The 71,181-nt window shown below is 46.2% G+C and overlaps 4 protein-coding genes across 7 annotated transcripts; 3 read left to right on the forward strand and 1 right to left on the reverse strand.

Moving 5' to 3' along the window:
• The first annotated feature begins 12,263 nt into the window (after window positions 1–12,263).
• LOC133909818 (uncharacterized) lies at window positions 12,264–16,373 on the forward strand. Its single transcript, XM_062352366.1, has 2 exons — window positions 12,264–12,477; window positions 12,798–16,373. The coding sequence occupies exon 2, from the start codon at window positions 12,894–12,896 to the stop codon at window positions 16,158–16,160; it is 3,267 nt and encodes a 1,088-aa protein (XP_062208350.1). The 5' UTR covers window positions 12,264–12,477; window positions 12,798–12,893; the 3' UTR covers window positions 16,161–16,373.
• Window positions 16,374–16,512: 139 nt separating this feature from the next.
• Window positions 16,513–17,563, reverse strand: LOC133902255 (protein BZR1 homolog 3-like). The gene is made up of 2 exons (XM_062343872.1): window positions 17,258–17,563; window positions 16,513–16,677 (listed from the first exon to the last, which is right to left on the reverse strand). Exons 1-2 carry the CDS (start codon window positions 17,561–17,563, stop codon window positions 16,513–16,515), a joined length of 471 nt encoding a protein of 156 aa, XP_062199856.1.
• Window positions 17,564–46,047: 28,484 nt separating this feature from the next.
• LOC133897625 (transcriptional corepressor LEUNIG-like) lies at window positions 46,048–56,598 on the forward strand. 4 transcript variants are annotated; one of them, XM_062338429.1, is made up of 19 exons: window positions 46,048–46,314; window positions 46,404–46,465; window positions 47,156–47,253; window positions 48,085–48,194; window positions 49,344–49,697; window positions 49,797–49,885; window positions 49,997–50,084; window positions 50,150–50,225; window positions 50,520–50,569; window positions 50,687–50,983; window positions 52,498–52,677; window positions 52,797–53,042; window positions 53,189–53,306; window positions 53,631–53,740; window positions 53,866–54,015; window positions 54,789–54,944; window positions 55,138–55,254; window positions 55,600–55,806; window positions 56,175–56,598. In XM_062338429.1, the coding sequence occupies exons 2-19, from the start codon at window positions 46,434–46,436 to the stop codon at window positions 56,313–56,315; spliced, it is 2,619 nt and encodes an 872-aa protein (XP_062194413.1). In that variant the 5' UTR covers window positions 46,048–46,314; window positions 46,404–46,433; the 3' UTR covers window positions 56,316–56,598. The 4 variants fall into 4 exon arrangements, with proteins under 4 accessions (XP_062194413.1, XP_062194405.1, XP_062194417.1 ...); XM_062338421.1 differs by having other exon boundaries at window positions 46,048–46,305; XM_062338433.1 differs by having other exon boundaries at window positions 46,048–46,305; window positions 52,501–52,677.
• Window positions 56,599–57,928: 1,330 nt separating this feature from the next.
• On the forward strand, window positions 57,929–69,560 carry LOC133897653 (ubiquitin carboxyl-terminal hydrolase 14-like). Its single transcript, XM_062338452.1, has 19 exons — window positions 57,929–58,131; window positions 58,219–58,396; window positions 59,024–59,136; window positions 59,206–59,542; window positions 60,026–60,120; window positions 61,222–61,355; window positions 61,444–61,500; window positions 61,597–61,674; window positions 63,044–63,098; window positions 63,928–64,008; window positions 64,153–64,351; window positions 64,429–64,486; window positions 64,563–64,685; window positions 65,590–65,678; window positions 67,418–67,507; window positions 67,586–67,759; window positions 67,885–68,009; window positions 68,198–68,324; window positions 69,163–69,560. Exons 1-19 carry the CDS (start codon window positions 58,036–58,038, stop codon window positions 69,339–69,341), a joined length of 2,388 nt encoding a protein of 795 aa, XP_062194436.1. The 5' UTR covers window positions 57,929–58,035; the 3' UTR covers window positions 69,342–69,560.
• The last annotated feature ends 1,621 nt before the right edge of the window (window positions 69,561–71,181 follow it).

Below are 71,181 nucleotides of genomic sequence, written 5' to 3' on the forward strand. Positions count from 1 at the left end.
GTTATGCTTGTATCATCTTAAGATCGGCATCTTATGTTCGGCTTCAACCAAGTTTACATCATCGAGGTACACTTAATTTATTGATTAACCTCGGTTTTCTTGCCTGCTTAGTAGAAGTACTACTTCTCAGGTGATTTGCTACTACTCCGTGACGATTATTCTGAATGTAAATACCTTCACAAGAACTAACTTTGATTGTTTTTTTAAAAAAAATATATCTGGAAGGAGTTGTTTTCTATTGTACTGTTGCATTTGTACCGGCTAAGAAAAGACTCCGGTGTTTGCACCTTGCAAGGATGAGCATTCGATGTCAAGCCTGGGCCAACGAATCCACCGCGTTTTGATCTCCAGTAAATTTAGACCCATATGCAGATGCAGTTCATTCCTTTTTCTCATGGGCCAACAAACCCACCGCAACCCACGACTGGAAAATATGGGCCTCACAAGCTCACAGCACTGACTCTTCCCCCCTTCCTGCTACAGTATCACAGAGGCGAAACCAAGGTCGACTTCGATTTTTGCCAGCTTCCTCTCCCTCCAACGCCCTCACCGGCGTCAGGGGAGGGGTGCTGTCAGAGTATTAGATGAGGGGTGCATCCTGACTGACGAGATCAACGTGGTATATGGTAGCTGATAGGAGATATTTCGAGACTCATGACCTATTGTGTGACCAGGTGGAGACTCGTACAACCAGGATAAAGCTTGCACGACCAACCTTCTTGAGATACTATGTGATTTCATGACCAGTCTACTAATGATAGTGTGTGATCCCACGACCAGTCCTTGTTGGTCGCAGGGCCAGTCCTGATATAACCCGTCTAATCATATTTATTGTTGTCTAGCCAAGTGTTTTCCTTCCCCAATTACCCTATCCGGTGAACAAAGTCATGATTGGCGCAGTTAGGTATTACCCCATCCTGTAGCATTAAATGCTATAGGATAAGGCTTTGCGGGCCGACGTGGTGTCATACGACAAACAGGACAGGGTCTATAGGACGATCAGGCAAGTGAACGATTTTGCAGATAGACTTGTGAAGCGGAGGGACATGATGGTTTGACAGATGATTTTGCGGCACACAACGATGGGGCAGGCCAGGCATCTGGGGTCCACAAGCGGAGGCGTTCCATGGATAGAACGGGCATACGGAGCTCTCAAAGCAAGTTAGGATCACTCAATTCTCTATGATGATGATCCAGAAGTAGAATATCTAGCTAGGCATAGATCTGCTAAACGAAGCCCACTTGTAAGTTCTTTTTCTCTCTAGTATAAAGAGAGGGGGATCCGGTTTGTAGGGGGCGGAGAAGAAGGAGTCGTAAAAACTCATCAGTAATGAGTTCACAAACTCTGAAAAATAAAATACACATGACGTAGGACTGTTATATTTCGGGAGGTCTGAATTTGGATAACTCATGTATTCTCGAGTTCATCACACACGCAAACACGCATACACCGCAAGCCTTGTTCACACGCCCTTCGATCGGTATACCACAGAATCATTATCAGGGATTAACCCTCAACAGTTGGTGCGCCAGATAGGGGACGCGTTCCTGCATTTTAGTAGGTGTTGAATATTAGATTAGGCTACCCATGCCTAGATCCACGGTAGCCGTTGAGTCTCATTCCGAAGACCTTAGTCACCGCAAGGTATTCATCATGGGATACGACCCAGATGAGCCCGGTGTGCTCCAGGTATGAGACACCAAATTGGAGTTCGAAGGCTCCAAGACTCAACGTGAAGTTTGCATGATAGTTCATGCAACAGGGGGGGTAGCAAAGGCTCCCGTGTTTCGGGTGCCGTCAATGATCCCCAAGCCATGCGCCTGCGGGGAACTAGACTAACGCCGGATACAGGGACGCTCTGACATAGCCCCAACCACCATAGCGTCGCCTAGAGGAGCTGCCGCAGAAGACGCAGTCTTTGGAAGCGTCATCACCAAGGTCGTCCCACTGCACAAATGTCGAGGACTCCCCCTTGCGATGTGTCTCCACTACGCGCTCATCAACTCGACTATGAGTTAATGACACTTCCACAGAATCTGCAGACTGTATGAATGCTTCTTAGCCACCCAGCGGTCGTAGTACCGGAGGGTTCGCCAGTAGCGCGATGGTTGTGTGATCTCGCCCTCCTGTTTGAGATCGCCCTACGCCAAACTACAGCACAAACACCACGTCTGTCGCTAGGACTGGTGAGGGTTGCGATCGCCAAGACTCGTGGTAGGCCCACAACAGGAAAGATCCAGTTAGGATAGCCAACCATCTGACCTGCATGACTCTCTGTGCCAACGCGACCTTCGCGGCGTGATCTACAGCCAGGTAGCCACCCGAGAGCAGGAAGATCGCGCCCAACAAGAGCAAGAAAAGGGTAAGCAACCCTACCACTCATCGCGTCTGATTCCTCCATCTCATCCCCAAGACTAGTTGACCTTCGTCTCTCTCCCTGAGCATGTGCCATCGTCCATCAGTAGGTGAATCTCAATTACGAAACAGGGAGTAACACTCTGTCAGCTCGACTGCGAGAGGTCCCCTAGCCGGACAAGTTTCGACCGATTCTAGCAAAAATGCATGATAGCTCGACTAAACCTGAGGAGTTCCTGCAAATCTACACCACCATGGTGCAGGTCGTGGAAAGCCACGACAAAGTAATGGCCAACTATTTCCTGACCGCCTTGATAAGTTCAACCCGGTCATGGCTTATGAACCTCCCCCGTGAGTCGGTTCACTTCTGTGAGGATCTGTGCGACTAGTTTACCTTCAACTTTTAGGGGACATATGCCTGACCTAGGGTCAAGGATGACTTGTATCAGGTTAGACATTGACAAGGTGAGTCATTGTGAGACTTCATCTGGCGCTTCACCAAGCGTCGAAACATCATTCCAAAGATCGCAGGTGTATCTGTGGTCATAGCATTCAAGAGAGGGGTCAGAGACCAAAAGATGGTTGAGAGGCTGGCCACAAAGAAAATCCGAAGCACTACCGAGCTCGCAGACAAGTGTGCACACACTGCAAAGGCCCAAGAGCGTCAGATTGATGCCACGACATGGCCGACCTCCGACCAGCCCGCCTCCCCTAAAGGAGTCATCCCGGAAGAGAAAAAGAGGAACAAACACAAGGAATGACCGTACAACATCATGTCGGTCGAGCAGACCAGCCAACCACATCGGCGCTTTGAGAAAAAGGAGGGGAAGAAGGGTCGTGGCTACGTCGGCGGTCCAGGAAGTGTGCGTGACCACGCCGGACCCAAACCCGCGTCTGAAGTGGTCGGAGGTGTCCCTGAGCTTCAATTAGCCGACCATCCCACGAGTGTTAAGCGACCTGGCTGCTACCCTATTGTTGTCGAACCCATCATTCAGAACATCTGGCTGGGTTACGTGCTGATCAATGGAGGGAGCTCCATCAACCTCCTCTTCGTCGACACACTTGACGCCCTGCAAATCCCAAAGAGTGCGTTGAAACCGTTTTCCCCCTTCTTTAGGATTACCCTGGGCTCTTTGGCTAGGCCCTTAGAGCGGGTTGAACTGCTCGTCACTTTTGGCTCGTCGAGCAACTTTAGAACCAAAAAGGCTCTATTTGATGTGGCGTACTTCGATACCGCTTATAACGTGATCTAGGGGCGACCAGCGATGGCCCGGTTCATGGCCGTCGCCCACTATACGTATCAGACGATCACCATCTTTGGCAACGCAAAGACAACATTGCATTGTGACAAGAAGAGCCTCGACATGGTTGAGCTAACTCCCAGGTCATAGTCGGAGAATGTTACGCCTAGTAGTAACCCGGTGAAGGTCCACATCGCCGCTAGCCATGACAAGCGGCTCAAGGCAATATGCCTCGACGACTCTGACCCGTCCAGGATGGTCGAAATAGGGGCCATGCTGGACTCCAAATAGGAACTCACGCTCATCATTTTCCTCCGGACGAACGTGGACGTCTTTTCTTTGAGTCCGGCTGATATGCTCGAAGTCCCCAGGGACATGATCGAGCACAAGTTATCAATACGACCTGATGTGCGACCAATCAAACAAAATGCATGTTGTTTCGCACCCGATCAAAAGGAAGCACTTTGTGAGGAGATCGATAAGCTCCTACAAGAAATTTTCATCTGAGAAATACACTACCCAGAGTAGCTGTCTGATCCAGTCATGGTCCAAAAACACAACGGTGAGTGAAGGATGTGCATCGATTTCCCTGACCTAAACAAGGTGTGCCTGAAAGATCTCTTTTCTTTACCTCGGATCGACCAACTTATTGACTCAACCGCTAGCAAGGATCTCCTAAGCTTCTTAGATGCTCATTCGGGGTACCACCAGATTAGCATATATAGGAAAGATGAGGAGAAGATTGCTTTTGTAACACCCTTCGAGGTCTTTTTCTATGTAAAAATGTATTTTGGTTTAAAAAGCATCGGTGCCACTTACCAGTTTTGTATTCAGCTCATTCTTCGACCACAATTCGGTAGAAAAATCGAGGCATATGTGGATGATGTGGTCGTACAAAGTAGAATCAAGGACGACCTGGTCGCGGACCTCCATAACACGTTTGACAACCTTTGAAAGTACTGCATGAATCTGAATCCTGAGAAGTGCATATTTGGAGTCCCATCATGGCAGTTGTTTGGGTTCCTCATTTTCAGTCGAGGAATAGTGGCGAACCCTGACAAGATCAGAACCATCGACCAGATGAAATCCCCGACCAGGCTAAAAGAAGTCCAAAAACTAACAAGATATGTGGCAGCATTGAACAGGTTCATCTCAAGGCTGGGAGGGAGGGGGTTGCCGCTCTTCAAGCTCCTGAAGAGGAGCGACCACTTTTGGTAGACCCTAGAAGCAGAAACGATCCTCCAAGATCTAAAAAGGTATCTCTCCTCCCCACATGTACTGGTAGCACCTCGACCAGACGATGAACTCTGGCTCTATGTTGCAGCTACCCCACAGGTCACGAGTGCAATACTGGTTGTCGAGCAAGAAGGTCTTCAGCGACTAGAGTACTATATCAGTGAGGTCCTACACGATGCGAAGCCTCGGTACCCACAGGCTCAGAAGCTGCTATACGCCATTCTGATGGCCTCTCATAAGCTTATACACTACTTCTAGGCCCACAAACTCATGGTAATCTCCTCGATCTCGATTAGAGAAATTCTACACAATAGGGATACGTGGGAAGAACAACAAAGTGGGCAGTAGAGCTCGGGGAGTTTGATCTCTAATTCATCCCTCGAACGGATATCAAGTCCTAGGTGCTGGTTGATTTTTAAGCCTGAGCAGGTACAACGACCAGAGGCAGACGAGCATTAGACCATGCACTTTGATGGATCATTCACGCTAAAGAAAGCGGGTGCTAGAGTGCTCCTGACCTCACAAAATGGCAACATCCTTAGATACGTAGTTCAATTATATTTTCCAGCCACTAACAATATTCTGGAAAACGAGGGCCTCTTATCTGGAATGCAAGTAGCCTCCGTACTTAGGATTAAATGTCTGTTAGCAATAGGGGACTCGCTTGTGGTTGTTAACCAAGTGCATAAGGAGTTCCATTGCTTTGATCTGACAATGGTGACATACCTCGCCGAAGTGAGAAGACTGGAGCGATTTTTTTTTTGGCTTTGAAGTCAAACACGTCCCTCGCAAGGACAACTTCCTAGCTTATGAGCAGGCCTATCTAGCTTCTTCTCGCAAACCTATCCCATCAAAATCTTTGAAGTAAGACTCACATGACCGTCCACCACAGTCTCGAGCAAGAGAAGAGGATGCTCCGCTTGGAAGCGAAGCACCAGATGCAACACCTTTGGAGGTAATGCCTCCTTCGGTGTCGTCGACCTCGGGTGTCAATCATGTGGTCACCCTGCTCGATTCGAGTATGACCTGGATGGATCAGAGCTTGGACTATCTTCAAAATCGAGCAATCCTTGATGATAACGTGTCAGCAAAAAAGGTGTCACGACAAACCCGCAGATACTCCCTGGTAGAAGGATGCCTTTCCTGCTGGGGAGCAATGGCCTTTTACTGAAATACATCACTCATGAAGAGGGGAGTACAATGCTCTTCGATATCCATGGAGTTATATGTGGTAGCTACGCCTCGTACCTCATTCTGGTCAGAAAAGCATTCTGGCAAGGATTTTATTGGCTCACTGCCCTCCAGGATCCTTGCGAGTGGTGAAACAGTGCAAGTCATGTCAGTACCAAGGTCGACAAACCAGCCTACCAGTCCAAGCACTACAAACTATATCACTCTCTTAGTCTTTCGCTGTCCAGGAGCTCGATATCATGGGACCGTTCCCTAAAGCCTAGATAGTTTTGAATTCCTATTCGTGGCAATCGACAAATTCACCAAGTGAATAGAGGTCGAGCTTGTCAGGAAGGTCACCACCGCAACAGTGATTAAGTTCATACGGGGGCTGGTAGTACAGTTTGGCAATCCAAATCATATAATTATGGACAACAGGACTCAGTTCGCCAATAGTACTTTCCAAGACTACTACGAAGAGATCAGGACAAAGGTTTGATATATGTCGGTGGCACACCCACAGAACAACGGACATGTCAAAAGGGCAAATGGAGTGATACTGCAATGGATCAAAACCCGGGTCTTTGATCAGCTTAAAAGCTATTTGAGACGCTAAGTGGAAGAACTACCCATAGTACTCTGGTCACTGTGAACGACTCTCAGCAAGGCTACGGCCGAAACCCCTTTCTTCCTTATTTTTTAACGTAGGGGCAATGGCTTCCCTCTAAGATCATCCTTCAGTCGCCTTGAGTGGTCAACTACTCGAACGACGACCAGGTGGTGCAATGAGAGGATGATGTAAACTTGATCAAAGAGTTCTACGAGCGTGCTCTAATTTGAGTTGCCCGATATCAGCAAAGCCACACGACGCTATCACAACCGTAAGGAGCGAGAGCAGAGACTAGTCATTGGTGACCTCATCCTTAGTCAAATTCAGAATAAGACCAATCGGAATAAACTCTCCCCCTAAGTGGGAAGGGCCCTACAAAGTAGTCGATGTCGCCTGATCTGGTGCGATCAAGCTAGCCATAGAGGAATGTTGTGAATTGCATAACTCCTAGAACATTGCTCTGTTGCGCAAGTTCTATGTGTAGGGTTGCTCGGTGACGGGCATGTTTCTCTATTTTGCAGAACCTTCAGGGCAAGCGTGGAATATGACTTGTAAGTTTTTAAGTTCAAAAGACCAAGCTCTCTGTTTTGCAGGATTTCTTGACCAACGTCGAACCCCCTCCAGATTGGCTCTCCGACCACAGCATATGACAACACTCAACGGCAACTACAGGACCTGATGAACAGGAAGATAAACTATCAGATGGTCGAGAGCTCTAGAACAATGTGGGATCACTGCTCGCACAATGTCAAAGGTACGAACAACTCAGGATAATGACCACAAGGCCATAAGTCCCCGCTCGGGTCGGGCGCGGGTCACCGTCGAGGGACTTGTCGTGCTAAGGGCTATCCTGTGCTTCGAAAGCCTAACTAAGGAGCAGGGTGGCACAATTAGGGTCTACTCACCATGACAAAACAGGAAAACTCTCTGAACACTCTGAAAAGTGGTTCAGACTAGATGGTCCAAAAACTAAGGGACTCCTACGTGGCCTTCCGCCCATCAACGAGGCTTTCAGAAAGGACCAAAACAAGGGCGGACATCATAAGACACCAACATTTTCATTCAAAAACAAGATAAGTTACACGCGGGTCTATTACATGCGATCAGACTAACTATCATATTACATATTTTTCTTTCCCTCTTGATTCACATGGCTAGTGCAAGGTGGACAGAAAAGATCCGCCTAACTCTTACAAGTAGTGAAGATCCACCAACTTCAAGAGTTCAGAAGTATACGGACCCCTACTTGACTTTGAATGAGTCGAGGAACATCTTATACTCTTCCTTGGGATGGCAGTTGGTCGCCCCAGGAATCAGACAACGGCCTACGTAGGGGCCGCAGAGGGTAGCCAGCGCAAAGACCCTGCTGGAGTTGCTGACTGGTGTCGGTGAACCCGCTAACCCTCCTTCTTCTCCTCCTCCACCTTCTCTTCGTCAGTCTCCTTCTTCATAAGGTCCCAGTCAATCTCCTCATCATAAGAGATGTTGATAACCTTGACCGGAGCAACCGCTCATGCCAGAGATCGAGCAGGAGCGGCGGGGGAGACCCTCTCTATAGTGGGGGAAGCACGATGGCGACCGGCTCTAACTTTGCAAGCAGGACCTCGAGATTGTCTGCCCCTGAGGGCACCACAACAAGTGGAGCCAGCATCAGAGGTGACTCGGCCCTTGCCAAATCCTCCAAAATCACCGACCATTCTGACGAAGAATGAGAGGGGTATGCCATGATCCACAAGAAAAGTTGCCTTCTTGCCTTGCAAAAAGCCTCTATGGGTGGCTAGCTCGGTAAACTCCTGCTTTTTATAGTCTGTCCAGCCAATTATTGACGCCTGGTGTGAAACGCGAAATCACCACGGTAAATGTCCTTGATCCTTTCATTTATTACCCCAGGGGGCTCACGGCCACACCTCGGTCAAACCCGTGCATGCGTGACAGCGTCTAGGCACCAACACCTTAGTTTTTTATAAACATCCTATCATGACACCTCACTCTCGAAAGTACTGAGGAACCTCAATAGGTGCAACAACATAATCGCTTGGAATCCAAAGGGGTGCGCATAGGGAATCAAAAGTCCCTTAGGCTCGGCGACAATCAATGTCTCTCTCTCTCTCTCTCTCTCTCTCTCTCTCTCTTTCTTTCTCAAGACGCTTAACCTCCCTATGTGACGTGAAGTTCAGACTCAAACTCTGAAAGCTAATGGCGTCAATGACCACTCTCTGGGTGACTATGTCCCCTTGGGTCCTAAGTGGTACGACCAGACCTGACCATAGCCACAGGGAAGTTTAGGGGCTACTATCAAAGTATTGGGTGAGGGGGCATCTTAACTGTCAGGACCCATGAGGCATATGACACGTGCTAGGAGATATTTCCTGACCCATGGCCCATTGCGCGACCAGGTGGAGACTCGCACGACTAGGGCAAGGCTTGCACGACCAGCCTCCTTGCGATATTATGCGATCCCGCGACCAGTCTCTTGGTGATATTGTGCGATCTAGCGACCAATCCTTGCTAGTCGCAAGGCCAATCCTTATCTAACCCATCTAATCGTATTTATTGTTGTCTACTCAAGTGTTTTCTTCTCCATGCACCCCATATGGTGAATAAAGTCATGGCTGACGTAGTTGAGCATTGCCCTGTCCTGTAGCATTAAATGCTACATGATGAGACTTTACGGGCCGATGTGGCGCCGCACGACAGATAGGATAGGGTCTGCAGGATGACCAATCAAATATACAATTTTGAAGGTAGACTTGCGAAGCACAGGGACGGAAAGGTTTGTCAGATGATTTTGCGGCATACGGTGATGGGACAGGTCGAGCGTCCGGGGTCCAAAAGGGGAGGCATTCCATGGATGCGACGGGCACGCGGAGCTCTCGGAGCAAGTTGGGATCACCCAGTTCAAATATCTAGCCATGGATGGGACTGGTTACAGATGATCCAAGAGTAGAATATCTAGCCAAGCATGAGTTTGCTAAACAGAGTCCACTTGTAAGTTCTCCTTCTCTCTAGTATATAAAGATAGAAGGACCCGGTTTGTAGGAGGTTGGAGAAGGAGTCGTGAAAACTCATCTGTAACCAGTCACAAACTTTGATAACAAATAAACATGACGTAGGGTTGTTATCCTTCAGCAGGCCTAAACCTAGATAGCTCATCTGTTCTCGAGTTCATCACACACGCAAACACGCATACACCGTAAGTATTGTCCACGCGCCTCTCAACTAGAATACACTATAATCGTTGTCAGAGATCTACACCGGCGATGCTCTGGATGCTGGATCTCCGCCTTGAGCACCTAGATCTGTCCCGCTGGTGAGTCCCCACCTCCTCGATCCCGTCGGCCATTCCTTCTTGTGTACTCTCCAACATTGAAGGAGGAGGGGAGACGGAATTTCGTCGGTTGGAGTGTTGATTAGCTAGTATTAGAGCTAGGTTTCTAGTTTTAGCTAGTATTAGCTCTAGGTTTCCCATGACCAGGTGTCCTTGTGGAGATTTTGTCCCTCCCTTGGCTTCTTCAGTGCTGATGCCGGTGACCACCTCTTCTACCATGAGAACTTTGGGAAGGTATAGTATGTGTTCATCGTGTGTTTGTAGGGGATACTCTACATCCCCGTTGTGTTTTGATGCTTTCAGGTCATTGGTGTTGTTCCGGCGACGACCGACCTATCTTCGGGTCGCCGGACTTTGCTCTGGTTGCAATCGATCTAATCTTCCTCGATCGAGCTTGATGATGTGCCTATCAATATTCGTTTAGCGTGCTACATGTGCCCTAGCCGGTCCTGGGGCGTTGGACCTTGCGACGTCTTCCAGAGTTTAGGGCTTGTTGTCCACCTCGGCAGGTGGACCGAGCTCCTGCATCGACGGCTGCTTCGATTGCATCCCTACGACGGAGCAAGGCGTTTGACGGCGGTGCTCCACAACAAAAGAAGAAGAAGTCCATGGTTGAATTTGAATGTATTTTCTTTTTTCTAAGGTTTGTTTTGTAAAATGGGGATGTACTGTTTTGCTTCGTTAATATAAACTAGCAAGATGGTTCTTGCTAATAGCGTGGCTAGCCTCGCTGCAATAGTTTGTCATGATAATCTTTTATTAAACAATAGTCTCTTTAGTTTTTTATGAGGTTAGTGTCATTTAGTTATGAAACACATAAAATTAGAAGAAATAAAAATTAAGTTAGTAGGAAAGAAAATTATTTATGCTCCAAATTGTACCCGAATTGTATACACATATTGGTTCGATTCGTATACGTTTTGATCAACTATGAAAATCGTGCATCAAGTATAGGTAGCTCAACTAAAATCAGAATAGTTTTGTCTTGCGTGCTTCCTTCTTGATGTGACGACTTTGAGATAAACAATGCTACTTAATCTATTATGTTAGTAAGAATTTTGATTTTTTTTCATTATTTTTTATTATGAATTTTAGCTATTGAGTAATTATATTTTACATTGACTTTTTATTTAGTTATTTATTTATTATAAGATTATATTTGATATGGATCCTTATTTTTTCTAGTCTAACCCCAATTTTAATTATTATTATTATTTTATTTGGACTCTTTATTTACATATTTTGCTTCCTAAACCGTATGGAAATCGAATTGCTATTTTTTATATTTTTTAATTTCGAATTTATGTATTTATTAATTATATTTGATATAGACTCTTTGGTTTCCGAATTTAGCTATGTATTAATCGTATTTGGTATAGGCATTTTGGTTTAATCTAGACCGTTAGATGTTCATAACAATGAATGGTCTAGATTTTTTTTTCTTTTTTTATTAATGTGATAATTTTTTTACCTTAAAACAAATATGATGACTCTTTTTTCTCCTTCAATAATAATATAATGGATCCAACCCCTTCGGAAAAAATATGAGCCTCTTTCAACTACCCACGCAACCATCACAATCCTCTCAAAAATAAAGCATAGTCACCACGGAGAAATACAAGTCTACATGAACTTATGAATATATATTTTATTTTAGTTGTCCATCTATCTTACCTAATATTATTCGTCCATTATTTTTTTATTTATCTTATGATTATTTTACCTATATCTTCAATATAAATCATAATATAAATGTACGAACCTGATAAACTATGTTTGCGCAAGCGTAGTGAAAATTTTGCATTCTCACCACAGCCACTGACCGAGGCGGAGATAGCAAAGTCCGTCGCCGCCCTGCGCGTTGCAACCCGAACGTCGCCGAGCTCCGGTGAGCCGTCCAAGCCGCAACAGGAGACGAATACAAGGTAAATATTTTACTCTCCTCCTCCTCCTTGGTCACGTGAGTTCACATGCCGCCGTCCTCACCGGCGTGACATGCCATGGACTGCCGCGCACCGGCCGCGATGCCCGCCGCGGGGGCCGCGCGCGCCACCTGCGTAGCCTCGTCAACTCTCTGCACCTCTCTCGCTAAACCCAGATGTTGCGTGCTAATACCCAAAGTGCCCCTCTCCAGTTCACAGCAGAGTGGCAGTAGCACATGACACACTAGTGGCAGCTCTGGAATATGTTCTACCGGGTAGGGGTGTTGTTGGTAGTCCACAGGGTGCCCTCTGCTTCTGGGTTTCTGCCTCGCTAAGTCAAACGCAATTCTATAATGCCCATCTTTCAAGAACACTGATTCCATGAAGCCGAAGGGATTAGCGGACGGGAAAAAATAATGCAACAGAAGCATCCATGGATGATTATAAGATTAGATTCCGAGTGATCCAATCTGGTCCACGAACTGTTCTAGATCTGACACATTCTGGTCAGAAATCCATGCACTGTACTAGAGCAGAGGAGTTAGTGCCGTCCTGGACTATTCGGTACCAGTTCTTGGACGCAGGAAGGGGACTGAAGAAATTTCTATGTTGAGGTCAGTAGTTGAAATCACTGTGTGATCTTGTTGGTGGATTAATATTGCTGCATGTTTGAAGTTTTTTTTTCAAGTTACTATTGCACATTTGCACTCATCCAAGTAACCAAGAAGTATGCACAATTTACTGTCAGATTCCTGGTCTCCAAAGTGGTAAGCAATTCGTGCCAAAATTTGCACATAAGTGCTATCTGTTTGCAATGTGTCCATGAGATTTATACACGAGTGATACAATCGTTCTTGTTCTCCAGATCTCGGCAGCCGTCACTCCACACAAGAAGTTGTATTGTAATGCTGTCGTTCTTGTTTTTTAAATGCAGGGCTACCAAATCTCTGAAGTCTGAAGTAGATAGTTAAGGAGTTGTACACTTGTATCTCCGTCAGAAGCTGTGGTACCAATTTGCTCTCTTGCAGAAATGGTGTCGAAAAATTTGCAGTTCATCGGCGCGTTCTTGCTGCCACTCTTCGCCATCGCTTCCTCGTTTGACTTCTTTCACGGGAATAACCAAAGAATGGAACCGATGGGCGGCGACAAGGGCCCCTTCATCCCCCACGAGTACGTCCGCTTCGCCGACGTCAAGCGGCAATGCCAGTCCGTGCTCTCCGACGCCGCGGAGCTCACGTTCGACGCCAACCGCGCCAACGCCCTCATGCCGGAGTTGTCCTTCGTCAAGGGCGACTGGAAGCAGGACGTCGATGGCGCGCCGCTGATGCCGTTCGACGGCACCGACGTGGCGGGCGACGCCGCGGACGGAGCGCCGGAACCCCTGTCGCTCGCCTCGTTCATGCTAACGCACGTCGACGTGGGGCGCCGCGGGAAGACGGCCCTCAACGTCAGCGGCGTGCTCGGCGTCGCCATCTCCCGCAACGGCACCGGCCCGGAGATGGGGCCGTACGTCTCGCCGGAGATGAAGTTGTGGCCCGGGAGCACAGAGATCAAGATCCTCTTCGAGGGCGTGTACACCGAGAACGGCGACGGAGAGAGCGTGCTGTGCATGGTCGGCAACGCCCTGCTCCCGAGGCGCGGAAACGACGCCGGGAACCCATGGGACTGGGCCAAGAACACCGACCGCGACAACTTCCAGCCGCCGATCACGAAGGACGAAAACGTACTTCTCGTGCTCCGGTACCCCAAGACGCTGACGCTGACGACGCGCGCCGTGCGCGGCGAGCTGACGAGCACGAACGGCAAGTCGGACGCTGCGTACTTCGACGCCGTGCAGCTGCTGTCGCAGCTGGGAGGGTACTCCAACTACAAGTTCGGCTCCGAGGAGCTCGTGGACAAAGCGTGCAGCTCGCACCCGTACCGCGACGACATCCTCGGCGGCGGTCGGGGGCTGTACAAGGGCAGATCCTACTGCGGCATCCTGGACCGGTTCACGTCGGAGGACATTCTCGCCGTCGTGCCGAATTGGCGGTGCAACTCGACGGATGCGCTCTGCCGACGGCTCGGGCCGTTCGAGACGGACAAGGCGATCGACGCGACGGATGGCGTTTTCACTGACGTCAGCATCCTGATGCAGGACGTCCGGTGCGAGCCGACGAACGCTCTGAACGGCGTGAGCTCGGCGAGGGTGTCGGCCGTGTTCCGCGCCGTGCCACCGTGGGAGCACAAGTACGCTGCGGGCAAGCGTAGCGGGCTTAGCGGTATGACGCTCTCGGTCGAGGGCGTGTGGCGCGCGTCCACGGGGCAGCTCTGCATGGTGGGCTGCCTCGGCGTCGGCAAGAAGGCGTGCCACTCGCGCGTGTGCCTGTACGTTCAGACCACTTTCACAATCACCCACCGCAGCATCACGGTGGGGCAGATCAGCCGCGTAGACGGCAGCGGCGGCGTCGCCCACTTCCCGCTGACGATAAAACGCACGGTGCACCCGTCGGAGCTCTGGCACCGGTTCGGCGTCTCGGGCGGCGCGGCGCTGAGCATGGCGTACAACTACACCAAGCACAGGCAAGCCGGCGAGTTCCTCAGGCGGAGCGAGCCGTTCGACTTCGGCACCGTCATCGCCAAGTCGCTGTTGAGCTACCCGAGGAAAGCCGCCAACCTAGCCGACGACGCGGTGAGCCTGTCCAACCTCGCCGACGATCTCAGTCTCCACGTCGCGGCCGTACCCGACCCGTTCCCTCGTGAACGGTTCGAGCGGCCGTTCCTTCAGCTCGAGGTGCTCTCGCTCGAATCGCTCGTCGGCCGGACTTCGCAGACCGCCGCGTTTTCTGGAATGCCAGAAGAACAAGGAGGCGGCAAGGAATCCTCGTCCACGTCGTCGCAGCCAGAGTCCTCGTCGACATCGTCGCTGCCTACAGAGTTGTCTCTGCTCAACGTGTCAGCGGAGCTTACGCTTCCCGGCGGGAAGCAATACGAAAATGTGTCGACCCTGTTCTTGGAAGGCGTGTACAACCCGGTGGACGGCCGTATGTACCTGATCGGCTGCCGGAGCATTCAGGTTCCACGGCGAGCCTTCTTGGCGATGAAAGAGGTAGAGGACGGCATGGACTGCTCGATCGAGATGAGGGTGGAGTACCCGCCGACGACGGCGCGGTGGTTGATCAACCCCACCGCGAAGGTGCACATCGCCAGCACGCGGGACCCCAGCGACCCGCTGCACTTCAACGCGACGGTGCTCCAGACGCTGCCGATCATGTACCAGACGCAGCGGCAGGACATCCTGTCCAGGCGGAGCGTGGAGGGGATCCTCCGCATCGCGACGCTGACCGGGGCCATCGCCGCCGAGTTCAGCCAGCTGATGTACATCAAGGCGAACACCGACGTGATGCCGTACGTGTCTTTGGTCATGCTGGGCGTGCAGGCGGTTGGGTACAGCGTGCCCCTGATCACCGGCGCGGAGGCCCTGTTCGCCCGCATAGCCGCGGTCTCCGACGGCACGCCGCCGTCGTACGAGGTGGACAAGAGCAGCCTCTACTGGACCATCGACTGCATTGTCAAGATCCTCATCCTCGCCGCGTTCCTCCTGACGCTCCGTCTCGGGCAGAAGGTGTGGCGGTCGCGCATCCGGCTGCTGACGCGGTCGCCGTTGGAGCCCGGCCGCGTGCCGAGCGACCGGAAGGTGCTCCTCTACAGCTTCGGCGCGCACCTTGTCGGCTTCACGGTGATCCTCATGGCGCACTACGTAAGCGTGTACAGCCGGCCGGTGCGGGACGAGGGCTCCTACATGGACTCGCGCGGCAAGACGCACGCGCTGCGCGAGTGGGCGGTGACGCTGGAGGAGTACATAGGGCTGGCGCAGGACCTGTACCTCCTCCCGCAGGTGATCGGCAACGTGGTGTGGCGGATCAACTGCAAGCCGCTGAAGAAGAGCTACTACACCGGCGTGACGGCGGTGCGACTGCTGCCGCACCTGTACGACTACATCAAGACGCCGGCCATCAACCCCTACTTCGCGGAGGAGTACGAGTTCGTTAACACGAGCCTGGACTTCTACTCCCGGTTCGGCGACGTCGCGATCCCGCTCGCCGCCGTGGCGCTAGCGGCCGCCGTGTACGTGCAGCAGCGGTGGAACTACAAGATCATCAGCAAGACCGTCAAGACGCAGCAGAAGAAGCTGCAGCACCTCGGGTCCAGGGTGTACGAGCGTCTGCCGTCCATGTCGTCGGGGAACTTCGAGGCCGAGCTCGTCTCCGGCGTCAACGAGGGAGTCGGCCTGCGCCGAGACGGCAGCTTGAGCTGAGCTATAACCATCGATCAGCTCGCTAGTTCGCTTGCTTTCTTTTTCTCCTAGCGCGATGCTCTTTGTTTTTGCCATCCGTCTTCACTGCCAAATGTGTACTGCTAGTAGTTCAATAAAGTTTCTTTCTTTTTCTTGATAGCTATGGTTCACAGTTATGCAGCCATGCTCATATGAATTGCATGCCGAATTGTCATGGCATCGCTGATAGTGTTCAAAGGATCTTGACGTGAGTTACAACTTCCAATATTCTTTGACAGTACTTAGCTAACTTGCTAGTTAGTAGTACTATATTAGTTATGTGAATGCACCTAAATAATCAGGGATTAATTCGAGCTAGAGATAGTTAATCTAGTTACATGTAGGTGAAAGAAAGGGTGAGCTCGAGTGACAGCTTCACTTCCTCCTCCCTATGCTGCTGCTGCTGCTGCTGCAGAGTCACTGCCTCTGTTGTTCCACTGTAGGAGGAAGGCTTCTGATGACCGGAGCTGCTGCTAGGGCCTGCGGCGCCGTCGGGAGGCTGCAGATTAACAAGAGTAAAATATCGGTGGTGCTGGCAAATATACTTCCGTTAAAGCTGAAAATATGTGAGAAGGTTTCAGAGATCAACGTCACTAGCCGGTTGCGATAACTTACATTGTTTCAGTGAGATTCTTGTGGATTTGATCATTAAAAAAATCATTTACCAGCTTACAAAAACCTGAGTTATGTCTAACTCTTGACCAACCGGATACAACAAAAAAATGGCATGCTAATGGACACATGCGCGTTTTGCCTGACAGTAAAACTGGACATTCTCTTCTTATTGGTACTACTGTATTACAAGAAAACAGACTTAAATCAATTTCACATTTTTTGCGGGTAAATGCATTTCACATTTTATTGGTACAGACGAAACAAGCGAGTTGGTTGCAGATCAAAATTGTCAAATGGCCAGATAAGGGGCTCAATTAACCTTGATAGAGTTGCTCAAGGACAACGTCAAAGCGAGCCGAGCCAATGATAATGTTTCCATGCACGAACGAAGGGAACGGTGCAAGAGGCGAACGCGCTTTACGTCGAAATGCGGCGAGAACGGTGCATGGGCGAGAAAGACTGACCTGGAGGATCGTGACGTTGCCCTCGTCGTCGACGTGGTAGCCGGCCTCGGCGCAGAGCGCCCGGAGCACGTCGTTCTGGTCAGCGTGCTTGGGCAGCGTGTACCCGGCGTGGGCGCGCAGGCCGGCGTAGATCCTGGCGGCCACCTGCCGCCGCCGCCGCTCGCGCTGCCGGTTGTTCTCCCGCTCCCGGGGCGTCGGGTGCCTCAGCGACGTGGTCACCCCGCCGCCCCGGTCCCGCCGGCGCACCGTCCACGGCCCCTGCGTCGAGCGGATGCACCCCCTCATCCCCGCCAGCGGCTCCACCATCGCCGCCGCTTCTCCCTCCTCTCTCCCGGCTCCAACCTCCATTTTCTCCGATCACACTTACACCTCCACTTGCGGTGGATATATATAGTGTGTGAAAAAGCTGCAGCTTCTTTCACATTGTAAAAAGCAAGTGCTCCTAGTTCATGCAGCACAACCCCCCCCCCCCCCCAAAAAAAAAACGTGAGTGAGTGTTAGTTTGAGAAGGAATAATGTAGTTGGGAGCATGTAACATCTGTGTTGAGCACTTGGGTTGTACTCCGTACTCTACCAGCAGAGGAAGCAGGAGATGCTGCAGGTCATTGCCAGAAACAGAGGAATATTTTCACCTCAGTACATCCAATGGTTTCATGCTCCATTCTGGATCCTAGCTACCTGCCTTTTCAGCCGTGCCTGCCTTTCGTACTGAGCACCAGTATGCATGCAGATGCAGGTGTACACCAGTGTACTGCCAAGAGAGAACCACAAGCCTAACAGTTAGAGAAAGTTACAATGTTACATGCATGGTAACGCATCCAAGTGTGCATACACTGCATGGCCAATATGCAAGCAGCTCTGGCTTTCGGCGCTGGTGTACCCTAGCAGATCAAAACTGAATTAGTTATTGGTTTTTCCATTTCTTTTTATTTACAGTTCATGTGTATGTACTTGCCGGTGGTTGTCATGTGGGGAATTACCTAAGGCCGGCGTATCAGGACCGCAGAGACGTAGTAGGTGACGTGAAGATCATCTAAGCTTGCTGCATTAGTTAGTTTGATTTCATAATTATTAACATCCTTATTGGGTTGTTAGTTTCAAGATTTTATTATTAGTTTGTTATGAGCAATTCACCCTTATAAAAGGGGAATTATTGTCATTCAATAAAGGCAAGCAAAGATTAGTTCAGTTTGTGTTGTTCTCCTCCTCATCTGCCTCGTGGGTGCGATCGTCGATCACGGCGCATCTGCTACGCCGACGAGGTCCAGGACCAAGGTTGGCTACCTCTCACGATTACGCCCTCCGCCACCCTCCTCCATCTAATACTCCTATGACAACTTGGTATCAGCTAGCTCTTGCTCTGATCCCATGGAGGTGCTCACCAAAGCCGTCAATAACCTCTCAACACACATGGCCGAGCAGTCCACCCAATTCGTCACCCTTGAACCACTCGTGCCGCTGGCACAAACACTGAAGGACCTGCCAAACAAGGTCATCAGCCTTCAGGCCTCGGTGTTCTAAGGTGCCGAACAGGTCCAGGCGTTGAACCTAGCCATCGCTCACCTGGAGAATGCACGCATGACAATGAACGGCGTCGGGGACTCGCACGATGAGGACACGGGCACCCTGGGCAGATTCGGTGACACAAGCAAATCCTTAACCCAACCATCGTTTAGCGGCACGCGCTAGTCCCGTCCCATCCTCCATGACGATAACAGCGACACCCGCTTCCACCCACGCTACCACAAGCTCGATTTCCCCACATTCGACAAAAAAGAAGATCCACTACGTGGCTTAATTGTTGCGACCAATTCTTCCATGGTCAGCACACACCTAAAGATCACAAGGTATGGTACGCGTCCCTGCACATGACGGGTGCATCTCAGCTGTGGTATTACAGGCTGGAACTCAACTCCGGTACTCCTTCCTGACGGCGCTTCGTCAAACTTGTTCACACTCGATTTGGGCCATCGATGATGGACAGCCCACTGGGAGAGATCGCCGAACTCCAATAGACGGTTCTGTGAACAACTACTGCGATCAATTCCTCACCCTTGCCTGCCACGACACGGAGCTAATCGAGTGACAACAAGTCCAACTCTTTGTCACCGGCCTCGTCAATCCACTCAAAACTGATGTGGCATTGCACAAGTCGGTGACCATGGACGACGCTATCATGTTGGCTTTGCGCGTATGATCAACGCCAGCTCTTGCCGACTCTAGATGCCCCAACCATGCAAGGCGGGTCGCGTTCGTCTTCGTGCTCACCCTCATCACCGATCACCAATACGACATCGATGGCCTGCACCGCGGATTCTACCGCACTGGCTTCGACGTCATCAGCTCCTGTGGGCAGCAGCAGGACCACCACCCTCGCATAAGCAATTGAGCGAAAGCGGCTTACACCTGCAGAGATGGCAGCATGGAGAGAGCAGGGTCTATGCTATAATTGTGATGAGAAGTACATCTTCGACCACCGATGCAAATGACTATTCGTCATTGAGATCATCGGTTTTGACGACGCCAACGACATGTCGGCCGCCTCATTGGCAATCTCGGTACAAGAGGAGGAACCAAGCATCTCGCTGCACGCGTTAACCAGCATTCGCACATGAGCCACCAACACAATGAAGGTCGATGCTCATGTGGGGACTATTGTGCTCACAGCCCTGCTCGACTCGGGCTCGACTCATAACTTCATCGACGCCACGGCAGCATGCACGGCAGGCATCCCCATCCAGCTATGCCATGGCCTTAGTGTCGTCGTCGCCAATGGAGACCGTGTCACGACCCTTGGCAAGTTTCAAGACATCCATCGGCGGTGACGTGTTCGACATCGACTTCTATGCACTCCCTCTGGGGGGATACGACAGTCTCAGGCATTCAATGGCTCAGCTCGCTAGGACCCATAGTATGGGACTTCGCTCGCCACTCCATGTGCTTCGTCCGAGATGGCAAACGCTTCCTGTGGTCGGGCGTGGATGCACCGTCTCCTCCAACACTCAGCGCAGTGACCGAACCGAGCACACCTTTGTTGGGCGCCCTCCTCAATAAGTTCGCGCCTCTCTTCGCCGAACCCTAAGGCTTGTCGCTAGTGCGCCACATCAGCCACCGTATCCAACTAGTCCCTGGCACGACATCGGTGGTCGTGCACCCCTACCACTACGCCCACATCCAGAAGGACAAGCTCGAGTGCCAATAGGACAAGATGCTGCACCTCGGCGTCATCTGGCCTAGCACATATGTTCTCTTCATCGGCACTCCTCATTAAGAAGCGAGATGGCTCATGGTGTTTCTGCGTCGATTATCGAGCACTCAATGATAAACCATCAAGGACAAGTTTCCGATCCCAATGGCCGAGGAACTCTTTGACGAGCTTCACGGCGCACATTACTTCACCAAGCTAGACATGCGCTCTAGGTACCATCAGGTACTCATGTTTTTCCATTTCTTTTTATTTACAGTTTATATGTATGTATTTGCTGGTGGTTGTCATGTGGGGAATTACCTATGGCCAGCGTATCAGGATCGTAGAGACGCGGCAGGTGGCGTGAAGATCATCCAAGCTTGCCGCATTAGTTAGTTTGATTCCATAATTATTAGCATCCTTATCGGGTTGTTAGCTTAAAGATTTTATTGTTAGTTTGTTAGCAGCAATTCAACCTTATAAAAGAGGAACTATTGTTATTCAATGAAGACAAGCAAAGATTAGTCCAGTTTGGGTTGGTCTCCTCATCAGTCTCGTTGGTGCGGTCGCCGATCATGGTGCATCTACCACGCTGACAAAGTCCAGGACCAAGGCCGGCTACCTCTCACGGTTACGCCCTCCGCCACCCTCCTCCATCTAATACTCCGCCGGCACGTGACAGTGGTTGTGATAACGGTAGAGTCGTAGAGATCTTCTAGGGCAAATTGATGGTCAAAGAGGAGCAAGAATCATCCGATTATGATGAGTCATAAGATATCTGCATTAGAATCTCAAAATTCTCGTGCAGGCACACATGCATTTGGGGTCAAGGTTCAGGTGTGCCATGTTGCCTCCAGCCACTGGTGTACTTTGACCATGGTGTTCATGCACATGTGCATGCATAGGAATGCAAGATTAGTATAGCAAATGTTGCTACGAGTGGGAAAATGTGCATGAGGAAAAGCATCAGGGACCAGAGAGATGGTAAGTACTCCTACTGAAGGAGAACTCTGTACGGAAGCTAATTACATGTACAGGCAAGCACAAACAGAGAAGTAAAAAAGAAAAGGGAAGTACAAGAAAATTATTGCCATGCATGGAGTTCAGAGATGCAGCTGCTTTTTTACTGACAAATCCAGAGTCCAGTTTCTTCCTTTTGTCTTGCAGTGTTAGATCACGATTATTTGCTGTGTGATATTGCTGTATAGTTTCAAAGTTACGTTCCAACTGCAGTAATTCTCATCACGTTCTGGCATGCCCATATGTCTCTTCTTGCCAGGCACAAATTGAGCCTGATGAATATCATGGACATCTTCATCCTATTGCCATTGGGCAGAAAATATCCCTCGAATGCGCCAAAATAAAGCGAGTTGATCTACTAGTCACAACTGCGATGTTCTTCATGGCATGCTTTTACACGCTCACACCACTATGCATCAGATAGTTGAGCGCATGCCTTATACAGAGCCCAGAATAAATACATTTTTTTTAAACACCAGTATGCATCAAGGGTAACAGAACTGCGATGAACAAATGAAACCATTGTTTGCTCACTTACAAAATCAGACCATATCATTTCAGAAGTCCAAATCTTTCTAGATATGAAAAAAAAAATCAAGGCGCCTGTTAGTAGCAACCAACGAACAGGTTGAGACAAAAACATCCTGAACTCGACGAGCACCAAGTACCATGCATGGCTTGATGCCTTCCACCTGGGTCGAAGGAAGATGGTGAAAAGTGAAAAAGTTCAGATTCAGCTGCACCATCATGTTCATGTCGGGCATATGCACCCTGTTTCCTGGGATTAGGCAGGAGAGGAATATTTGAGAATTACTGCAGCACTGCAGACAAAGAGCAGACTCTCTCATTCTCTACAGTCCGTCTCAATCCATCTGTACTCCATCCATCAGTCAGTCGGAGAACCTCCGCGCTGCCTGACCGGCCAGAGCTGCGTCGCCCTGAGTGACGGAGCTGCTGGCCTTTCTGGACGGTGATGATTGTGCCGCATTCTGTGCTGCGTGGCATGCAGGTATTCAAGAAGCGACGCACACAGAAGCAGGAGGCCGGGCACCAATCTTCTCTTCCCTTTCCATGGAGTTGCGCGAAAAAGGCCAAGCAAACTATTTTTGAAGTTTTGAGGGAATATCATGGTTTCTGAAACATATCGTAGTATTAAAAACTTTGAAGTGTTTGAATGTAACAAAATTGTTGTTTTATAAACCGTAGTATATCAAATACCATGTAATTTTTGGAGTTTTTTTTTTAAATCCACTCGCACCCTCTTCATTCTAAAACCGAGCTCCATTGATTGCTCCCTCACTTGCTCGTGTGTGTGACGTTCCCCTAATATGCATAAATGCATGCATCATTCTACACAGAGACACAGGTACACATGTTGCACTATATTGTTTTCTATTGTACAAACTCTTTTCATTGTTCTTTATATGGTATTGTTCATGTTTCACGGTTGTCATCTTTATCGGAGGACCATATGGACTTGATCCGACACGACACTTTATTGCTGCAACAGGAGTATATAGGAACGTGTCCTTGTACGATATCTGTCATGAACATTATTCGTGTAAAATCACGTAACAAGATTGAGTAATATGATATGCGTGCACATGACTTTGATAAATAAAAAAAAGTGTAGTATATATCGATTAGACTACTTCTCTAAACAAAATACTGCATCAATACTATAGCTGCCAAACGCATCGTAGTTTTCACTGACATTGTAAAAAGCTGTGGTATTCATATATATCGTAGCATTTCACAGATGAAATGATACTTTAAAAACCATAGTTTTCGGATGCCATGGTCTGTAAATACTTCGACGCCTAAGCGTCGTCTTCCTCCCGAGAAAAAGGGTGGTGCCGTCGTCTGCGTTGCAGCGGCGCCCCTCCTGCTCCTGTGAGATTACCGCCGCCGGTGAGGCCGCGTCTTTAGAAACCTGATGGAGTCGGTCGTGGGCTAAATGCAGAAACAAGTGCACCAAAAACGGGAGGAGGGACAAGATGTCCATGGGCCACTGCCACTGCTGCACTGAGTTGCGGCCTAGTCAGATACAACGCCAGGCCCAAAGAATGCTCAAGGTCACAAATTCATTGTCGCGACTGCGAGCTAGAGGAAAAAAATATTTCGTCCGTTCAAGAACGCAAGCGTATTTTTTTTAAAAAAAATAAAATTTTATAAGTTGTAACTGATAATTAGTTTAATTATATATATGTTTAGTATACAAAATTCATTTCAATAGTTTGTATTTCAAAGTACTTATTGATAATATATTACTCCATCCGGTCAAAAAATACGTGACGCTTTTGACTTTTTACGGTTTTTGATGTGCAAACTTTGGTCACTATTTTCTATTCGAATATGGTTATAATATTATGAAAATATTTTTTAAGATAAATCTACATATATGATTTTATATTTCTAAACTAAATATTTTGTAAGGTATTGACGGTTAAATGACCGGATTTTATTCAAAACTTTAAATATTTATGATCAGATGGAGTATAACTTTATAAGATAAATTAATGATTAAAATTTATTTTCTATGATTTTTTTAAATCAAAATATGTCTTAAATTCTTGAACGGATGAAGTATATTGCGAGCTAGTCATAGCTTCTTCGGTGTCAGGAATGCAGTAGGACCCTTTAAAAAAAAGAGAGGAACGCAGTAGGACAACAGTCATACCATCTCCTGGGAGCGCATACAACAGTGTGCATGAAAAAGCGAAAACGGAGTCACGACACCATGGAGGCATGGTGAGCACGGACCACCCCCATGGTGCCGTGCTTCATCGCACCTACGAAACACTCTCAGAGGCACGTGCTTCTCCCCTGCCACTCCCACCCTGTACGTGCAGGACAACGAAGGAGTTCTTAGCTAGGCCTCAACAGTCAACACGTGCTTCTCTTCTCGCTAGGACCTTGCTCTCCGATTGTTTTTCTCTGGAGAAATCTGTCGCGAGAGTTTACTGAAAAAGTGTTTCTTCCTGCCCATGAGGAAAAAAAAAAGGTCTTCCTTCCTGCTGAACCGATCAGACGATTCAGACGCGCTCGGCCTTTGTTTCGCTGCCGCGAAGACCGAGCCGATGGCACGTTGGCAGCCAGGCGAGTCCTCATCTACTCGGCACTAAAGACCACGATTTTTTTTTTTTTGTCTTCTTCCACTTCTGCTACGAATCGATTTCTTCTCCGTGCTTGGAAATAACTGACATTTTTTTCTCCCAAAAAAACTCGGTAGCTAGCACAGGGGAAAACGACCTGAGATCAAATGAAGACGCAACGCAGTGCAGTGGAGTTGAGTACGCAGCAGCACAGGAGAAACACGCGTCACGCAACGCAGGACGATGTGACGACGGACGGAGTGGACAGCCGGAGCCACCGCACGGTGCGGGGACGTGACCCGTGACTCCGAGCCCAACGCGCCGTGTAACAGTAGCCAAAAGATCGATACGTATCCGCGGCGCCGCCCCACCTCCCTTCGCCGAACCGCGCCTGCTGAGAAGCTTTGCCTGCTTTCTCCGCCCGCCGCGCCACACCACACGGCGGCGGGGGGACTTCCACCGGCGACGACGCACGCAGGCGCCGTGTTGAGGAGTGGAGGGCAGGACGGTAGTTTCCGGCGCCGCGGGAAGGGTGGCGATCTGGATGAACCGGAAGGAGGTGAAGCCCCCGTCGCAAAGACTGCCTGGTCTCCGAGCTGACACCCGGCAGTCTGGCCGCTGCGCCACCCTGACGCCTGATACACTGGTTGCCAGTACTCTTGTCGTTGACGATTCGGCCGCTATGCGTAAGTGGCCCATGCTCAGGCCTTCCTTTCCCTCGCGCCCGTTTTTCACGCTAAAACCATCTCCAACCACGTTATTTTTTTTTCATTTCCTTCTTTATTTTCAAATCTGTTCTTTTTTATTTTTTCTCACTTCCAACCGCTGCTCTTTAAAGAGGTTTACGAAAGAAAATAAGAGAGAATCATAATATGAAAAAATAGTATGAGAAATCTTTTCGCAAAGAGAATCATAAAGTGAAACCGTTAGAACACTGAAGCGAAAAATCCTTTACGAAGTGAACATAACTCGCGAAGGAAAATCGTTGAAAATGGCCTAACGGTGCGTTTAGTTGCAAGGCATGAGTATGGTCATCCTATTTTTATATATATATACATTTAAATTATATTTTCAGTTAGTGCATGAGATAAGCTGGTTTTCTGTTTGTTTAAAGTGATGAGAATGTACGAGATGAGAGTAATTAACTAAATTATATCTCTTAATTTTAAATAATAATAATTAATCATACACTAATCAACCTACACTAATACTTATCAATATTAATATTATCATGATAATTATTAATTAACAACATAATATGTTAATTATCACTAATCATATTTTAATCGACACACAAATAGTGCACTAATAAATACACTAACGTTTAACACCGTAATCTTATAGTAATAAATATTAATTAGCAATAAAATATATTACATATCACTAATTATTTTCCTAATAATCATGATTAGTCAAGGTGGGTGGCCTCATGCATCCAATGAATTTTAGGAATATTTCTAAACTTTACATTCATATGTTTTGAATTCATGTGTTCTTCACCTATTCTCTTTGCATTCCTTTATTCTAAATGGGCCGTTAAGGTTTGGGACTACTAATCTCCTGACTCTAACCCGACGGCACATGAGAGGAGGATGACGGTAACAAAGAGAATCACGACGAGGTATGCTAATTTTCAGTCACCTGAAATTATGTTAGCTTTTTCATTCACGAGACTTGAAAACTGGAAATGTAACCAATTCCCAAGGAAGAAGCACAAAGCCCTCCGGGTCATAATGAAAGCTAGAAAGCTAAGAGGACTACGAGGGCAGTAGTGAAAATAAGATGAAAAACAAGAGGCAAGCTCGACTGAGGAGATATACTGTTCTAGGGGAGCAATTTATGCTGTTTTGCAGGCTCAGGTATCCACGCAACTAGTTTCTCGTAACGGAGACCTCTTTCACAAATGAATCCTTTGTTGTACTGAAAATAATGCTCACGCGCTCACGTTCCATTAATGGCAAATATAGGTGTTTTATGGCCTGAATTGCAAGTTTGCAACAAAGCAAAATTTGACACATTTCGTGGGGCTGGAATTTTACGGGATTTTTTTTTCTCCCACATATCTTATTAGTAGAACAAAGGAATATGTCAGTCAAAACTTTTTATGGAGTGGTCTCAGTGCCTCAATCCTTAATGCTGTCTGGAACGGAAAACTTTTCACTTGTACCACTAGACACAACTCATTTCCTCTGAAGATTTTGCATTGTGGAAAGAGACATTGGGAATTTAGGAGAAATCTAATACGAGGCCATAGCTTATTTTCCTCTAATTTCTCCTTATATTCTTCAACTAACGCACTTTTGCTACCGTTGGTTTAGGCTACAATCAACATAAGTCAAACTAACAGTATAATTTTAGCACAAACCAATTTACCCCACCGATAAAATCTATATCTATACTATAATAAAATGTACTGGTTACGACAAATCCAATCAATTTTCAGTGTTCATATAAGTTAATCAAATTATTACTATATAAAGTTAGACATCATTCATTCTTTCAAAAATACATTTATAGGATCAAGAATTACGACTACAAAGGGTAAATAGACATCTTAATAAATTTCTTGCAAAATTAATGATTTCTTCTATTCGAACAGCCAACGTACCTCTACAAGAAAATCACAATAGAACGAACACAAATACGCAACGAAAAGACTACTCTTACCTAGAAATTTCGAAAACTCTGAAGAAAGATTAAAAAAACCAAACTAGAAGTGTCGGTGACACAGGAACCAGAGGTCCCCGAGTCCCGAGATCAGATCAGCAGTTTGCCACGTGACGCCCTCCCGTGGGATCACCTCCGCGAGGTACGAGAAGATTAAGTCCCGGGAGAGGGTGCTCGGGGCCATAAACAGTGGTCCTCGAGTACCCGAGTTCCCCGATGACCCGAGAAGACCAAGTGCCGGGAAGAGAGTGCTCCGGACTGTGAACAGTGGCCCCCGGGCACTCGAGACCCCCGACGACCAGAAAAACTAAGTACCGAGAAAGGGGTGCTCGGGGCTGTGAACAATGGCCCCCGAGCACCCGAGTACCTAGAGGACCCAAGGGAAGTCAGTTCCGGGAGAGAGTGCTCGGAGCCGTGAACAGTGGCCCCCGAGCACTCGGTTCCCCGAGGACCCGAATAGTCAGTTCCGGGAGAGAGTGCTCGGGGCTGTGAACAGTGGCCCACGAGCACTCGGTTCCCCGAGGACCAAGAAAGGGCATGTCCGGGAGAGAGTGCTCGGGGCTGCGAACAGTGGCCCCCGAGCACTCGGTTCCCCGAGGGCCTGAGAAGTCCTTCGTCGGTGGCCCCCACAGAGGTCCAGCAGTGAGGTGTCAACCAGTGAAAGGCCCAATGCCGCATTTAAGAGGGCGGTGGCCTGTCACTTCCAACTGCTCCTCCACGCTTGCTGTCAGTCCCTATCACGGCCTGGTAGGGAGGCGTGGGGACATTTAATGCACGGGTCCCATCCAGCGTCATCCGGCGCACCTCGGGATAACATCGCGAGACCCAAGGCACCCCGCCTGCCGCCCTATTGCGTCAGACTCGCTCTGACCGAGCGGGCACGCCGGGCTGTTCAATGGCTGCCCGGTGGGCCCTCTCCGCGGTGTCCGTTGCAGAACGACATGATGACGAACAAGACCGGACGGGGGCGCGTTTTCAACCCTCCCCGTCACTTCGCGCAGCAAGACTATGATGGTTGCTTTCCATTTATGGCGCCTTGGAACTCGCGCCCTCCCTTTCTGGGCACGCTACCGCCCCGGCGGGTATTTAAGCCGGGGCGGGCTCCCCGGAGAAGGGACGATTGATGTGATTTTCAGAGGAAGAAGACAGCAGCAAAGACAAGCACAGAAGCTCAGATCATCGAAGAACAAGAAGTCTGAAGCTCTAGGCTAGACAAATATTCTTGTAACCAGCAACATCTCTGAGAGACATTCTCAGAGCATTTATAGCATACACACAGGAGTAGGGTGTTACGCTCAGTGCAACCTGAACCTGTCTAAAAACATCCTGAGCATTTACTGCATTCTGCACCCGATCATTCCATTCCACCTGCATTGCATTTACACCCATTTATTTCACCCGCAAAACAGATTTAGAATCATCCCCCCGGCCGAATCTCAAAGGGGGTCCCTCCGGATCCCTACTTGAGGAGTTCACCCTTCGACAGCTGGCGCGCCAGGTAGGGGGGTTGCATCCCTGAATTTGTTTTGTTTTCCTGCAGAAAAAAGGGCAGGTGGACATCGTCTCCGACGCACTGGCTCCAGCTCTAGTGAAGAAATGGAGCCCCTCGCACAGGAGGCCCCAGTCGCTGCTGCTCCTCAGAAGTGGTCGGACTCCCCGATCACGTTCAGCCTGGCCGACCATCCCGCGAGTACTGTAGGCGTGGGGCGACTACCCCTGGTAGTGTCCCCCACCATCTACAATGTAAAGGTCAGTAGAGTGCTGATTGACGGGGGTGCAGGCCTGAACCTCCTCTCTCGGGAGGCCTTCGAGAAGCTGCAGGTGCCTTCCAGGCGGCTAAAGCCGTCACTCCCCTTCTATGGGGTAACATCCGGGCACACCCTGCCCCTTGGGCGGGTCGAGTTGCCCGTGACATTCGGGAGCCGGGACAACTTCCGGACGGAAAACGTCATCTTTGATATCGCGGAAGTCCCCCTCCCCTACAACGCTATCCTCAGGCGCCCGGCACTCGCTCGGTTCATGGTGGTCACGCACTATGTATACCTCACAGTTAAGATGCCGGGCCCAGCAGGCCCCATCTCCGTGCCCACCGAGACCGGCAGTGCCGTCTCCTGCGTCGAGCAGCTATACTCGGCCTTGGTCTCTGCTCGCGTCGAGGTCAAAGGATACCCAAGGGGCTCGGGACCCTCTTCATCCAAACCCCGACTCGCTGCCGACGCCTCCATTCCTACGAAGGAGGTCGTGGTGGGCGAAGACGCTTCCCAGGTCGTCCGAATCGGCGGTAACCTGGACGACAAATAGGAAAGCGCGCTCGTCGCCTTCCTCCGGGCTAACGTCGACGTGTTTGCATGGCAGCCGTCCGATATGCCCGGGATCCCTAGGGAGGTGATCGAGCACCACCTTGTTGTGCGCCCGGACGCACGACCGGTGAGACAGAAAGTTCAGCGGCAGGCACCCGAGCGCCAGGAGTTCATCCGGGAGCAAGTAAGTAAGCTTCTTGACGCCGGCTTCATCCGAGAAGTCCTCCATCCCAAGTGGCTGGCAAACCCAGTCATCGTCCTGAAGGCCAACGGCAAGTTCCGCATGTGCATCGACTACACCGACTTAAACAAGGCTTGCCCAAAAAATCCTTTTCCTTTACCCCGCATAGATCAAATTGTAGATGCAACCACGGGGTGCGATCTTTTATGTTTTTTAGATGCAAACTCTGGTTATCACCAAATTCGCATGGCCGTAGAGGACGAAGAAAAAACTTCCTTTACCATTCCGGTGGGGACTTATTGTTATGTGTCAATGCCATTTGGTTTGCGCAACACTAGGTCGTCTTTCCAGCGCGCCGTGCGCATTACCCTTGATTCGCAGGTTGGCCGCAACGTCGAAGCCTACATCGACGATCTCGTGGTCAAATCCCGAGACCGCGCCACCTTGCTGGAAGATCTGGCCAAGACTTTCAACAATCTCCGCACTACCCGTTTGAAGCTCAACCCCAAGAAGTGTGTCTTCGGGGTGCCCGCGGGCAAGCTCCTCGGTTTCTTGGTCTCTAGCTGAGGAATCGAGGCCAACCAAGAGAAGATCCGGGCCATCGAGCAGATGCGACCCCCGGCTCAACTCAAGGAAGTTCAACGCCTCGCTGGCTGCATGGCGGCCCTGGGGCGCTTTGTCTCTGAGCTCGGGGAGCGAGGACTCCCCCTCTTCAAACTCTTGAAGAAGACCGGTCACTTCGACAGGACGCCGGAGGCCGAGCGGGCCTTCCACGATTTGAAGAAGTATCTCACCTCGCCGCCCGTATTGGTAGTCCCCTTCGAGGGTGAGCCTTTACTGCTCTACGTCTCGGCCACACCTCAGGTCGTGAGCATGGTACTGGTGGTGGAGCGTGATGAGGGCTCGGGGCAAGGTGCTGGGTCCCAGCTCTCGGCCGTCCCCGAGCAGTCTACAGTTCTCACGGCTCCTCCCGACCAGGGAGTCGAGCCTGAGCACCTGGCTCCTCCCGACCAGGGAGTCGAGCCCGAGCACTCGGCCAGCCCCGACCACGCCACTGAGCTCGGGGGCTGTGACAAGCCCTCGGGTGAAGCCACAGTCCGGGCCCGCCGTGTACAGCGACCAATGTACTTCGTCAGTGAAGTCCTCCGAGATGCCAAGACAAGGTACCCCCAAACCCAGAAGCAGCTCTATGCCATGCTCGTTGCTTCCCGGAAGCTGCGCCACTACTTACAGGCGCATAAGGTCTCGGTGGTTACTACGTATCCACTGGGGCCGATCCTCCGGAATCGAGAAAGCACTGGACGCATCGTCAAGTGGGCGGTGAAGCTGGCGGAGTTCGATCTGCACTTCGTCAGCCGTCAGGCAATCAAAAGCCAGGCACTCTCTGACTTCGTGGCGGAGTGGACGCCCGTCCCCGAGATCGACCATGAAGAAATTTCCGCATATCCCGGGCACGACGCGCTCGGGTACTGGGTTATGCACTTCGACGGATCCCTCACGTTGAAAGGCACGGGGGCTGGAGTGGTTCTCACCTCCCCAACGGGTGAGGAACTCCGGTACATCGTGCAGCTGCATTTCTGAGCAACCAACAACATGGCGGAGTATGAGAGCCTCATCGCTAGCCTCCGAGCCGCGGTGGGCCTTGGGATTCGTCGCCTGCTGGTCAAAGAAGACTCCCAGCAGGTTGTCAACCAAGTGTCCAAGGAATACCAGTGCACGGATCCTCAGATGGCGGCGTACGTGGCGGAAGTCAGGAGGCTGGAAAGGCACTTCGACGGCCTAGAGCTGCGGTACATATCTCGCCGCGATAACGCTCTGGCCGATGACCTCTCTCGCCTGGCCTCTTCCCGTGCGCATGTCCCTGCCGGAGCCTTTGAAGAAAGGCTCACACGGCCTTCCGTCATGCCTGCCGACCAGGATGAAGGGGAACCCTCGAGCCTAGTTGAGGGAACCCAGGCGGCGCCCTCAGTGGGGAACCCATCAGGGTGCCGCCTCCTGGTGAGTGCGCTGCGCTTGCCGGCGGTTCTCAAAATGCCTCATGGATCAACGAGATCCGAGGGTACTTGAAAGAAAATATTCTCCATGGGGATGATGCCTCTGCCGAGAGGATTGCACGGCAGTCCAAACGCTATGCCATAGTAGACGGGGGTCTCTACCGGCGCGGCACGGACGATGTCCTCTTGAAATGCATCACCCGGGCAAAAGGCGGTGAGCTTCTCACTGAGATCCACGAGGGCGAGTGCGGTGGCCATGCATCATTCCGCACGCTGGTCGGGAAGGCCTTCTGGCAAGGTTTCTACTGACCTACAGCTCTCCAGGACGCTTCCGAGTTGATTCGGCGCTGCAAGGCGTGCCAGTTCCACGCAAAGCAGATTCACCAGCCAGCTCAAACTCTTCATACCATCCCCCTGTCATGGCCCTTCGCGGTCTGGGGGTTGGACATCCTGGGTCTATTCCCCCGAGCAATCGAGGGCTATGAGTACCTCTACGTCGCCATCGATAAATTCACCAAGTTCCTGTCATCAAGGTTACCAAGAACGCGGCGCTTCAGTTCATCCGCGGTATCACAAGTCGCTTCGGCGTCCCGAATAGAATCATCACCGACAATGGCACTCAGTTCACAAGTGCCCTGTTCGGGGACTACTGCGAGGACCTCGGCATCAAGCTCTGCTTTGCCTCTGTCGCTCATCCTAGGAGCAATGGGCAGGTCGAGCACGCAAATGCTGAGATACTGAAGGGGCTCAAAATCCAGACCTACGACGTGCTCGCAAAGCACAGGAAAGGGTGGATCGACGAGCTACCTGTTGTGCTATGGGCCAATCGGACCACGCCAAGTCTTCAAATGAAAAACTTCAGTCCAGACACCTATCTATGAACCCCCTCTTGGCTCCCCTCGGGTGCATGCCTACTCCGAAGGCGAACAGGAACAACGAAGGTGCGACGACGTCGACTACTTGGAGGAGCGCCGACGACGTGTCGCCGTCCGAGCAGCCAGATACCAGCAAGGCCTGCAGCGCTATCATCAACGTCACATCCGGGCCCGGTCACTCGAGGTTGGGGATCTAGTTCTCTGACACGTTCAATCGCGCGAAGGAGGAATAAACTGTCCTCTATGTGGGAAGGTCCCTTTACCGTGATCGGTGTCCCGCGACAAGGCTCGTTCCGGCTGGCTACAGAGGATGGGCAGCCGCTCCAAAATGCGTGGAACATCGAGCATCTGTGCAAGTTCTATCCTTAGGTGGACATGTTTGTGCTCGGGCCAACCAGGCCGGGGGTCCCCTCCCGCCCAAGTTGGCCGGGTACTACCACCAACCATGTAAGTCACCCAATCTTGTACAAAATTGTCAATATACACTTTTATTTAAATTTTTGTTTCAAATTTTCTCTTCTGGATTCCATATGTTTAATCTGTCTGGTGAGATGCTCGATTGTGCGAGAAAAACACGCTCTCTCATTTTTCCCGTTGATAAAAGAATCCCGATCGGTATGCGCGCGGGCAGTTGCCGCTGACCTAAGTCTGTTGTGGTAGGCTGTGGTGTCCGGTGCCATGGCAGTACCCCGGGCATCACCGAGCCTCTGGGGTTCTCGGGTAATCCTACCGCTTGAGCAAAGAGTGGTCGCATTTTCGCCCGCACGTGTCTCCGGTCTGCTTGTTTGAGTGGTCGCTAGGTGAAAAAGTGTTCACTGGTCGTGGCGTGCTCCGTGCTGGATCGACCTATCTCCCGAGCAAAGAAGTTCGTGCCTTTGTCTCTTGACTTAGCCGCTGCGGACTCGCGAGGGCTTGGGGGCTGAACACGCAGATTGGTCTCACTACTCGGATGATGAGTGGTCGGGGCGACTTTGCTCTCGGGGAGTATGAAAGTGCATCTAGCCCCTATGTGTGATTTTGGTAATTAATGACAATACCTATGGACTAACAATGGTGTTGAGTTTGTTAGTAGGTTGTTCCATAGGTGATGCATGGATGAGAGATATGCATGAGCTCTAAATAAATGGGGAGATTGAAAATACATCAAGATGAATGAGCTCTAGGTGATGCTCGTAAATGCCATGAGTTCAAATAATTGCATCAAAAGTCATTAAGACTTTAGTGATGCTCATAAGAATAAGAAGCTCAATAAGATTAGCAATAATCTTGAAGGCTAAGTTGGTTGTGAAGATCAAGTAACTAAAGGTATGATTTGTTAATAGAGTTTTATGGACTAACCCGTGTGCTATGTGTTTAAGAATGAGTGGGGTTATGTTCTATATGAAGATTGACAATATGCATGAAGGCTAATAAGTTACTTATGGAGATCAAGTAACTTAAGGTATAAAAGTTGTCATTTAGGTTTTATGGACTAACCCATATGCTTTGTGCTTAGGAGTGAGTTGGGGTTAGGATCCATAAAAAGGTATAAGTTGAATTGAAATCACATATACCAAGAGTGAAGAACAAAAGTGGACTCCATATATGAAAAAGTGAATTCTCTGAAGATGTCGAATACAAAATGGTTTTCTATGGCAAGACGGTGAAGGGCAAGCAAGACTCGGCTGCGATGGACCATCCGGTGGTGAAGGGCAAGCAAATGGCTTGGCGCCGAAGAACCAAGGCGATGGTGAAGAACGAGTGAAGCTTTGCGCCAATGGACCGTGCAAGGCCATGAGAAGCTATGAGTGATTCGCATCAATCACATGAGGAATCAAGAATAGATGGAGTGAAGATTTTATGGAAGTTGGCAACCCTCAAAGGTTTGAAATTAAGAAGCGGTACTTGAAAGTATTCAAAAGGCTCAAATTGGTTCAAATGTGTTTTATCTTTGATTTTGAGTATAGGTACGCCGCAGTATTAAGAGGGATGCAACGTGAGTTAATTGTCGTGTCTCAGTGCTCAAGAGTTCCCAACCAAACACAAAGTGAGACTTTGTTCTTAAGAGTCCGGAGTGGAAAGTGTGGAAGTATCCAAAATAGGTTTTGGAGTATTCCTAGTTTGATCTTATGTGTTTTAGGTCATGAATTCAGTTGGGATGTGTAGCCCTCTGAATAAGCTTTCCATAGAGTCCAAAATCGTCATAATCGGACTCCGGGATCAAAAGTTACCGCCGTTTTTCGGAGGTCAGCTGTGCTGTACTCGGAGACTCCGGTGAAGACCGGATCCTCCGGTACTTGAAGTGGCCGGAGACTCCAGTGAAGTCCGGATACTCCGGTACCTGGAGTGGCCGGAGACTCCGGGAAGTCTCCAGGGCTGTTTTCTGTGTTAAGTGCCGACCGGAGACTCCGATGTAGGCCGGATACTCCGGTAAAAGTCCAGAAAAAGAGCCTAACAGCTAGTTCTAACACGTTCTGTGACCGTTCTGACGCCGTTTTTGGAATTGAGACCGGATACTCCGGTGTTTACCGGATACTCCGGGGTAGGTGTGTCAGAATAGTAACGGCTAGTTGTTTGAAGTGGGCTATTTATACCCCACTCACCCCATCCTTTGGGGCTGTTGCAAAGGGCACGAAAGAACACATTTCTAGAGCCAAAAGAACCTCTCCCACTCCATTCTAGTGTGTGATTTGAGAAGAAAAGTGAGTTGGGTTGAGAGATTGGAAGATTGAGTGCAAGTGAGCTAAAATCCAATCTTGAGCACTTGAGTTCTCGGTAAGAAGTTCATCGTCATGTTTGTTACTCTTAGAGGTGAAGCCTCCTAGGAGGCTAGGCGTCGCCGACGAGCACCCAAGGTTGTGGGTTGCCACGAAAGTTTGTGAAGGGCTCGATTTCGCCTCCGCAAGGGAAGAAATCAAGAGTGAACAGAGGAAAGCGGTTGAAAGAGACCCGGCTCGTTGGAGCTTCCTCAACGGAGACGTAGGATTTACGGTGGTGAATCCGAACTTCGGGAAACAAATTTTGTGTCTCCTCTTTGTTCCTCTATTTTTGAATTCTTGCTCAAATCTTTGTGCATATTGCTCGATCTACTTGTTTGTGTGTATTTGAGTGTAGGTTCTCCGGGGATCTACTTGGAATCATCTCCGGAAACACACGACATCACTTGGTTTGAGCTAGAACTCTGTACCCATCCTTTATATTCAGTTTTGGGCTCAGTTCTGTACAGAATCCGGACTTTACCGGAGATTCCGGACCTGTACAACCCGGAGACTCCGGTCTTCATTGGAGTATCCGGTAAACAGTAATTTCAGGTATATAAACAGTGTTTTCAGCCTTTTTCAATTTCAGTCTTATTGAATATCTCTTGCTAGAATTGAATAATTTTGGCCACCTTAGGTTTGTAATTTCTACACTTATTTACGGTGATTGTGCACTCGTTGAGCCTAGCATATTTAGGTTTTTCACTTGTGAAAAATCCGTTAATTTATATTCCGCTGCAAGTTTAGGCCAACGGTAAAAGGGGACGGATTTTTGTAAAACGCCTATTCACCCCCCTAGGCGACATCATTGTCCTTTCAGAGGAAGGTCGGGCTCGGTCCGGCTAACTACTCCTCGGGACATCAAGTGAAAAGCGAAAAGACATCATCAAGCATCAAGACAAACATTGGAGTTGCGATCCCGAAGAAAGGCTTCTATTATATTCAAAAAGAACCATTCGGAGGGATCACTCCCATATTTACAATAAATCAAAAAACAAAAGCCTAATCTAGGTCGGCGGGCTCTGAAGGCGGCGAGGAGTCTTCACTGCTGCTGCCGCTGCTCGGTACCAGCGGCGGCTCCCGCGTGAAGCACGCTGCCACCTCGGGGGCGACGCCCCGGACAGCCTCCCTGCCGCCCGCCTGCGGCCTGCCACCTGCGGCGTCCCCCCGCCGGTCCTCCGCGCGCCGCCCGTCTCCTCATCTACCCCGGGAATCTGGATAGTCCTGGGGTTCCGGCGCCCCGGTCGGTCGACCAGACCCTAGGCGTCGAACTCGGGCAGCATCGCTTGCAGCGCCACCCGGCCCGGGTCCACGGAGAGCGCCAATTGCTCCCGGGGCAGGACCCCCCGGGTGAGGTCCTCCACGTCGGTCACCACCCGCAGCAGAGCCGCCAGTGCCCCCTCGTCCAGGTTCCCGTCCTCGCCGATCTGGGTCTTGGTGATGTCGTGGGGGCCCGTGTACATCCAGGAGGGGCGGGCCCGCTACCGCAGGGGCGCCAGGCGGCGGCGCAGATAGTCCACCACCACCATCACCGACGTCAACCCCGCCCGGCACAGGTTGTCGATGCGGTTCAGTACGGGCCGCATCCTCGCGTTCTCCGCCGGGGCCGCCTCCCAGATTGACCTCTGGGGCTCCACCGCCATATCTGGCAGCGTGAGGCAGTCGTGGGGACTGACGTCGATGTAGACCAAGTCGCGCCGCCAGTCATCTCACTTGCTCCGCAGTGTCTGCGGGATGTATAGCTCCGTCAGCCCGTCCCATAGCCGGAAGTTGCAGCAGCCGGCGACGTCCGTGGTGGAGGAGCCTCGCTTCTTCCCGCCCAGCCGCAGGACGAAGAAGTGGCAGAACAGCGTCACCGACAGCGGCACTCCCACGAACATTTCGCAGAAGTGCGCGAATATCACCAGGATGACCACTGAGTTCGGACTCAGGTGGATCAACTGGATGCCGAACATGTCCAGGATCTGGAGGAAGAACGTCGAGAACGGTGGCACCAGCCCGGCCGCCACGAAGGAGACGAAGATGATGATGCGCTCCGGTCAGTCCATGATGGGCGGGAAGCTCGCCAACCTCACCACCGAGGCCTCCCACTGGCCTTCGGGCACCATAAGCTTGGAGACCTTCTCCGCCCCCTCCTCGTTGATGATCCGTGACTCCAGAAGCACGCTGTCGGGCTCCTTGTCACGGTGGCTGCTTCCTGCCTTCGACATTTTGTCGGTGGTGGGGACTGTGCTGGAACAGGTGGGGAAGGAGAGCGTTGAGGGCCAGAGAAAGAGTGAGAGCTCTCGAGCGCAAGGAAGAAGAAGAAAGCAAGAGACTTGATCGCAAGGGTGGCGTAAAGGGGTAGCAGTTCACCCCCCTCTCCTTTTTATATCATAGGGATTTCAAACGACGCCTGCCACGGCGCATTCGGCGAGACGAATTTCCTCGTTCGGTGCTGGCGCCAGGCGAATTTCCCTCGATCTATGTGGTTGCCAGGCGCACTATCCTCGATTTGCGCGGTTGCCACGTGCTCCGCCCGCCTCGTTATCACGCGCCTCGGGAGTCGGTCGGACACGCGTCCATTCGACTTCCCGCTGGGCCGTACCAGAAGCCTGGGCTAGAGAGACCAGCGCCTAAAAATAGGCCACGTGGCTTCGGTGCTGGGATCGGCCTCGATAAAGACGAGGGCTCCATCCGCAGTCTCTAAGCCATTGCCTGCCGATGTGCCCGGGGGCTGCTGTCGATGACACAGGAACCAGGGGTCCCCGAGTCCCGAGATCAGATCAGCAGTTTGCCATGTGGCGTCCTCCCGCGGGATCACCTCCGCGAGGTACGAGAAGACTAAGTCCCGGGAGAGGGTGCTCGGGGCCATGAACAGTGGTCCTCGAGTACCCGAGTTCCCCGATGACCCGAGAAGACCAAGTGCCGGGAAGAGAGTGCTCGGGGCTGTGAACAGTGGCCCCCGGGCACTCGAGACCCCCGACGACCAGAAAAACCAAGTACCGGGAAGAGGGTGCTCGGGGCTGTGAACAGTGGCCCCCGGGCAGTCGCTTCCCCGAGGACCCGAACAGTTAGTTCCGGGAGAGAGTGCTCGGGGCCGTGAACAGTGACCCCCGAGCACTCAGTTCCCGAGGACCAAGAAAGGGCATGTCCGGCAGAGAGTGCTCGGGGCTGCGAACAGTGGCCCCCGAGCACTCGGTTCGCCGAGGGCCTGAGAAGTCCTTCGCCGGTGGCCCCCACAGAGGTCCAGCAGTGAGGTGTCAACTAGTGAAAGGCCCGATGCCGCATTTAATAGAGCGGTGGCCTGTCACTTCCAACTGCTCCTCCACGCTTGCTGTCAGTCCCTGCCACGGTTTGATAGGGAGGTGTGGGGACATTTAATGCACGGATCCCATCCCGCGTCATCCGGCGCGCCTCAGGATAACATCGCGAGACCCAAGACGCCCCGCCTGCTGCCCTGCTGCGTCAGACTCGCTCTGACCGAGCGGGCACACCAGGTTGTTCAGTGGCTGCCCGGTGGGCCCTCTCCACGGCGCCCGTTGCAGAACGACGTGATGACGAACAAGACCGGACGGGGGCGCGTTTTCAACCCTCCCCGTAACTTCGCGCAGCAAGCCCATGATGATTGCTTTCTATTTATGGCGCCTTAGAACTCGCGCCCTCCCTTTCTGGGCATGCTACCGCCTCGACGGGTATTTAAGCCGGGGCGGGCTCCCCGGAGAAGGGACGATTGAAGTGATTTTCAGAGGAAGAAGACAGCAACAAAGACAAGCACAAAAGCTCAGATCACCGAAGAAAAAGGAGCCCAAAGCTCTAGGCTAGACAAATATTCTTGTAACCAGCAACATCTCTGAGAGACATTCTCAGAGCATTTATAGCATACACACAGAAGTAGGGTGTTACGCTCAGTGCGACCTGAACCTGTCTAAAAACCTCCTGAGCATTTACTGCATTCTGCACCCGATCATTCTATTTTACCTGCATCGCATTTACACCCATTTATTTTACCCGCAAAACAGATTCAGAATCATCCCCTCGGCCAAATCTCAAAGGGGGTCCCTCCGGATCCCTGCTTGAGGAGTTCACCATCCGACAGCTGGCGCGCCAGGTAGGGGGGTTGCATCACTGAATTTGTTTTGTTTTCCTGCAGAAAAAAAATGGCAGGTGGACATCGTCTCCGACGCACTGGCTCCAGCTCTAGTGAAGAAATGGAGCCTCTCGCACAGTAGGCTCCAGGAAGTAGTGGATCATCCTCGTCATCACCAAGAGGTTGAAGGTTGTCATCTACAAAGATGCTCTCGCTCATCTCCTGATTACTTGCACACTAAAAACAGAACTAGCACATGAGGTGATTTATCAAAAGTCACATAATAGAATTTCATGATGATATTAGTGTCAAGATTATAATCCCCTGTAAGCATGACTATGAAGAAAATACTATAAGAAAATATCATAGGAAGATCGCGACTCGAACTTCTCAAGATTGCCATACTTCAGAATGAAGCACCGACATAAAAACTCTCAAATGTGAAACCTTCAGCTTCCTCCCAAAGTGTAACTCATAAGAAGTAAAATTCAAGATTGAGCGCAAGAAAATCCAATTTGAGATGAAGCACACTGTGCTAATGGCCTCAGCTCAAAACTTTCTAGGAGTCCTATACTCATCGAGCATCGTCCTAGCCATCTCAACTAAAGTTATGTTCTTTCTCTCAAGCACACCATTCTGTTGAGGAATGCGTGAGGCAAAAAACTGATCTCAATGCCATGCTCAACAAAAAGTATCAAAGAGATAGTTTTTGAACTCGGTGCCATTATCGCTGCGAATTACTTTCAATGCACCAGTGAGTTCCTTAAACAATCTCAAAACTAAGCTCCAAAAGTGTGAGAATACTTTATTCTTGCTCACAAGAAAGAAGACCCAAGAGTAGTGAGAGAAGTCATCAACAATGACAAGAACATACAACTTCCCGCCCGCTGAACGAACCTGGGAAGGACCAACAGTGTCCATATAGAGAAGTTCTCCCGATCGTTCAATCATCACCAGATTGACTAGTGGATGGGAGGCAACAAACATCTTACCGTACTGATAAGGATTACAAACAAGATTCTTCTCAAACTTGAGTTTGAGCAATCCTCGGATCAAGATTAGGGCACTCAAATAAGTAAGCAAATCAAAGCTCATATGCCCTAATCTCCTATGCCACATCCAAAGCTCAAAAGAAGGTTGCGCAATCAAACAACGAGATGAACCAAGAGACTCGGAAAAATCAACTCCAAAAACTCTCCCAACTCGAGAAATCTTGCAAATCAAAGTGCCAGAAGAATCGAAAACTTGAGAAGTATCGTGTTTGAAATGCACTTCTAAGACCTCATCTAAGCTCTCTTGGGTTGTAGTACGGTTTTCTTCTTTGTGGGTTGAGGAATGTATTTCTTGATGGATTGTGTTGTGACATTAATTTCTTACTTCTGAGTTTCTAAGGTAGTAGGTATGGTGAACACAGTCTTACTCTCTCCACTATAAGACGCACTCTTAAAATCCAACCCAAGAGTCAAACCCGTCTTGTTAGCACACATCTTAGTCTTGGCTAAGATCAAATTCATTTTTCTATTGCCCTCTGAGCACTTCTCCACCAGAGAAATGAGGTACTCATTTTCAGTCAAAAGCTTTTAAACTTGCGCTCTAACCCAACTGAGTTTGTCATGAAAGATAATGCAGGTGGAACAATTTGGCTGCACATCCTTAGAACTCTAAATACTCTCTAATCTAGAGTCTAGCTATTTCAGACGCTTATCTTTTAGTTCAACATTCTTTGCAAGTAAAGGGTAATTCTTACAAGCACCTAAGAGAGTAGACTTAGACTCCTTAAGAAGCTTCTTCTCAACACTCTCAAACCGACTAGTGACTTGAGCATCCACATTACGAAGCTCGATAAGTTCAGCCATAACAATTAGACAACTCTCACACTCCTCAACATCGGGCCTAGACCTAAGCAATGCAAGTTCAGTAAACAAAGACTCATACTTAGGCCTAATATTCTTCAACTCACACACAACTTTCTTAATTAACCTATTCTGGCTAATGAGTGCATCATTCAAGGTATCGATTTAGATGGAAAGCTGGTCGTAGAAAGAAAATACATCGGAAGGATCCAGCTTAGGGTCACTATAGTCATTGTTGTCATCCGCCATGAAGTAAAGGACAATGAAATACTTGGCCTTCTTCTTATTCTTTGCTTGCAGTTCATCCCTCTTCTTAAGCTTAGGGCATCCCGCCTTGAAGTGGGTAGTGTCACCACACTCAAAACAGGCACAACAACCACTCCTCCTCCGATCTCAACGATTGTTATAGAAGCGGGTGAACTTCTTCACAATTAGCGCAAGGTCTTCATCATCCAGCGTGTTCACCTACTCCTCTGTGATATAAATCAAGAAAGCAAATCCACTCAATGAAGTGTTAGCATAAAAAAAGCTAGCCGCAGACTGATTGCCACCACCAAGTCCGGAAACCAACCCCATGTTCTGAGATAAGGGATTTACGAGACCAATCCAAGCCGCTTTGACTATCTTGGTGGACTTGAGTTTGCTGACACATCACAAGTCAACGTATCGTAACTTGATAACTCTTCAATGCTCGAGATCTTTACTTTTCATATGCTACGATTAAGAGCATAAAGAATCTTGATCGCTCTCTCATGGTCAGAATAGAGCAAAACACCAGTGGATCTAAAGTTGCTCATAATTATATCAAAACGAGCAAACGTAGCATCCAAATATTCACCGGGCCCTTGCACAAACATTTGATATTCTTGGTTGTATATGCTTTGACGTTTGGCCTTAATCTGATTAGTACCTTCATGAAAGACACTTAGAGTATTCCAGATCTCCCGGGCAATACGGAGGTGCTAGATCCTATCAAACTCATTCTGACTTAGGCTAGTGAACAAAATATTTTTGGCCTTACTGTTGGTCTCATATTGTTCCATTTGAACCTGAGTTATGCAAGCAACAGGGATCTCATAGTTAGAATCAACTATTTCCCAATATTGCACTTTATTGGCTTAGAAGATAAGCCTCTATGCGCATCTTCCAGTATGAAATATCACGACCATCAAACAATGAAATCTTCCAACTTCTGTCAACGTTGCCTATGGATCACAAAGCCGGTTAAAGTCAACAAGTGATCAAACCGGCTCTAATACCAATTGTAGGATCGAGAATTGCGACTAGAGGGGGTGAATAGGCGTCTTAACAAATTTCTTGCGAAATGAATAGTGTTTTTCTATTTGAACACCCAACGCACCTCTACAAGAAAATTACGACATAACACAACACAAATATGCAGCGGAAAAACTACACATACTCAGAAATTTCGGAAATTCCAGAGAAAGATCATGAACCAAACTAGAAGATTCAACAAAAAGTGGGTCACATAGTTGGAATCAAACACTAGGTACCACATCAAACTAATCCATGACTCATCCCCACACAAATATTGAATCTTGAGAAAAGATCACTCAAGAAACAAGAGATTAACACCGAGTGAAGAAAATCTTCAAGATGATGGTCTAAAGGCAAGAGAATCCAAGCCCCTATCACATATGCATGTGTATGTAAATTTTATACCTTTAGCATCAAGAAGAACAACATCCCAATATGTTAAAATTTCAGCTTAAAAAGAAAACACAAAAATCAACAACGAAGAAGAAAAACTTGCACACAAGACAAGAGAACCAAAACAAGGAAACTAGAACGAGGAGAATTCAAGCATATGAAACAAAATAAACTTCATTACTCAATGAGATCAGCCCTATTTTAGACGGATTACAAAGATTTTTCTCTCAAAATTCTCACATATTACATAGGCTAAGCACTCATCCTCCTTTTCTTTAAAACCCTAGTATAATGCTCTTATATGAGTGGTACAAGGGACTTAAATGGCTGGTTTCTTCTCTCGCATAACTCTACCCCTTCTATTTATAGGCCTAAAAAATTTGACCCTTAAATTTTCTAGTTTTTTACTAAAATACCCATATCTTATAATACACTTCTACCTATCATTGAGGATATTTTAATCTATTTTCTTCTTCATTCATCGGACAACCGCAACGTATTTACGACTTAGCTTCGCCTTGACGCAAGCTTCGTAATGGTGCCACATACTCCTCCAGTCATACCACGGTTTTGAGGCTAAATGGTGAAACCTAGCATGCTTCTCAATGCGTGACTAGCCGCAACTTGCTTCCACTTGAAGCAAGGGTTCCGATAATGATACATGTCCTCAGTCTTGCAATCTTTACCACCGACAAGTCTCTCCCGCTCTCGATTTCTCGGACCGCCTTATCACTTACACCAGCGTCTCTTTCGCTTGATTTTATTAACGCATATCTTTATCTTCCGTTTCATACTTTGCTTGACCTTCATGTGTACAACTAGGATCATCATTGACTCCGCTCAGCCCTCCTTGATCATCTAACACCAAGCACATGCTTAGCCCCATTACCCGTCTTTGACCACCAAGTTGTATCCGTCACCTGCACACCTTAAAACAAGCAAACACTTCTCCACACTCCAAAATATCTTCAGGTTAGCACAAAAATCAAAAACATCAATTCAGAGCACATCCTGCAGAAAAACGTGAACACTGTATGTTCCGGTGTGTTCTGCTCTTGAACACCGTACCATCCAGTGAGTGTAACACTATCTGTTCTTGAAATTTTTTGCTCTCTGCATAAAAAGGTCTGGTGAGAGCTTCCGGTGATCTTATGTCCATCATCGGATAATCCGGTGTGTGCCAATCCACCGAACCATCATTCTACAACATCTCTGCAACAAAAGGTCCAGTGTTCTCCAGTGTTCACAAACTCAACACCGTACTATCCGGAGTACATAATCAAACTTGGCGCCAAAAATCTCCTCTCCACAGAAAATACTCTGGCGCTCTCAAAGTCTATCACTGGGCCATCCGGTATTTGCTTTTATTTTTGCTTCAACACTAAAAATGCTCCGGTGATATCATCCGGTGTAGCCACCACACTCACCGGACCTTTCGGTGCATTGATCTCCAACTTTGCTCAAAAAATTGCTCTCTGCAAGAAATAGTCCGACGAGTATACACTACCCATACCAAAATTTTCGGTGAACACCAGAACATCCGATGTTCACAGTAGAACTTACAGTGTGTGTAATTTTTCTACGTACAGAGAAGAATTAGTCAATTCCAAACAACATCAACTCGAGTTAGTCATGAACAAGAACAAGCATCCACAAACACATACCAACCAAGTTCAAGACAAATCAACTGTTGTCAATGCCTCATCACATACAAAACAAGACACTTCTCTACTTAATTTCTCAACATTTAATCTCTAATTATTTACCTTATATACCTAAACGTCCAATATTTATCTTTCATACATTCAAACTACAATGAACATACAATATAATTTTAGCACAAACCAATTTATACCACCGATAGCATCTATATCTATACTATAATAAAATGTACTAGTTATGATAGATCCAATCAATTTCTAGTGTCCATATAAGTTAATCAAATGATCATCATATAAAGTTGGACTCATTCATCCTTCCAAAAATACATTCAATATCTAATTATTTGCTTTATGTACCTAAACATCCAATAATTATCTTCCATATATTCTAAAAATGCATTCAATATCTCATTATTTACCTTTTATACACTCACCGTAACGTTTCTCCAGTGGTTACGCCACCTTCTGTACTTCGCCTACAATACTAGGTTTCTCCAGAGAATGCACCTCTTCCTGCACTTCGCCTACAATACCAGCTTTCTGGAGAGAGTGCACCGTCATCCGCACATCATCTCCACCATAGTCTACTATAGAGTTCGTCTCTGTCGTACTATTTTTACACTAAGATACTATACGATAATTATTTTTATCTCCTCATAACTTGGTCACCATCTTGACCTTCCTCGTAATGTTGCTACGGGCAGCTAACTCTAGACGATACGATCTCTTTCACACTAATATCTAGATATTCGTATCCCATGAAATTATATAATTATGTTATGAATTTTGTATACGTAAATATCTCTTTTATTATATTATATTTTTTTATTTATTCAGAATATATCTTAGATTGATTTTATGTATGTAAAGTATGTGTGGTGTTGCTAGTTGCATGGAAATAGGGGAGAATTACACGCGGTTCATCCCAAGTAGTATCTCCCAGCTTCCTCAGTTAAATTCCCATTTTAGTCCTACCTTTTTGTTTCACCTCCCCTTGATTTGGACTGCACATCGCGACGAACCAGACCAGACCAAGGTCCAACCGTCCAAGACGCCAAGAAGGTAGGACTGTAGGAGGCTGCCGCACCCACTGGTCTGCACGCCGGCACCGCGCCTGCCCTCGCCGCGCCCGCGCACCCAGATTTCAAGCTCGCCGGCGCAGGCTGCCTGGGCCCGCCGTTGCGCCTGTGGCCACAGCCCGCAGCAACGGGTTGGAAGGGGTTCAGGTCCGTAGGACTGTAGGAAGGATGCCGGAACGTGCATGCGCTGCGCTCCTTCATGGCGCTGTGAGGGGTCAGCGGGCAACTCTGCTTTGCGATACTTCGGTACCAGTGCAGGTGCAGATGAGGCTGAACATCTGGAGCCGCATCGCATTTCCCACTGAAACAAGTGTACCCTCGATCGAGAGAGGGAAACGGGAAAGGGGCAAAAATGGAAACTCCAGTTGAGGAAAGGCGAGATAAACTGAGAAGTGAAGGACTGGACTGTAAAAAGAGCACCAGCTGGGGGACTTAGGGGCTTCTCTGGTTCTGGCCTCTTTTGAGCTTTAAAGCCCTTCTTCCTCTTCTCACCTGTTCATCTCCTTCTTTACTCTCATCTGCTATTCCATTCATCCATTCCCCTCCCTTTTATGAAACCAGCATCTACTTTTCTCTAGCACCTGAAGCTCCTTTAGAAAAGAAGCAACTTGCATTTCGGCTCTGCAAAGTGGCACCTACATTAGATTTGGAGCGGAATGTGAGCAGTGTAATCTTTCTCTCTCTTTTTTTCCCTTCTTTGCATTGTGCTTTTTATTTCTGTACCTGAGGAGGTTTCTCTTCTTGATTTCTGCGAAGTGGGGTGGCTGCGAGGAGGTAGCAGCAGCCATGGCGCAGAATGTATGGGAGGCAGACAAGATGTGAGTTTTCTTTCTCTGTTCAATCTGTTTCCTGGTTAGTCTCAGTGATCGGACCGCTTTGATCAGTGAGCATACTGCTATTTTTTTCACAAACCTTTCATTCTTTGATATGTTTTGGGTTATTGGCCATGTTCCTTGAAATCTCCTCCTTCCTCTCAGCTTTCCATTGGACGAGTTTCTTTTCCAGATTGCTTTCTTGATCCTTTAGTTCGTTTTAACATGAGGTGGCTACATATGCTTTGGGATGTTGTTAGTTTCTCTTGAAATTTCTGCGTTTTCGTTCTGCATTTCCCTGCTTCTTTTGCAAAAGTCGTTGCTTTCCCCCCTTCTTTCTCTGATTCTTTTTCTGCCCTTTTCTGATTCCGGTATAGTTTTGTTTCTTGCTTGTTTCCTTTGCGCCTTGTTTCTTTCAGTACTAATTTGCAATGCAACTGCGATTGTTTATTTATCTTTACTTCAGTACACATTTTATCTTATTTCTTAAGGAACTTTTTTATTTTCTTTTCCAACCTGTTCTTTCATGCAAACCTCCTCCTGTGTTATTCCTCTGTTGCGCCAGTGTGTCATGATATAATTCCTGCAGGTCACTTTTCTCTAGATTGTTTCATAGTAATAACTTCAGCTTACCTGTTGACTCGACGACTGCTGTTATTGCACTAACGTTTGCCATGTTCATTGTTGGAGAAGCAGGTTGGATTCGTACATTTATGATTACCTCTTGAAGAGGAACTTGCAGAACACGGCCAAGGCATTCCAAGCCGAAGGGAATGTTCCTTCAGCTCCTGTTTGTGAGTGCTACAGTACATTATGTGATCGAATTCTAATTTTGCTATGCTGGCACGATGTTAGTTTCCAACCCCTTATATATTTGTATTACGTATTTACTACACATCGATAGACTGAAATCTCAATCGATTTCAGTCGACCGTGTGAGGGTCCGGCCATTATTAGGGTTTTAGGGCTTAGGGTTGTCAGTGGGGCTCTAATGGCCGGCGGGCTTAGAAAATGGGTTCCGGGGAGGGGTAGGCCAGGCGGAGGAGGTAGGCGCGAGGCAGCGGGGACGCCGCCGGCCGCAGGCTGGGCCAGACCGGGGTGGGGCCATACCACCTTGGTTAGCATGGCAGGGGAGGAGGAGGCAGACTCGGCAGCGGGGACACTGCTGGAGACGGTCGGAGGAGGGAGGGAGGCGGGGGAGCGGAAGAGCGCTGGACGACGCGAGGGAGAGAGCAACGCCACGGTCAGGAGGAGGAAGAAAGAACGAGCGACGTTGGATTTCGATCGTGCGGTTCACAATGTCGACTAAAAAAATTCTGATTTCAGTCAAGTGAAATATAGTCGGACCCTTTGTATTAAGGACAAATATTTGGTTCCTTGAAGCATTAATTTTCAACCGAGCTCTTGGTTGGGTCCATGTTGGTCTTTTTGGTTAACTTGTCAATTTGATACATAAAAGATTAAAAACAAATTACTAACTACTCTTATGGAGGAGATTGAATGAATGATGCTAAGCTTTATCGTTGTGTCTTATTTGATTTATGCTAGTTTGATCTTTATGTTGTTTGAAGAACGCAACTTAATTCCTTCTATTTTAATGTGTCATCTCTTCTATTTTGCAACAGCGATTGATGCCCCTGGGGGCTTTCTCTTTGAGTGGTGGTCAGTTTTCTGGGACATCTTCATTGCAAGGACGAACGAGAAGCATTCTGAGGTTGCGGCTTCTTACCTCGAGGTTGTTTCTTGACGGAGTTCCTTGAGGTTATTGTAGCACATGCATGTTGATTATTACTTGTCCCCATGGATGTGCCTGGACTCTCTTGCTACACTGGGCTGAGTGTTGTGATGTTACAATATTCCTATGTCAAATTGTTTTACTTGCATTAATAACATGTCCCTCTAGCCACCCACAAGAACATGAAGAGAAAAAGATAGAGTTTGTATTTCTAGAGCTGACTTGCATAGTTACATTCTGTTAAATTCGAAAGCAAAATCCAAGGAAGTTCCACATTAATGTTGCAAAAAGGGATGACAGACTAATTCATCTACCTAGGGAAAAAATCTTTTGGACTCTTGGAAGTTCAGGTGCAAAAAGGAGTCTACCTTGATTATCCAAAGAGTGAAATAGAAATGCTTCCCTGGTACTGTAAACTGGCTAGATAATCTCCCTTGCATGTTTGTTCTTTATTTTTTTTGCTCTTTTGTACATAATCTTTTCATACTAGGGGACTCTCCTACTACAGTATTTTTTAAAAGCCTTTACGATTGCCTTCCTTTCTAAAGGTTGCCCAATATTATGGAGCTATGGTTCGCGAAAGTGAAAACCCCTTATAGAGATTTTGTGCCACTTAATCCCATGTAGACCTGCCAAATTGTTTCACTTTGCCCCACTCTTAGCTCTAATCCCGTCTCAGCCCCTCTTCCCACTGAATAGAGCACGTCCCTAGGTCCCAACTGGTGCTGAACGTGTCCACCTTGGTATCTAACTTGGCTTGTTCGAGCTGGATCAGTTCACAATCCAAGAACAATCTGGCAGGTTTATCTAGGTTTAAGTGGCACAAAATGCTCTGTATGTGGTTTTCTGAAACCATAGCACTTTATATGTGGCAAACTGCAATGCACTTTTAATATTTAAACAGTGTATAAATTTCTTCACAGCTGGTTGGTGAATAGTAGTCAAGGTTCCAAGAACACATTGGACTTGTTTCCACCTCTTAGCTACAAGCTAGCGCCAGTTTACTTTCTGCTGGCTACTTATCTGGAGCCACTTGTCATTGCTAGAGATATAATGCGATGATTGTGGATAACTATGAATTATGTTTTCCCTGTTGCATGGCCATGTGCTCCCTTACATTATGACACTTAAATTTGTGCCCATATACAGTCGATTAAAGTGCGAGAGCAGGAGCAACCATCGCAGCAGCAGATCCAGATGCATCAACTCCTGCTACAGAGGCATGCGCATCATCATCATCATCATCATCAACAACAGCAACAGCAACAGCAGCAGCAGCAGCAAGAACAGCAACATTCGCAGCAGCAACTGCACCAGCAGAAGCAACCGCAGCATGACGAGGAAAACAGTCATTTTCCCACAAGTGCCCAGAATAGTTTGGTTGCTGCAGATCTCCCAGTGCGACAAAATGCTGCAACTGTAAGTTCTTTATCTGCAAAGATGTATGAGGATAGGATGAAGATTCCTGCTCAGAGGGACGTTTCGGATGAGACATCAAAGAAAGTAATTCTTCAATTGCAGTATCAATAGTTTCTTGAATACTTGAGGTCCTTGATATAAAATGTATGTGCATTTATATATTTGTGTCAATTTATACTGCAGCAAAGGTTTACTGAAAACATTGGGCAGTTTCTGGAATCAAACCCAACTTCAATGTTGAAGTCAGCTGCAATATCAGCTCAGGCTTCGGGGTATCATCTACTCATTTATATTCGGTAGCATTGCATTAACATGTGGAGGCGATACACAGCGAAAACCATTCTCAAGGTTGATTTTCTCGACTTTCTTCCTACTTCTGCTAGGCAAATCTTCCATGGAACAGCTGGTGGCGTGTCAGGTACCTTGCAGCAAGCTCAGGTCAGGAACCAACGGCTTCAGGGATCAACACAGGTTGATTGTTTATATCCGCCTATATGTGCTAGTATGTATAATTTGATAAATTAAGCTTATATCAGGATACCAAGGCAGAAACAAATGCAGCTCTAAATCTGAGAGCTTCAGTATTGGATGGAACATTAATTGGATTACCAGGTGCTTGCCATCGAACTCTTATGTTGTTTGACGTTTCTGCTTTTACATTCATCTGTGGTTTTCAGTTTTTCACATCCACAGCCCTACTTAACACTCAATTCAATAAACAACCTCAGGGCATTTCTATTATTCAGCATTTTTCATGGAATTCTATTGAGCTTGTCATTATGTAACTCATAGATGGATTATTATCATTATTTTACTTTTGAGAAAGACTAGTTTTATATTAGGAGCTGCATCTTTCAAATTGTTTGATTATCACATAATTTCCATCTTTACTTCCATATTTGGCAGGCTCTAATCAAGCTGGGAACAATTTGACCTTGAAAGGGTGGCCTCTTGCGGTTAGTTTTTCAGTTCATTCAGTCAGTAGCATTCTAATATGTAAATTATAATTTAGAAGCAAGTTTGACCGTTACAAATTCTTGTGTTCTTATGACGTGTCCTTCATAACTGTTCAGGGTGTGGAGCACCTTCGATCTGGTTTTCTCCAACACAAATCTTTTATGCAGTCTCCCCAACCATTACACCATCTTCAGTTTCTCACTCCGCATCAGCAGCAACTTCTGCTTCAAGCACAACAGAATACAACATCTTCACCTGGACAGATGGATAGCAGAAGACTTCGGATGCTTTTAAGCGGTCGAAACCTGGTTACTGGGAGGGATGGTCAATCAAATGCACTCACTGAAATTGGGTCGTCATTGCAAAACATCTGTTCACCTTTTCAGCGCTCGGAGGCAGATATGCTGATGAGGGTAGGTTCCACTTAGTTGTATTCATGATTCAATTTTGTGCGTATAGCTGCTTATATATTTGTATCGGTGCACCAGATCTCTCTAGGTTAGCACTGCAGTTTTAGGAATATAGTTTAGCTGCTTTGGTTCTTTCTTTTGTCCACACAACACAACTTGGAATTCCGAACAAGTGAGCACTCATCAAATTTCATTTAAGTGTCTTAGGTAATCCGAAGAAAGTGATACATGCACAGGCAGAGTATTATTCATTTCTCGGTTCAAAGTTCTTAGGTCAGACAATTGTCTGAAACTCCTATGCAAAACAAAAAACAATCGAGTGCCAATTCTGTAAACTAATTGATGCCCAATTCTTATCAGTGAGCGTCACAGAATTTTATTAATAATAGCTTGAGTGCTCGCATCATTGCGTGCTTACTCTTGATTCGATTCAGTGTAATTTTTCTATCTAAAAAAGTATAGCATTTTGAAGTTTAAGGATGTCTATTCACAATTGTTTCCTATTTGACCCTTGATTACATTACATGCCTTGCCCATTTAATCGAACATCAAGCAAAAACACAACATGCTGCATTCCTATAATACTATAATTTTCTTAGCAGTTAGCACCTGTAGACAGTAGTATAAGGGAACCAACAAGAGGTGAAATAGTGGATACTAGTCGATTTTAGCACCAACATGTATTATCTTTATTGATCTCATCAATTTTCCTGATTCTGGCAAAATTTATAGTTGTCAAAGCTGAATCCATATTTGTAACTCTCTATGTTGCCAAAATAAGAAGGCCCCAATGAAAAGGATTTGAGAGATTTGGAAGGATATGCTAAACACCAGTAGTCCATGACCATTGGCAGGTTGATCATTGTTTATGTCTTTGCTTCTTCTTTTCTATTTTGTTTCTTTCTTTCCTTTTTTTTTCTGGATGGCTACTTTCAAGGGTTTTCGTATACATGAGGGAGAGATTTCCATTTCCTATGGGCATGGAGAGATGTCAATGGTTCATGTGATTATATCCTTGTATGTGAGGTCGGTTTCCAGATTATCCGAGTATATCTCAGTTATGGTTGTTTTAACCCTTTCAAAACCTTCCTTTTCTTTGGAGTTTAATTTAGTTCCTTAGACAGATCTTGTGGTTATGATCATGATCATATTTGAAGACCACTAAACTTGAGGGTCATTTTGTTGATGGGCAAGAACTGAGGGCCAGTTTCTTTTCTCTGGCGAAGAATTTCAAGCACATTTCTTCCTTTTTTTTGTTTTCTTAACAGCTGTACAATGCCTTTCAATCGGTTTTTGTTGTCACACAGGGATCAAATCATGAAAAGAATGGGTTATTAGTCCTTTTCGATTAACTAATTATCCATTTGATTTCAAAATCAGAGGTACTGATCTTATATGATCACATGGTGATCTGGCTGCTAATGGATACATGGCCATATGTATCACACAAAACCACCATTTGCGAAAGAACTTGTATCGTCTCGGTGGAACCTTACTACATCTTCTGTTTTGTGTAGCAGATAACAGCTCATCACCAACACCAGCAGAGCAGCAATCAACAACAGCTCCTCCAGCATCCATTATTGAATCAGCAACCACAAAGCTCAAATCACAATACAGGCGAGCAGGAAAAAATGGGGGATGTTACTATTGCTATGTATGGAAGCTTGTCTAACTCCTTCCGTGGAAATGAACAGGTTTTACTCTGTCTTGCATAGTCTAGGATCACCATCTTATTGCATCTGTTCTTATGTTAGTTTTGATTCTGTCTGCCGGAATCATAAAACCCACACTTGCTATGCTTTATGTTTCACAGGCTTCTAAGAATCGAAATGGGCGAAAACGCAAACAACCTATCTCATCATCTGGTCCGGCTGATAGCTCTGGTACTGCAAATACTGCTGGTCCTTCACCCAGTTCGTCGCCCTCGACTCCTTCCACACATTCTCCAGGAGACACCATATCAATGCCATCACTGCATGACAATGCTAGCTTATCTAAGGCTTTAATTGTTTATGGTACTGATGCCCCATTGTCAGCAGGATCGCCAGTAAATCGACTTGTAAGTTGCTCTCTGCTGGTTATGTATAATCATTGGCGAAGCAGCTAGACATATATTTGTTAGTTGTGAGACTTGTGACAGCTTGGGGATTTTTTGCGCTATCAGTGGATCTTTTGATTACTGACTTCTGATAATTATAACTGTAGGTTGACATGGATCAGTTTGTGGAAGAGAGCTGCCTGGAAGATAATGTAGAACCATTCTTGTCACATCATGATGAAGACCCAAGAGATGTTGGAACTCAATGTACGGATACTATTAAAGGTGCGGTACCCTGTCCCAGATGTTTAGTAATAATCTACTTAAAGTTGAGTTGTTCGCCAATTTTTTGAAACTATCGGCACTAGACCAATACAGAAGGGCAATTTCCCATATGGATGGTAGGTTGAGTTGGTCATGTGTACAGGCTCTGAAGAAGAAATCCTAGGAATTCAGGTGGTTTGCCCTTGGGCCGTTACAAAGGGCAACTATTTGACATGTGCTAGTATCACATGCGGGTTCAATGCTTCAGATGAACACTATTTGGTTGGAAGTAAAAAACATCTGTTTGTTCTCATTACTGTCTTTTCTCTTACATGTTTTATTCAGGATTTATCTTCCGAGAGATCTCTTCTGCGCGAGCAAGCACAAACAGGGTTCTATGCTGCCACTTCTCGTCAGACGGAAAGTTACTTGCCACTGGGGGTCATGATAAGAAGGTAAGAGCATACGGTTGTGCTTGGTAAGCTATTCATTGAAGTTGTATAGTCAGATTCGTGGGGTTTTGTATTCAAAATTGGTTTAAGAGTTGAAATGTGTTAACATGTTGTAACTTGCAATGTAGGTGGTCTTGTGGAATTCTGAAACTTTGCAACAAAAATCAATACTGGAGGAGCATTCCTTGCTGATAACTGATGTGCGCTTCAGCCCAAGCACTCAACGCCTTGCCACCTCATCATTTGACAAAACTGTTAGGGTTTGGGATGTCGATAAAGTAAGCATATGCTATCATTCCAAGTTTTCCTACCTTCTGCTCCCCATGTGATCGTGTCTGTATGTCAAGTAATATACATATCATTATGCCGCGTTGTTCAACTGTTAATTTACATCTAGGAATACGCTGTATCGCTAATTTTTATTTTTAATTCAAGGTTGTTTCGTTGTGTTGCCCTATATGATGGGCATATGTCTGAGATCGCATCTGTCTGACATGTAATATGCAGCTCATATGCTGTGATGCACAACTCTGCCAAGTAACATCCAGTAATACATTGCATTGTTCATTTTTTATTTTAGCTAAGGTTGTTGCCTCACATTGCCCTTTCTTTACATTGGGGCTCCTTTATATTGTTAAGTGGTAATTCCTTATATACCACTGAATAAGTTCATATGCTCACAATATGCCACAGATGTCTCACTTCACAATGAGTGGCATATTGTAGAATATGCGCTTATTTGGTGGCCTATTGTGAGTTTTCTTGTTAAGTGGTAATTCCTTACATTGTGGTAATTATGCTGCGAAGTCACATAGAAAGTAGCAAGCAATACCCATTCCAAGCTTGTATTCATAAAGGTCAACATCGTTGGTTCCTTGTTATAACATGGACTCATTAAGCTGTATGCATCATGCTGATAGTTCTAAATGGCTGCCAGTGATATGACTATCCTAGTTTCCTTCAGAGTTATGAGTGCAGCAAAATAGATGTGTGTTTTTTCTGCATTTCAGTTCAATATATCAGCACTGTTCTTTGGACTTGACTTTTGCAGCAAGGTTATTCAATTCGTACATTCATGGGGCACTCAGCGTCTGTCATGTCACTCGATTTCCACCCAAACAAGGATGACCTCATTTGTTCTTGTGATGGGGATAGTGAGATACGGTTCTGGAGCATCAACCATGGCAGCATCGTCCGGATTTTCAAGGTTTCTCATTTATGCTTATTTAGTATTCTGTCAGTCTGTAATTGCTGCCTTGCTGGAAAATACTTTCCAAGAGATTGGTGTCCACCTTTTTTATTCAGTGACAACTTGTTGACACAATCAGCAACTGGTCTTAGATGGGATGCCTTGCAGGACAAGACATTTCTTGGTTTATTTGATTTCAATGCATATGTAGGGAGGTTCCACCCAGCTGAGATTCCAACCACGTCTTGGAGGATATCTTGCAGCAGCTTCAGATAATGTGGTTTCTATACTCGATGTGGATACACAAGCTTGCGTGAGGAGATTTGAGGTTCGTATGGGATAGCTCTAGATTTACACACAAACAATCGTGGTGCATATAATATGATTTATTTTGGTTCCCTCAGTGGTGTCTGGATGCATGCTGATCAATTATTATTTTTTATCTATAGTTAACTATTTTTATTTCACAATGAGCTTTATATCAAACTGCTTTACTTTAATATATTCTCAGGTCATGTTGTGCTAGCCGTAGTGAACATTCCTTTCTCAAAAACCTGGTGCAATGTGACAACATGGCTCCAGAATGTGGCGTTTTGTGCAATTCACTCTTATATTTTTGCAGTTGCATTCCTAGAGATCACTTAAAGCAGTTCCCTTTTCTCGCAAATTGCAGGGCCACACAAAGAGTGTTGATTCTTTGTGCTGGGATCCCTCTGGTGAATATGTTGTATCAGTCAGTGAAGACACAGTGAAGGTATGGTCTTTGAAGGGGGGGAGCGAGGAGAGCTGCGTGCATGAGCTTAACTGCAGTGGGAGAAAGTTCAGTTCATGCGCTTTCCACCCTGCATATCCATCTTTGCTTATCATTGGTTCCTACCAGGCAAGTCTCTTTTTATCGTGTATGAGTGCTTTTCGCCTTTTACAGTTTTACACATGAAGTCACGATTCTCCTGTGGTTACACTGGTTTTTTCATAGATTAACTACTCAAATTGTTTCAGATTGCAACCATTGCAAGTTCATTTTTTGGGGAGCATGTCTGATTTGCCATCTTTTAATACAAGTTACACTGTCTAAAGTTTCACAAATCTTCCTACCATGAAAATCTGTTGCCATGAAATACCTTATGAATAGTCAACACTCGGCACGATTAATGATCCGCTGATGTTCCCCCGCTCGATTTATATTTGCAATATCTGTACGCTTACCTTTTTTTTGATGCGGGCTTACTTGTCTGCTGAATGCTGCAGTCTCTAGAGCTGTGGGACTTGTCAGGGAACAGGACAATGACCGTCGCAGCGCATGACAGCCTTATCTCGGCTGTGGCCTCATCGAGCACCGGCCTGGTTGCTTCCACAGGCCATGACAAGTATATCAAGCTGTGGAGATGAACCCAGCGCGCTCTAATATGTGGACGGACCCTTTTTGTCGCACCATTAGCTGCCAACTGCTCAGCTGTGCTGATGGCGTACCGCACTGGATGCTGATTACCGAACTGCCTAACTGAAGATATGGCTGTGGAAGCACATTTTTTCTGGTAACCCTGGAAAAATGGTTTAGCACTAGCTTTTGTATAGAACTATAGAACAGGAAGTATATCTTATATTTGTAGTGTATTTCAGGTTGATACTTGCATCCTGATCTCTGAGATGGTTATGATCTGAAAGCTTTACTGCTGCATCTCCGAGTGATCAATGCGATTTATTTTCTTTTTTCTTTTTGAATGTGCTTTTTTGTTGAGATGCACATGAGCTGCAGCACTGGCTCACTGCATCTCAACAACGGATGCTTCATGACTAGGAAAAGGAATGGATTGGCATTCCCAACTTATTGCTCTTGGTATCATGATCACTACGAGACTAACAAACCTTCCCAACGTTCGTAGTTCTAATGTCAAGTTGTGGGTAATATGTTTGTGAGGAATAATGTTGTTAGCGATGTATTAAAAGTGTAGAGAAAGGTAAGAATTACACTACAAACTGTAGACCACTCAAGAAAATACCAAAGGTCCTAAAACTATCGGTCATTTGGAGACTCGTGTAGTGGATACGCCAAACGTTTGCAAAGAGTTCACATGTTGAATAGAATTGTAGAATTGATCGATTGCAATCCAGATCCCTGTTATCTCCGGTAGAATTGTTCATCCTCGGGTTGAGATGGATGAGATTGTGGTTGAAGAACGGACAACTGTAGCGCCCATCATGCAAGTTCTATGGGCTTGTTTGCAATGCGTTCGTCGGATCATCTTCTTCATCTGGAATTTTGTAGAAGGTAAGATCACTACACGTTCTTAGGCTATGATCAGCAATAAGTTGGCTCTAACTTTGGTATTTTGGTTGATTTTAACCTAAATTAATCAATTGCAAGCGATTCAAACTTGAAACCTGTATTTCGGAGAACCTTATTTTTATTTAAAATTAAATGTAACATAGGGGCCATATCTATCCTTAGTAGGCCTAGCTTTGTGGGAATTGAATGATTTTGGTGATATTTTTGTAGTCTATTTGAGCTAAATCTAGGGTTACTTGGGTCGCATGAACTTCACATAGGAAAAGAACTGATACGACCTAAGAATTTTTATATATTTAGATGTTTGATTTGAGACGGTTGATCAACTTCTCCTTCTCAAATGGCAAAGTGAAAATCCCAATTTTCCCTTTTTTTTTTTGAAAAAGGCAACTATTTGCTCAAAACTAGGACCAAGCAGGGGTCAACCAAATACTTAGATTTACTTGGCTCTAACAAGTTTTTACTTAGGTATATTTATTTTAGCTAGGATTCTAAAAAGCAGCTGGTAGATAATGGATTATAAAAAAAATTTAGACGTTGGATTTTTTTTAAAAATTGATAGGTAATTCAGTAAAATAAATTCTCACAATCTATAAAAAATTAAAAAAACCATTTCCTTTGACTTTATAATTTAATAACAGATCATAAAAATCTATAATAAAAAACTATCTATTTATTTTAGCTTCAGGTTATAAAAGCTAATCGCCGTAATCTAGCCGCCTCCCTCGTAATCTATTCGCCGTTCTCTCTCGCCGTCTCCCCGCCCCCAAAACCCTAGACGCAACCCTCCGCCGCCGCCGCCGCCCGCCGCCGGCCGCGGCCATGGATCTCCTTCGCTCGCACCTCCACAAGGTCCGCATCCCGGAGCCCACCAACCGCATCCACAAGGATGAGTGCTGCGTCTCATTCGACACCCCGGTAACAACCCGCCCATCCCTTTCCGTTCCTCCACTCCAACTCGATTTTGTAGGGTTAGGGTTTGACGCGAGCTGGCTTTGTGTGCAGAGGTCGGGGGGAGGCTTGTACGTGGACATGAGCTCGTTCCTGGGGTTTGGGAGGGAGCACGTGGAGTGGAACTACGAGAAGACGGGGAACCCCGTGTACCTGCACATCGTGCAGCGCCGGAAGCCGGAGCCTGACGAGGCGGATCGACCGTCGAAGAAGCCCACCCTCCTCGCCATAGGTATATATTCTTATTTGGACAGAAAGCATTGTACCCAGTTTTGTTGAAATCAACAGTTCAGACAGTACATAGTTAAGGGAAATGGGGATATCATTTGCCGGGCTTGCTGCTGTTAAATTCTAATGCACATTGTCTGTGGCCTAAATGAATCAAATTTTTATGTTTGGGTTATGTCGTTGTTTCTGTTAGGACTTGTTTAACATGGTTATCGGTTGATTGATGATGGGGAAGACAGTGTATTATATGTGTTAATTTCAGCAGTTTCACCAAAATACAATTGCAATGCTATATTATATTTTACCATTCTGTTTGTTGGGTCAAGCGACTCAAGCCTCTGCAGTATAGAAAGTTTGTGGCATTGCATTGTTGTTTGCTATTATCCAAAAATGGAGACTGTGACATAGCATATAGTGTATGTAGACTATAATAATAACTTGAAAGTAAGAGTTGTCTGTACATCTGAATTTTCATAATTAATCTGTATGATCCTGGCTTGTCAGAACTGCAATGTGTGTTCCTGTGTTCCCATGTTTATAAATATCAGAATGTGACTCTAATCACTTCTGTTAAGTTTATATAATTAAGACAGTTACTATCTCTATTAACTGGTTTTTCCACTATTGATAGGTGTGGAAGGAGGCTTTACTGATCAAGAACCTGAATATGATGAGCTTTTTGAAATTGTCATTTTACCTGAATTCATCTCACTTCCATTCCCATCGGTTGACTTGCCAGAGAAGGTAGTTTTTACCCTTTATTAAAAGACTGAAGCTGTTGTATGCATAATAATTATGTAATATAATCTGCAGGTTAGGCTTGCAGTTGATAAAGTTATACTTGCCGAAAGTGCTGATAGAAAACAACAACTGGCTGCTTGGGTTGCTGACAAGAAGAAATTTAGTGCACATGCTATGGATTTGCAGCAACTAGACAATGGTGTTATTGTTCCTCCTACTGGATGGAAGTGTAGCAAATGCGATAAAACTGAAAATCTCTGGTTGAATTTAACTGATGGTATGATCCTCTGTGGGAGGAAGCTTTGGGATGGAAGTGGTGGGAATAATCATGCCGTTGAACACTACCAAGAGACTAAATACCCTCTCGCGGTAAAGCTTGGAACAATTACTTCTGATTTGGAAACAGCAGGTAATTGTACGCCTGAACTTTTGCATTTTGGACTTTCTCATTTTTAGTTCGGAAATCCCAGATAATGGGATCCCGCCTTCATGATATAACCTCCAGTTACAGAGCATCGTCACTGGAAACAAACAACCTTTTGAGTTATCACCAATGAATATACTATTGAATATTTTCTCTGGTCATATGAAATGATGTGCAATTTTTTCCCTCCAAAAGTGCCCAAATCATCCTGTTCTGTTTCTTTTTTTTTTTACTTTGAGTTATTTATTAAAATACACAGTTCTCGCCATATTGCTTGCGTACTTTATAGAAGCAATTCACTTGTATTTTTGCCTTTTTAATATAAATCTCCCGCTTGCATATTTTTTCAACAAAATGTGTTCCTGATGCAACCATTTCTATAAAGGGGCATGACTGCATGAGTGGCGGAAGTTGCTTTTATTACATGTTAAGACACCTAATGATACCAGATTTTCCGCGACAGCTCAGACGTTTTCTCATACCCGGAAGATGATAGTGTTGAAGATCCACTATTGGCTCAGCATTTGTCACATTTTGGTATCGATTTTTCTTCACTCCAAAAGGTGAGCGACGAAGACAAGCTCTAGTACTTTCTCATAGCAGATAAATTCCAATAAAACTAAGCTTAGACAAATTCCAACATTTTGGGTGCTTGGCATCAAGGTGGCTTGCATGATCGAACCTTTTATGAAAGGAAAATTTCAAGAGGAATTTTGACACGACAACATTTTGACACAACTTGACAGCATTTTGACACAATTTGCATATATTCAAGCAGAAATCATATATTGCGAATCCGCGCACGACATCATCTTGTTGTCCCTGACAAAATTCCACGCACACCAAGACCCAAATCAGAACAGCACCCCTGGTATCACACGCGCCCGCCCGCAGGGGGGAGCACAAGCAGGAGGAGGCGAGATCTCGTGCGTACGTACCGGTCAACGGAGACGGAGTGGTGTGGGTGCGCGTATCAGCACTTGATGTCGGAGTGGGTGCACCTATTGCGCAGGAAGTCACGGCACACCTCCACGGTGAGGTTGTTGTGCTGCCGCCGCTTGCCCTCCGGGGGTTACTGTGGGCTGTGGTTGTGGTGGCTGCGCGGGGAGAGGGAGCGGGATGCGGAGTGCGTGGGGGAGGGGGATGGGGACGGGAGGAGGCGGCGCTTGTGTGGCGGGAGCGGCGCTGGGGTTTGTGGCGTCGGTGTTGGGGTTGGGGTTGGGGGTTAGTCCCTTGCCATCATGAGTGAGAGGGCACGGAATAGAGAAGGGAGTGCGGGAGGGGAAGGGCACTATGGTCATTTAGTCATTTTCTAACAATTTTTTTCTTTTTTAAATTCCTTTAATTGGATTGTCCCTAACGGGAGTTGAAAACAGGGGCAAACGGCTCCTTCATTCCGAAAAAGGAGGGGCAAAATCACAAAGTCTATAAAGTAGGCATAAAATCACAGTTGCACTCCAAAATAGGGGTAAGAACTCAATTGCCCCTTATTGTAACTAGCCGGGTAAGAGATCATTGGCTGTGATATTCCTCAGGAAAAACCGACATGTTATACCTGTCAATGCATCAATGTGCAGATTCCATTTGTTTGTTTTAATATGTTTCTAGTGGGAAATGTATGTTTGACCACATGGTTTACAAAGTTGGAGTTTTTGTTTTTGCAGACTGAAATGACTACTGCAGAAAGAGAACTGGATTGCAACACAAATTATGACTGGAATAGAATACAAGAAAGTGGAAAAGACACAGAACTTCTATTTGGACCTGGCTATTCTGGCCTTGTAAATTTAGGGAATAGGTAGCATGGTTTGACTTCATGAGATTCTTTTCTCTTGTTACTATTTCTAGCAATTAATATATGCCTCTTGTCTCTTCTCCTTTTGCAGTTGCTATATGGCTTCAATAATGCAAGTCATGTTTTCAACTTATCCTTTCATATCAAGGTTTGTTTTAATTTCTCATATTCACTTTTTTATCTAGTGTTGCATTTGTTTTTATTTACCTTCTGAAGCACTCCCCATCCTTTTTACTCATTTCAGATACTTCGAGAAGCAGAGTCTGAAAGCTGCTTTTGCAACTTCGCCAGCTGAACCAACATTGGACCTAAACATGCAAATGTAAGTCCACGCCTGCTGGTGTGTCTGTGAGTGCGTGCATGCTTTAATATTCTTAATGTATTTGATATCAGATACAAATCTATTTGCTTTTATGAATTATACTTCTAATATTATGTATAAATGACATTTGACCATTTATTCCTTATGCTGCAACATCATAAAAAATGGCATTATCACCCCTAATATCAGATTTCAATGAGCTCACCCTATTTTTCTCAGCCAACACAAGCTGTGTAGGGTGGTAGGTAAGGACTTTTGTGTGTAGTGTAACTGTGTAAGTGTTAATCAATTTTGAAATCAAGCATATATCATACTTTGCTGTTTCTTTCTCGATGGACGCAGGAGAGCTGTGTGTCATTCCATTAATAGAGGAAGCAAAAGGTAGCACAAAAACAGAAAAAAACGAAAAACGAAAACACAACGCCACACCACAAGACACTTTATAACACACGCACCACACAAACCCTAGAACACGACCAAGGGTAAACCACCTAGGCTACCCAGCTAGAATGCGTCGGAGATCCTTGTCTCTAGCAGCACACCACAACGAGCCCTCATCAGCGATCGACCTCAAGATATCACCCATACTTGGCGCATCTCCATTGAAGACATCCATTTCGATGCTTCCAGAGCTCCCAAGCAACAAGGATCATCCTACGTTGCTTGTCAACCATCTTGAGGGCTCGACATCACCAGCTAGAGAAGGTTCCAAACCCAGGCTGTGGTGCCACCAACTGCAACTCGAGCTTCTTCAGGATAGAGAACCACACTTGTCTCGCAAAAGCGCAAGACACCAATAAATGTTGGATAGTCTCATCGGCCTAATCACAAACGGGACATGTCGCCGGGTGTGGTAAGCCACGTTTGGCCAACCTGTCCGTAGTCCAACAACGGTTAAGAATAGCGAGCCATATGAAGAATTTGCAGCGTAATGGTGCCCATTGCTTCCACAACACTTCCAAGGTGCAAACCAGATCGAGCCAACAAAGAAGGCCTTGTAGGCCGATTTGCTTGAGTAGACTCCAGAGCCAGATAACTTCCAGACGTGTTGGTCTTGTACTCCATGTAGGAGAGCTACTCCTTCCACCAAATCCCATTACTGCAAATATTCCTTGATTGCCCTCACAGAAAGGGCGCCCTTGATATCGAAATGGATTGTAATTTTTGTTGCTAAACTTGATACTTCAACACTATGATGCTATAATATTTGAAATTCTTGCTTATATGCTGTCTGTTTTCGTGCTGAATTGGCATTTTGTACTGTGCTATATATTCTATTTAGCTCATTAGGTAGCAAGTCTTATTCTACTCAAGACTTGATCAATATATATATATATTGTTCTTATGCATGCTAGCTTTAATTTTATAGGACAAAATTAGGGCATGGTTTGCTCTCTGGTAAATATTCAGCGCCAACTAAGGAGGTAATGATTTTATTTCATCTGGGTTTGCTGTTATGGCTTCCAATTGTCAGTAGTTACCCTTTGCTTTTCTGGTGCTCTCTATTTGTCACTAGTGACGTTTTGATGTTCAATCTGGAGAAGACTTTTTTGTTGCTTCATTATTAGCTAGTATTATGCAATACAAATTCACACTTCTGTTTGACTCTGTAATAACTTAAGGAGTTCGGTCACTAATTTCGCTTCTTCAACTGATGAACCTCCACCTGTAAACTACTTTGTTCTGGTGAATTTTTTTTAAAGCTGCTGTAACGTGGAACTAAAGTCCACCTTGCACCTAGGGGGTATGTTTTGCATATTCAAGGAAAATGGAGAGGAACATGAGCTTTCTTAGCTGCGCTACATTGAGCTTCCCAGTGAGCATCCATGCCAGTTGCATGTTTTCATGCTTGAAGTGTCAAGGGGATGAGTGATTGTGAAAAGATGTCATGCAAAAAGGTCTTTTGGAACCTTCATGTCATTTTGTTTCTACCTTGAATTTGGGGAACTTTTGCGTTGAGTGACAAGTTTCCTGTTTCCTTAGATTGTACAAACATGATTGCATGCCTAAACACGCGTGTGAAACACCATATACTCTTTACTTGCTGCACCTTTAGTTCAAGGCCAAATTATTAATGTGATTTTTAAGTTCTAACTAATGGCCATCTGTGCTCTAATAAACAAATCTGGTTCTGTGATCCTGTTCTCTTTATTTGGAACATCCTAAGTATTGTTGAACTGCTGGGTATTAATGGAATGAAACTCTGACATACTTTTGTTTTGATTTTTTTACCTATGCTGTTCAATTTGATAGGGGCAGGAAGGGATACGTCCTCGCATGTTTAAGACAATTATTGCTGCAAATCATTCTGAATTTTCTAGTATGAGGCAACAGGTACTTTTCAACCTTGATAACTATAGGCTGTCACAACCATTTTTTATATTGGTTGAGGAACAGTCCATTTGCATTCTATTGTCATATATACAAACCTAGTTTTTGGTATGAAATAAGTTTCTTAACATCCATTTATTCATCCAGGATGCCCTCGAGTTCTTCCTTCATCTTATTGACCGAATTGATCAGGCAAACCCTGGAAACCATGAGTTAAATCCTTGTACAGGTTTCAAGTTCATTGTTGAGGAGCGGATTCAATGCTCTTCTGGAAAAGTTTCTTACAACAAACGTTCTGACTGCATTCTTTCTCTGAGCATACCATTGCATGAAGCAACTAATAGAGGTGGCTTTGAAACATTTTTACTGCTGTCATATAAAACTTAATGTAATGTATATCCTTGACATTTGTTGGACATGCAGAGCAGCTAGAAGCATTCCGGGAGACGAAAGCTGCAATGGTCTTGGATGGAAAGGAACTGTAAGGCATTCAATTGCTCACAGTTCATGCTTGTGCCTAATGAGTGTCGAGTTATGGATTACTCTTTCCGTAACAGGTCTAACGAGGAAATTGTGAGGCCTAGAGTCCCTTTGGAGGCATGCTTAGCAAGTTTTTCAGGGCCGGAGGAAATTCCTGATTTTCACAGCACTGCACTAAATTCGAAGACGACTGCAATTAAGTATGCATATCTCGAGCTCTGTAATTTCTAAATGGATATGTGCAACATAAGGTTCTCATCCAGAAAGTGCAATACTTTGTTGCTAAATGCTTTTACCATTGCCCTTGTTTTATTTCTATTTAATTAATGATTGCCTCTCAAGATTGCACATTTTTTAAGGGATGCTTTCTCTTTTTGGCTGATAAACTACTCATTAGATTTCAGAATTCAAGTGAAAACTAATATATGTGACTTGGAGGTTCATCAGTGTCTAAATTGAAGCTCATTTACATGAAAAGTGACCCAGTGGCAGTCCAGTTTAACTAGTGCAAAGGGCAGTTGTATGCTTCAGTAGTTCAACATTAGCACCTAATAGCAAACAAACTAGTATAAATGAGTTCTTTTGAAATAAATAAATAAATATTTTTTAAAAAAAGCTCGACCAACCTAGGAGGAACTTGGTGACATTGTAAATAAGAAGAAATAGGCATCCAAATTTGAGTCGAAGAGGACTATAACTTGAGTGGTCTATGTGTACATCCACACCCTCAACCAACTGAGCTAGGTTCAGTTCCTAAATATTATTTTGATTAATCCTGGAATATGCAATTCGTTTGATGTTGTCTTAATGCTAGGATTTGATACCATGATTATTTTTGCGGAACTGTGGACAACCCTTCCTACATTAATTGATTCCTCTGCTGATTTTATTGAATTTCCCGGACCGTAGAGAATATTTGGTTTCTATATTGATGGTATGCAGTTATACAATGACTACAAAATTATGTGTCTATTTATTTATAATGGTCATACTTTTCTGTTATTTCTGTTGAATGATGTTGAAGAACTATGTGGTGGCTGCTTATTACTTCATTATATAAACCATTTATTATGAATACTTGTTATAAATAAATATTGTGTACAGAACTGCTGGTTTTAAAAGCTTTCCTGATTACCTGGTGCTGCACATGCGGAAGTTTGTAATGGAAGCAGGATGGGTGCCAAAGAAACTCGGTAATATTCCCCTCCCAGTCACCATTTATATGTGCATGCATGCTGCGGATTGAAACCAAGGTTTCAGAATCCATTACAGACTGATTTCGCAGAGCTCTTCCAGCACGTCTAGTGTCCCACATCGTGGCATGTTTTAGGCTCTTCTGAGCTAGTAATCCATCTAACCTCACCCATAATTTAATTTAGAGTAAATTGCACCACATGTACACCAACTTGTGAGGTGGGTGCAAATAAATCACGGAACTTGATAATTGATTAAATAGGTTCCAAAACTTGCTTAAGTTGTACATATCAGGTCAAAATCGCAAAGGGTGGCAAATCCAGGAACATGTGACGCTAACTGGGATGCCACATCACCTTTCCATACTCTTCTTATCTCTCAGAACCCTTCTACATATCCTCAACCAAAAAACTGAGATGTCCATATGGACCGAGGTATGCCCGTTCTGCAGCCATGCCAAGTCCCCAAAGTTAAACAACATACTCTACCTTCATTGACTACCGTGTCTGACGCAGGATAATACCGCAAGAAGTGCCTACACCCCAAGAACATGAGCATTGCACTGTTTGAATGTTTCTCTAAATCAATTTGAAAGTCTTTTCGAACTGATTCGATAGTTTTTCTATATCATTTTGATTGTTCTTTTGAAACAGCTCGAAAGTTTTTTGAAGTCAATTCAAAAGTTTCTTCGAATCTGATTGAAAGTTTTTTCATATCAGTTTGATAGTCCCTTCAAATTTATTTGAAAGTTCTTTTCGAAGTAAGCACAAATTGCTGGCCACAGAAGATCCATTTTGGATGTGTGCACTACTGGGACCTTGCTACCCCCCCCCCCAGTGGCAGCCATCCCATGTGGAACCGCGCACTGGCATCTGGCAGCTTTCCTAGCGTGCGCGTACAGACAGGAAAGGAAAAAAAATCGTGCGCTGCTACTCGTACCAATGAGCGTGCACTATAGATACGTCCGAGAGGGAGATCAAGTGGGAGGGTGGGGCTAGGTAGCCAGGAGTTCTTGTAGGAGATACCGAGTTTAACTGGTGGCTTGGCAGCTGCTAGTGTTGCATTCTTTGTCTTGCTTGGTCATATTTGTGCCTCACAACTTCACTTATTTGGTGTTTGGTGATTAATTTAGTTAGATGTGGGAGTTATTGCATGAATGGGAGTAGAAAGATGAAAATGGAATCCTGAGTCAGAGAGATTATGCAGATGATGTGGCATCCTAGTCAGTGCCACATGTAACATGTTCATGGATGTGCCACCTTTTGCAATTTGACCTGATATGCGCAACTGAAACAAGTTCTGTGACTTATTTAAGCGATTGTCAAGTTCTGTCTTCTGTGACCTATTCGCATCCACCTCACAGGTTGGTGTACCTGTGGTGCAATTTACTCTTTAATTCAGCTAGAACTAGGCCTGAATTTGACTGGAATCGGTAATTTTTCGGTAATCTATAACACACTTACAAACAGAAACATTTAAATAGTTCAATTAGGTAATGTGCGTCTACTAGAAATCAATTTTCAAGTGCTGTTATACTCGGTTAGGAATCTGATGTTAGTTGCATCCTGGTCTGTGCTGGAGATTTAGCAAGCAACAGAGCATAAGCAAACTGGCTCCTTGGCGCTGTTTACATAAGTCATCCATAATTCCCACTAGTATTCATTCAGCCTAGGCGGTGAAACCAATTTTTCTCCATATGTTGGATACCTTGGGTCTTGACATTTGATTTTTCTCTCAGATGTTTATATAGACGTGCCTGATACAGTTGACATCTCGCACATGCGCAGCAAAGGTGTACAGCCTGGGGAAGAGCTATTACCTGAAGGAGGTTAGACTGTAGTTGATTAGGTTATTCTAACATGCTTTTCCCCCTCAGCTTTGATGACTTCACAATGTACTCTTTCAGCTTCTGGTGACAACAAAGCTGAACCTGCTCACCCTGTTGCCAGTGAGGATATTGTATCCCAGCTTGCAAGCATGGGGTTCAATTACCTTCACTGTCAGAAAGCTGCTATTAACACATCAAACACGGGAGTTGAGGAGGCAATGAATTGGCTCCTCTCACACATGGATGATCCAGGTTGGTATGCAACTGCAAATGTTCCGTGGTTCATTACTACTTTTCGTCATGAAATAATCAACTTTGTAACTTGTTGATGTGACAGAAGAAATCGTTCTCTATTTAAGCATTATTTTTTGATGCAGATATAGATGATCCAATATCTAAAGATCCACGAGCTTCTGAACAATCTGTTGATGAAGCAAGTGTTCAAACTCTTGTTTCCTTTGGATTTCAGGAAGATGTTGCCATAAAGGCCCTGAAAGCTTCTGTAAGATTCTCTTTTACGATTAATCATTCTGAATGGGCAGTAATCCTAACCTTCCCTCAGAAAGTTGTTGCTTGCCTATTTCCCATACTCACCTTCTAACTTCATCTCACATTTTCCTGTCTGCCAATCAACTTTGCATTTTTGTTGACCCTTGTCTGGTATGATACTCTTGCTTTGTTATTCGTTAGGGTGGGAATATTGAGAGAGCTACAGACTGGATTTTCAGCCACCCCGAAGCATCAAGCTCGGTATCTACTGATTCTTCAACAAGCAATGTAAAAGATGATGACTCGCACATACCAGATGGAAGTGGCAGTAAGTTTCACTAATCCTTTTGTTTACTTACCCCTTTATAATGACACAATAATCATCTGGATTCTGGAATCATGGTGTAGTGCAAATCAATAGTAATTCTGTGTTACGTTCTAATGGCATGGCTGCAAATGAATAACGTGCTGTCTGCCCCTGCTTAGAATCACTATTACGTTATAAATCACAGGGTAGTTTTACATATTGGTTGAATTTTTTAAAAGTCCCACCTCCGATAAGAAATACTTATTTCGATGTTCCTTAATATTTGTGCATGCCTAGCAGATACTCTCTGATTGCAAATATAGATCGTTTTAGCCTCCTCAACTATTCTCTAAATATAAGTCATTCTCAAACTTCTATGCACTTTTTTTCTTCTTTTGTTCCCTTTTTACCCTTATTTAATAAATGCTATCACTCTCACAAATGAATGAGTTATCTTTTCCAATATAGAATAAATAAAGGGCAACAAGATCATTTGATCTACTTTCTTAATCATTGTGCATAATTCTAAAACAACCTACATTTGCGATCAGAGTGAGTATCTGATTAGTTACCATACTATCACAAAAAGTAGATGCAAAAACTGAATTAGAGGGTCTGATAAGTTTTATTCCAAACAATCTATGAAGACATGGAAAGGATACGAACCAAAGATTGTAAGGTCCGATCTGGATTTGGCATACTTAACAAAAATTTACCATGCTCTTAGCAAATGTTCCATCTCTCAAACTGTCCCCTTTGACTGTAACTGTAAAATTATTGGTTTCACTACTATTTGCAGTTTCGTTGATCATCTGATGACTGAGATTTGTTTACAATAGCAATGTTGTCTCTTTTGCAGGATACAAGCTGATGGCATTTGTAAGCCATATGGGCACATCTACTCACTGCGGACACTATGTCGCCCATGTCCTCAAAGACGGGAGGTGGGCAATCTTCAACGACAGCAAGGTTGCCTCATCTGTTGACCTGCCCAAGGATATGGGCTACCTCTATTTCTTTCAGAGGATAAGCAGCTAGACACATCATAGGCAGAATACCATCTTGACTGAAGTCATAGTTCATCCACACGCACCATCAAAAGAACAAAATGCTGTCATGCTGATTTTATAGCGATTGTTTCGTCACATGCTGCCACCAGACTGATCAGCTGGAATTATTGTTTTTTCCTTGAGACATTATAGAGTCCCATCTCCAGTTACATTACATCTGTGTTATTTACATGTGAATGTTTCGTCTTTGACTCGTGCCATAGTTTGCTTTTTCTGATAGATTGGAGACTAACTAAACTCGAAGTTATTCTGTGTCATTTTTTATCGGTTGCTCAATAGACATTTGCTGCTCCTGGATTGAAAATGATTTGCATTAAAAACGGGAATAACTATTTTTTCAAGAGTTATTAGTAGAAAACAATAGGCTTTGTGGTCCGAGTACCACGGTCTTGTATTGTTAAGCACGGGCTTTGAGGTCCTCAAGCTAAACAGTACCCCACCCTCGAAATAAAACCATAATTTTCTTTAACCTGCAGGTGGGACTAAATAGAACAATGTCATCATGTAAAAAAAAAAAAATAGAACGCGTAACTCAATATTGCTAAAGGTTGTTGCATGTAGCATGCCAACGTGTTTGTTCCTCTTTTCCCACATACGAATGTGTTCGTACCTGGTCTGCTGGATCGCCTCACTGTCAGATTATGTGCACACTCCAAGTCTTCCGCGCGTGTCTCGTACCTCCCGCCGCTGGTCTTCTTCGTTGCGCACGCCGTGCGTCCCTTCGCCGGGACGGTGATCATGCGCCTCAACACGCTCTGGGCTGCAGGATTGCGGCTACGCTCTCAGCGAGCGTCTCCAATGGGTGTTACGCTTCGCGTCGCTCGTGTGCTCCGCGCGGGTGGTGTCGTGCAGCTACGCCGAGGGCGACGGGACGGCGCGATGGCCGTCGCGGAGTTCTCCGACACGGTCGGCGCGTGCCTTTTCTTTTGGACATGGTTAGTGGGTGGGTGTATGCTGCACGATTCACTCTTGGGCAAGATTGGGATCATGTTCGTTTTCGTCGGTTCCTTGCTTCCTTGCTGCTCGCATCCTCTTTGACGATGCCAAATTACCAATAGAGTGATCTTCATCTCATTCCTCGGCTCATGTCTGGGTTACTCCGCTACACCCTCGCTGTCTACCATCACTTCAAGAAGCTGGTAGCTGCGGCCACGGTACCCGAGTAATTGGCCAGCCATTAATCGTGATCAAATTACATTTCTTGCCTAGATATTTGGAAGGGCGATGTTCAATTCCCTTAGTAACTAAGGCTGGACCAGGTAAGCCTCTCGACACAGAGCCAGTGGAGTCAGAGGAGAGCAACAAGCAGCATGAAAGGGCAAATATGAAGCAGCAGGTTGAGAGTGAATAATTTCGTGTAATCTTCTAAAAATTCATCGGGGTTTTAAGTTTAATACAGATGCTCCATGCCATAATAGTTAGTAAGGTTCGGTTGTATTATATACTTTATTAATCACCAAACCAAGCCCTTGAGAGGCCACACTAACCCCGATTAACTTTGGGGTATCAGCTAAAGCTTACGGGCGCATTTGCATGCGTTCGAGTGTGGTGTGCTTGATGGTGTATGTTCATATATATATCATATTATAATCGGAAAAAAGAATATATTAGTCCTGTGTAGGATATAGTAGTAAATTATTTCACTTTAGACTATAAAATTCGTAAGAAATTCATTGCAAAAACACAAAAACATTCAATTTCGAAACACTCCATTTTAAAGGGGAAAAACATGCTTTCAAGTAGAAAAGCAACTTTCATCTCAAAAGCAAAATGAATTTCATCTGGAAGATGCCACTCTCAACTAGAAG

This window comes from Phragmites australis, chromosome 2 (genome assembly GCF_958298935.1).
Source record: "Phragmites australis chromosome 2, lpPhrAust1.1, whole genome shotgun sequence".
Taxonomy (NCBI): Eukaryota; Viridiplantae; Streptophyta; class Magnoliopsida; order Poales; family Poaceae; genus Phragmites; species Phragmites australis.

Coding starts and splice junctions, on each gene's coding strand:
- LOC133909818 (XM_062352366.1), top strand. CDS start 12,894: ATGGTGTCGAAAAATTTGCAGTTCATCGGCGCGTTCTTGCTGCCACTC.
- LOC133902255 (XM_062343872.1), bottom strand. CDS start 17,563: ATGGTGGAGCCGCTGGCGGGGATGAGGGGGTGCATCCGCTCGACGCAG. Junction 16,678..17,257: donor GCAACGTCACGATCCTCCAG/GTCAGTCTTTCT, acceptor GTTAATCTGCAG/CCTCCCGACGGCGCCGCAGG.
- LOC133897625 (XM_062338429.1), top strand. CDS start 46,434: ATGGCGCAGAATGTATGGGAGGCAGACAAGAT. Junction 48,195..49,343: donor TTGCGGCTTCTTACCTCGAG/GTTGTTTCTTGA, acceptor GCCCATATACAG/TCGATTAAAGTGCGAGAGCA. Junction 52,678..52,796: donor CCTTCCGTGGAAATGAACAG/GTTTTACTCTGT, acceptor TATGTTTCACAG/GCTTCTAAGAATCGAAATGG.
- LOC133897653 (XM_062338452.1), top strand. CDS start 58,036: ATGGATCTCCTTCGCTCGCACCTCCACAAGGTCCGCATCCCGGAGCCC. Junction 58,132..58,218: donor GCGTCTCATTCGACACCCCG/GTAACAACCCGC, acceptor CTTTGTGTGCAG/AGGTCGGGGGGAGGCTTGTA. Junction 68,325..69,162: donor CATACCAGATGGAAGTGGCA/GTAAGTTTCACT, acceptor TCTCTTTTGCAG/GATACAAGCTGATGGCATTT.